Source organism: Schistocerca serialis, chromosome 2, assembly GCF_023864345.2.
Source record: "Schistocerca serialis cubense isolate TAMUIC-IGC-003099 chromosome 2, iqSchSeri2.2, whole genome shotgun sequence".
In the NCBI taxonomy this organism is placed as follows: Eukaryota; Metazoa; Arthropoda; class Insecta; order Orthoptera; family Acrididae; genus Schistocerca; species Schistocerca serialis.
The window spans coordinates 494,479,372-494,551,460 of NC_064639.1; the positions used below are offsets into that span (position 1 = coordinate 494,479,372).

General features: G+C 44.3%; 1 protein-coding gene and 1 non-coding gene across 2 annotated transcripts; both read right to left on the reverse strand.

The window, feature by feature from the left end:
- Positions 1–3,913: 3,913 nt before the first annotated feature.
- Positions 3,914–33,177, reverse strand: LOC126456135 (uncharacterized). The gene is made up of 2 exons (XM_050091889.1): positions 32,506–33,177; positions 3,914–5,949 (listed from the first exon to the last, which is right to left on the reverse strand). The coding sequence occupies exons 1-2, from the start codon at positions 33,175–33,177 to the stop codon at positions 5,560–5,562; spliced, it is 1,062 nt and encodes a 353-aa protein (XP_049947846.1). The 3' UTR covers positions 3,914–5,559.
- Positions 33,178–64,114: 30,937 nt separating this feature from the next.
- Positions 64,115–64,188, reverse strand: Trnap-ugg (transfer RNA proline (anticodon UGG)). Its single transcript has one exon. It is a non-coding gene; the product is annotated as a tRNA-Pro (tRNA).
- Positions 64,189–72,089: the final 7,901 nt, after the last annotated feature.

Consider the following 72,089-nt stretch of genomic DNA (forward strand, 5'->3'; position numbering starts at 1 on the left):
ATTAAAATCTTTCATTTGCTAACTATGCCTATCAGTAGTTAGTGCCTTCCGTAGTTTGAATCTTTTATTTAGCTGGCAGTAGTGGCGCTCGCTGTATTACAGTAGTTCGAGTAACCAAGATTTTTGTGAGGTAAGTGATTTGTGAAACGTATAGGTGAATGTTAGTCAGGGCCAATCTTTTGTAGGGATTACTGAAAGTCAGATTGCGTTGCGCCCAAAAATATTGTGTGTCAGTAATTTTTCTAAGGGGACGTTTCAATGGTTGATGTCTTGCAAATGTCCCCATCTGTTGACTCAGGGATCGAGACGTGGCTGCACGATCCGTTACAGCCATGCGGATAAGATGCCTGTCATCTCGACTGCTAGTGATACGAGGCCGTTGGGATCCAGCACGGCGTTCCGTATTACCTTCCTGAACTCACCGATTCCATATTCTGCTAACAGTCATTGGATCTCGACCAACGCGAGCAGCAATGCCGCAATACGATAAACCGCAATCGCGATAGGCTACAATCCGACCTTTATCAAAGTGTCACCACCAGCGCCAATCTTGTGTGAATGCTCTGAAAAGCTAATTATTTGTATATCACAACATCTTCTTCCTGTCGATTAAATTTCACGTCTGTAGCACGTCATCTTCGTGGTGTAGCAATTTTAATGGCTAGTAGTGTACTTCTATTGGTCCTCTCCCCCTACCAGCTCTCTACCACTTCAGTGTATGCGTAATTCCTAAAAGAATATACTATTGTCGAAGCAAAATATATGTGGACTATGTGTAAGAAAACACACTCAGATGTGACAGTTTATAAGTATTTATAAAAAGGTTTGTTTAACTTGGTACAAATAATGACGCTGTATTCTCATATGTGAAATAACCAGAGCAGCCAAGTGTCACTGCGTAATGTGAAGAGAAGGTTATGTGGCAGTAGGCCGTAAAACACATTTAAAGGATAGCCGACGCGCCGACAGTGAACCTGCATGACTCATAAGTGGCATAGGCCATTAGCGTCGGCTGTTCGCCGACGCATTGGCTTACACAGATGAAACGATGGGCTTAAAGCCGTGAGTGGAACAAAACATTTAGCCACTACCATTTCAGATTGAAATTCTGAACTAAAGAATTTAAAGAAATGATAATGATTTATATAACATTTGTGGTACTAATGAAGATATTGACGAGCAATTCCTGTAAGGATTTTTTGTGATTTATTCCTCGTTACTATCTGATGCTATTTTTTGTATATTACACATAATTGTGTACCAGTCGTGTGAGCTGTCGTTGGAGCCGACCGGAGGCAGAATTACAGCTGAATGCAACCTAGGAAATCGGACGTCACGCAAAGCAAGATTACGCTACAGATCACGCACTCACGTGTTGACGTCGCTGATGCTATCAAATCTACGCTTGTCCCCCGCAGCTGTGTCAGTTTAGGAAATCCTTCGTCTTTATGTCTATGACAACTGTTTAAGAATAAAGTTTATTAAAAAAGAATGTCAAGGAAACCTGTGCAAAAAAATTTAAATTATTTAAGGGTAGTGTTTAAAAAAATTGAATGTCAAAGCAACAAAATTATTTTGTGATAGTGTTCAAGGACGGCAATGTACTAACGACAACGTTGTTCATAACAAACAAATGAGTTAGTGTTAAATTTTTCTTTGTGGTTGCAGGACAGCTCATGCACACTTCCATCAGAAAAAATGTAAAATAAAACCATTGTGTCAGGATTTTGTGATGTATTTGATAATAAGCCGTCTCGCCTTTTCGAGTTTATTACGTCCACATTGACCTGTTGTCCAATTGTACTATTTATTACACAATTTGTCAGAGCCGCTCCTTTTATGTGACACAGCATCCGCATTTCCACGACATGAAGAAACAGCTCTGCGGTTATGGCATTGACCATCTATCTGTGGCATACAAAGCGACATTATACTGGGGACTTAAGTTGGAGCCTAATTTTTCTGTCTCAGAGACCAGTTGTGAATTTTGACATCACACTCATGTTACATTCTCGCGTACCGGAAAATTGCCTTGGCTCATGTGATATCAGTTGGTATAATGCAAGCACGGATTTTATCTTGCCGGCGTTTCTACATGGGCCATATTATTATAGTCGATCATGCCAATTTTCAGGATATGAAAAGGTTGAGGAAAGAAACCGACCTTTCCCTTTTCAAAGGAAACATCCTGCCACTCGCTTTAATCGATTAGAGAAACCACAAATAACTTAAAGGTGGATGGCTAAACGGGAATTTGGGCTGTTGCTCTCCTGGAAGCGAACACAGCGCCTTACCACTGTACTATTCCGCTCGGTAGCTATTTACTTTGTTCTGCAATGTATTTACAGGAATGATGCAACGCGAATTCTATGTAATATGTGTCAGGCATTACACTGCAGCTACACATGACGCATGAGAATCACCACAACAGGTAAGAACTTACAGTTTTTTGCGACAATGATAAAATCCGAGAAAAGCACCCTTTGAACACAGCGACTATGGTGTAAAGTGAGGTTTTCCCGCGCAGAAACACGATTTAATATCTTCAAATATTTAAGCTATTAATGCAGTATCGCGCACCAACACTAGTTGGTAGTCATGCACAAGTCTTCGCCAAAATTAAAATGGTACTGTACCAGCAAGAAGATTGTGCACAACTGTCTGATCTTTTCAAATAAAGAGGCGCTAGGGTAAATAAACTGTTCTGGGATACACCAGGGTGACTAAACCCTTAAAAACAACTCAGAAGTTAATTCCAACGGTAATAAAGTGCGAGACAATAACCTTCGATAATTTCGTGTTGCTGAGAGTGTACAAGGCAGCTACTTTCTTTTTAAATGAGTGAATGTAACACTCGCATATTTTCAAGGAATTCCTTATACGCTTGTAAACATATAGCAGCAGACTTTTACTATATGAGAGATAAAGTCATGCAAATAGGTCAAAATAAGCATAGTGCACTGTTAATTTTTTAGGCCCATATTCACTTGTTCGTTGGACCATAGCAACGTATCATGCACAAGTCTTCGCCAAAATTAAAATGGTACTGTACCAGCAAGAAGATTGTGCACAACTGTCTGATCTTTTCAAATAAAGAGGCGCTAGTTGGTAGTCATGCACAAGTCTTCGCCAAAATTAAAATGGTACTGTACCAGCAAGAAGATTGTGCACAACTGTCTGATCTTTTCAAATAAAGAGGCAGTCAGTGACACATCAGAGAAATGAAGTAATTTCGCATATATTTTTTTCCGAATCAGCTGTCATTTGATTACCTATTTGCCTTAAAACTCGATGTATTTTACATCTCCATGTTTTAGACGTCTAAACTAACAATTATTTAAAAATTTTGCCTGTAAAATGTCTACATACATTACCTTAGTACCACTGGCCTTATGCGTGGTTTGAAGCAATTAGCTTTCTTGGTAGATATCTCGAATGAATCTAGACAGAAGTCATTTGTGTTCCCCTCTGCGAAGCCAATGCACATATGTTACAGACAACAATAAAGCCTGCAAAACACATGTGCTTGCTCTGTAGATATGTTCATCACCCTATTGTATTCCTTTAAGTCAGTCCATCGCAAAGTGTATTAGATACCAAAAATAATTCATGTGAACCGAGAATTTCTTCTATCTACTCAATTTCTGTGACTGGTATTATGAATTACATCTACACATCGTGCTCTTATCCTACAACTTACAAATGTAAATCGCTCTTTCGAGGCCACTAAACACAATATATGTTGTTCGGATAGTTCAGTAGAGGATTCATACAAAAGTCGCTGAAATATTTACATTTCACATTTAACATAGTCACGTGTATAACCACAGATAACGTGACTCTGGAAGTATTGATATGCTTATGACACCAGTTTCTCGACATTTATTACTACAAGCTTGTGCCGTAGTACAGTGCAATCTTGAACTGGATAACAGGTAAAGTAATAATTCTAACATTTACATGACCATAATGTTCCACAGCTGTTGACAGTTTCAATGAAAGTCTTCTGGGACATTGACCACAGCACCTTCCTCAATGTTCTACGTTTCAGTTCGTTATAACAGTGGCCGAAAAATTTAAACGTTTTTCTTATGACAGAGCAAAAAATTTTTATTGAAAAGTATGACTTCATGAACGGATGGCGCAATATCGCAAAGGTTTAATATGAAGATGTGATGGAAGTGTAAATTGTAAGAGCGTCAAATATCGAAATACGTACACAGTTTGTGGAAGACATAATAGGCATGGATTCGTGGAGGGACGAGGAGACTGAAATGTGGGTGGAAGAAGTGCTGGACGGAATCAAAAACACTCAAAGCTCTAAAAAAGACTGCTCAGTCAGTGAAGTCCATATTAAACATCTCGGAAGGGGCAGCTGAATATCAGATTTCAAAGCCCAATGTTACATTTTTAAAGTGATTTTGTTGTGAAACCGATCGGTATTCCACGATGGGTTTGTTTATAAAAATGCGTTTTCTTTATGTGCTATGCCATTTTTAAGTAATGTTTTGATGTGTGAGGTTCTTCTTCGTTTTGTTGACTTTAATGTAATATATAAAAAACATGCAGTTTTTAGTTGGTTATCGATTTTAATATGTAGCTATTGGCGATATTTGGAAGAACTTGTGCTTTCAGTTTTCTTATGGTCCATTTGTGAACAGTCTCACACATGTCTTTTTTAAAAGATCGCCCACAATTTTCCGTGCACATTATTAATCGAAAACAACTTGTATAAATAGTTACAATTACGCTTTTAGAAAACTGTAAGTACAAGTTCTTCCAAATTTCACCACTAACTACATATAAAAACCGATAACCAACTAAAAACGGCGCGTTTTTTATAGATTGCAGCAAAGTCGACAAAACAAAGGAGAACCTCACACACGAAAAACGTTACGTAAAAATGTCGTAGTACACAGACAAAATGCCCTTGAAAATGGGAATCATCTCGCGAAAAGCGTCGTGTAAAATATGGATAAAAGAAAACTATGACTGGTAGCAGAAAAGTTATTTATTTTCAGTCACAGGCTTTCATAAAACCGTTTTTAACGGACAAAATCAGGTATTCTACGAAATGAAAAGATATTAGTAGTAACAGACAAAGAATTCAGAAGAAGCACACTCTAAAAGAAGAGACAGATTAGTCGGACATGTGCTAAGGTAACCACGAATGGCTAAGTTGGCTCTGGAAAGAACAGCAAAGTGATGAAAGTAAAGTGACAGGCAAAGATCAGTGAGGAGGTTGATGTACGGAGATGAAGATCGACGCATGAGTCGAGGAGACAGAAGACTGGATCATGGGATCACGTCTACAAGAAGGAGATGAATTTGGATATCTTCTTCTAGTGTACGGGTTTAAGTGGCGACCAGACGCTCTTACCAAAACGCGCACTCACTAACTCATCACCCACCACTGCCATAGCCTCCTGCAGCACGCGCGCGCCTTGCTGCAGAGAGCAAGCATCGCACATCCGTGACAAACTGGCGACGTCGTGGTTAGTTCTCGTTGTCTTCGCCCTCGTTTCAGCTATAAGCGAGAGGATTATGGTAGGATGCGTGTCAGAGGAGCCCCTTGCTCGCGAAGATGGGCGTGACGTGTTTGATGTAGGAGAGAAGCGCGGGGTTGGTGAAGACCCTGCGGTGCACGGCGGGGCTGTTGGTGGCGTTGGTGGCGATGGCGTTGGCGGAGCCGCTGGGCGCCAGCGTGAAGCCCATGGCGTTGCAGGCGCAGTAGAGGCCGAGCAGCGCGTGGTCGTCCATGTCGCGGTGCAGCTGCTCCAGCGGGTAGGACGCCGCCCGCTCGTGCTCGCCCATCGCGCTCAGCGTCGACTGCAGCACACAGTGGTACTCCGACAGCAGGTACTCCATGCTGTTGCGGTGCACCTCCTCGCTCGCGTTCCCGTACAGGAAGAACTGCAGATCTTGAGCTGGAGAGCCAACGTACGCCATCTGTGAGAAAAAAAATCGAGTACAATCCGACTGCACAGGTAGTGGGGTTACTAGAAAGGAAATGGACCAACCCGACATGTCGAAACCCACCCTGAAACTTTTGTGCATGAAGAAAAGAACGAAAGAAAGGCATTGCAAACGCTTTTTTTTTTTTTTTTAATTGTTGAAGTTACTCGTTGTTTTCGCGCGAAGAGCCGCTTATGACATCGGTTTGTACAGCCCTTCCAGCCTACCGCGGCGACAAGACAGCACAGCGCCGCGTAGTGCTAACAGCTGGAGTGACACAAGATCAATCAGAAGCACCCAAACCATACAGAAAATGTCATGTATCATTAATGTTTCGAATGAGAGTCAGTTCGCATCGACAGCTAAGCTGTTGCGTATGTAATTCTCACAAACGTGTCTAGCGGACGAAAATACGAGGAGCGTTCGATAAATAGTGCAACCCATTATTTCCTTGGCTAACTTTCGTGGATAAAATGCGCAGTTTGTTGTGGAACATCGTGGAATATACCCGCTTTAACAACGACAGTTTCGTGAAGTTCTCATCTCCTCCCCAACACCCAATGTGGCATTCGAAATTCCTGCTCCGCCGATGACCAACTCCTAAACCTCATTCATCTCCTCTCCCTCCACCTTAACTCCCGTCGCTTCGCCATTTTTGTCTCCCTCAATTTGTCTCCCTCAACCTCGAAAAGGCCTTCGACCATGTCTGGCATCCCGGTCTCCTGTTTAAACTTCAGACCTACGCCCTTCCTGTCAACTACGTCCGTCTGGTTGCCTCCTTCCTCTCCCACCGCTCCTCCTATGTTACCATCCGTAACGTCGATTCCCGCACCTTCTACCCCTCTGGAGGTGTGCGCCAGGGCTTTGCCCTCTCCCCTCTCCTCTACCCCCTGTACACGGCAGATATGCCCCAACTCCTTCCCTCCAGTACACCTCCTGTAATATGCTGATGACACTGCATTCCTTGCCCTTGCTCCTACCCTCAAACAGTCCCAATGCCTTCTCCAAAATCACCTTGACCTTTGGCTCCTGAAAATCAATCCTTCCAAGACCCAGGCAATCATCATAGGTTGTACCACTCGCTCCTTCCGGCTCCGTGATTTCTCCCTTACCATCTGCGCCCATCCTGTCCACCTCTCCCACACCCTCACCTACCTTGGCCGCACCATTGACCGTCACCTCACCTGGATCCCTCACCTAAGCTCTATCCAATCCAAAGCCCACAACTGCCTCCAACTCTTCATACTCCTCTTTGGCCGGACATGGAGGTTGAATCCCTCTACCATCCTCCACACCTACAAATCCGTAATCCGTCGTATCCTCTGTTATGCCAGTCCTTCCTGGATATCCACCCCCCTCCCCAAATTCTTGTAAGTCCCTCCAGATCCTCGAGCGCCATGCACTCCGCCTCGCCTTCCGTATATGCCTCCCATCCCCCACACAGATCCTCTATGACCTGATTCCTTTCCCCCATCTGCTCCTATTCCTCAAACATATCTGCATATTCTACACCTCCCACCGCCTTGATCCCCCACATCCCCTGGTTGTTCCTCTCCTCTCCAACCACCGCCCTCTGCCATGCCTTCACCGTTGTGTCCCCCCTACCTTCCATCTCTATACCCTTCACCTCCTTTCCCAAGGTGGATTCCGTCGACTCCCCCTCCCAGAGGATGCCCTCTTTCCCTCATGTATTCCTCTTATCAACTCTGATTCTCACCTACCCCTCCCTTCCTCCATCCTTTTCCTGGGCTCCCTCCCCCCCCCCCTTCCATCCTGTTTTTTTCCCCACCTACCCTATCTCTGGCTCCCTTCTCTCCCCCAAGTCCTTTTGCATTTCCCTCCTCTGCCTTTCCCCATTCCCTCTCGTGTCCGCCCTGCCCCCCTTATGAGTACTCTTCCTCCGTCGGATTCCCTCTCCCCCCCCCCCTTCGCTTTTCCTCTCCCTTTTTTCCCTCATCTGTCCAGATCCCCCCCCTCCTCCCTCCCCTCCCCATCAGCCCTTGGCTGTGGTGTGTCACCTTCGTGCCGACTTTTTAGTGCAATGTTTCCACTGAGTGTTCAGTGTTGTTTGTGCATCTTCTCCGAAGTGTTGCGAACGGAAATCATACTGATGCTGGGTGTGATTTTTATATCTCTTGCGAACAGAAACCAGACTATCGCCATGTTTTTCAATTGTCTGTCTACTATTTTACCTGTCAGCTTGCTGTGTATTTTATTAGCATCACCAACCCTTTGTTTTATGTTTTAACTTTCCACAATTTTCCGCCGTTTTACAATTTACGTCACCGTTTTATCACCTGCTTTTATTGTTTCTTATCATCTTCTTATGTTTTAAAAATTCTGTAGGCCGAAGAGCAGCGTACTAAATCTATTGCCAGCCCCTCCCCCCCCCCCCCCACTCCTTCGGGGGGAATCGAAATTCAATAAAGGAAAAAAAAGTGAAGTTCTCATAGCTGGTGGCGCTATACGTAGTCTTCAAAAGGGCGTCTGTAACGGAGGTGCGTTCGAAGCAGAGAGCTTTCACTCTGTAGGAGGCAAATGAGAGCTTCGCAGATATCCACAGGTGCTTGCAGAATGTCGACAGAGACCTGGCAGAGAACAAAAGTACGGTTAGCGCCGGCGAGGCGACTGTCATCGTCGCAACATGGTCTCGCAAACCTGTCCGATCTTCCGCGTGCCGGTTGGCTGCACACAGCTGTGACTCCTGCAATGTTGGAACCTGCGGAAACACTCATTCGAGGTGACCGATTGATCACACTCAAATACTTTGCTGCACAACTCGACGTGTCTGTCAGTAGTGCCGGCACATCCTTCCACCAACTGGAGAAATCGAAAAGTGTGTGCCTCGCCTTCTAACAGAAGACCATAAAGAGTAACGACGACCATCTGTGTGGAATCACTTGCGCGTTACGAAGCTGATCCCGAGAATTTTTTGTCGAACATCAATGAAACATGTCTTCATCACATCGAACCGGAAGCAAAACGGAAATCCGTGGAGTGCCGCCTCATCATTTCTCCTCCGAGGGAAAACTTCAAGCAGCCACATCAGCCGGTAAAGTCATGGCGACGGTCTTCTGAGAGTCTGAAGGTGTTATTCTGTTTCATGTCCTCCACCATCTTGCATCGATTAAGTGTATTGGCTACCCTCAGGAAACTCAAACGTATTCAACGTGTTCGGCGCCGCAAAAATGGGAACGAACTTCTCCTTCTCCATGACAACGCACGGAGTTACACATGTCTCTGTACCCGAGAGGGGCTCACAAAACTTCATCGGACAGTTCGTCCTCATTCGTCCTACTGCCAGATCTCGCAATTTCCATCTGTTTAACCCAATGACGGACGCACACCACGACATGCAGTACAAGGATGATGGCGGGGCTGTTGATGCAGTAAGACGTCGGCTCCCACAACGACTAACAGTGGTACCATGCGGGCGTACAGGCTCTCCGAGTATGCAGGCGTAAGGCCGTCGCATTGAAAGGAGACTATGTTGAAAAATATGGTTTTATAGCCAAAAGAGTGGGGAATAATATAGTGTATTGGAATCCTGGATAAAACCAGCCTGCTTTCAGAAAAAAATTGTTTCATTTCTTATAGAACGACCCTCGTGAATCAAGCCAGTGTTCGATGTTATATTAACCATCAATCATGACTTTAATTTATCGAAATGAAATATTTCTTACATATACATCCTTTCATAACAATCCCTACTGCAAAGTTCTTGTGATAATTTCTGAATAACCAATATTTTACACTACTGGCCATTAAAATTGCTACACCAAGAAGAAACGCAAATGATAAACGGGTATTCATTGGACAAATATATTATACTAGAACTGACATGTGATTTCATTTTCACGCTATTTGAGTGCATAGATTCTGAGAAATCAGTAGCCAGAACAACCACCTCTGGCCGTAATAATGGCCTTGATATGCCTGGGCACTGAGTCAAACAGAGCTTGGATGGCGTGTACAGGTACAGCTGTCCATGCAGCTTCAACACGATACCACAGTTCATCAAGAGTAGTGACTGGCGTATTGTGACGAGCCAGTTGCTCGGCCACCATTGATCAGACGTTTTCAGTTGGTGAAAGATCTGGAGAATGTGATGGCCAGAGCAGTAGTCGAACATTTTCTGTATTCAGAAAGGCCCGTACAGGACCTGCAACATGCGGCCGTGCATTATCCTGCTGAGATGTAGGGTTCCGCAGGCATCGAATGAAGGGTAGAGCCACGGGACGTAACGCATCTGAAATGTAACGTCCACTGTTCAAAGTGCCGTCAATGCGAACAAGAGGTGACCGAGACGTGTAACCAATGGCACCCTATACCATCACGCCGGGTGATATGCCAGTGTGGCTATGACGAATACACGCTTAAAATGTGCGTTCACCGCGATGTCGCCAAACACGGAAGCGACCATCATGATGCTGTAAACAGAAACTGGATTCATCCGAAAAAATGACGTTTTGCCATTCGTGCACCCAGGTTCGTCGTTGAGTGCACCATCGCAGGTGCTCCTGTCTGTGATGCAGCGTCAAGGGTAACCGCAGCCACGGTCTCCGAGCTGATAGTCCATGCTGCTGCAAACGTCGTCGAACTGTTCATGCAAATGGTTGTTGCCTTGCAAATGTCCTAATCTGTTGGCTCAAGGATCGAGACGTGGCTGCACGATTCGTTACAGCCATGCGGACAAACATTTTCCTTACACCAAGCACACCTGACGAAAGAAAATCAATGCTTTCAGGCACGTCACAGTAATTACTAGTATTATTTAGACGTAACTGGGGTGGAGTAAGAAATAGTACTGCCCGTTGCTTTGCTTACAGTGCTGCATACGGAGCATACTTGAAGCAGTTTGTAAAATGTGCCGGTGCAAACTGATAACGCACAAATGACTGAGAGTTAAGAACACTGCCCTCCTAATACACCGTAAATAACACGGAACTATCGGAAATAATATTGTCCAACAGTTTCCTTACAAACACTTTCACACAGTGGAAAAAATTCTGTAGCAGGAATCGCTTTGGTTATTCCGGATGGAAACAGGATTATATCGTCTTTTCGTCATCGTCCTGAAAGACAGAGGTATCGTTATGTCAAGACCAAGAGTCCAACAACAGTAATGAATTAATTTCTGCAACTGGTTAGGAACCGTTTCAAATGAAATGTTAAAAATTATGGTTTCCTATTTTTCCAGGTTTTCATACACCAAATATAAGAATTTGGCCTAATTTGGTCCTAATTTGTCATGAGGGCGCTGAAGATGTAAATCTGCAGAAACTGTAATCTACTCATACTTATCACTGTCGCTGTTGTATATGAATGTGTCACCTTGTAATGATAAATGGCGGTGTGCTCCCAGTTCTTTCATGAAAACTGACTGATCAGCGTTGTACACAGCAGATGTGGGGATAACAGCAAGCTTTTTCTTCACGTCAGCTAGAAATTAATGGCATCTCCTCGAGACTTTTACTTGGATTAAACACAGTTGTTTTGCGACTTCCTATACTGTATGATTTCTTGAATTTGCTTGACCAGGTCAAACAAGACTTGAAATCACTAATGTTCATCTCAATTGCAATCTGGAGGGCCCAGTATCGTAGATCTCCATGGTAGGGTTAATTCTTTCTCATGAGCAGCTCTACGTAGCTCAAATCCAAAGGCGTATTTCGGCCTAGGTAGAATAAGCAGCTGCCTACGGCGGCGGGTTTTAGAGGGCGGCGGATTTGAAAGGGTGACTTCTAAGTAGTTACTTTTTTCTCAAACATTTTATTAACAGTTCTTGAAAAGACAATGCAAACTGAATTCTCAATGAAAAGCTTATGAATAACATTGGCAATTATTACCTCAAATTTCATGAACTGTATGGTTGGGCGGCGGAAGAATGACACGTTTTGTTTTATTAACGATGTTACGTCGTTACAGTCTGGCCGTTATTCACTTCATTCAGTGTCGTGTCTTCTAATGTGGTATACTTTAGGAAGGCAAATCTAGTTGCTCGTAATTAAGCTTTGTGACGGAAAACGCCGCTAACACTGTCATATATGTAGGCTGGATCGGCACTCAAGAGTGCCCATTCGAGCTTCAAAGTCAAAGAAAATACCGCCAGTCATTCTAACAGCCGGTCGCTTGATGGCAGTTCAGTTTAATTTAAAACTGTAAAGAGAGTAGTTATTTAGTGTTTAGTTCGAGATTTGTATTTTAGCAATAATCAAAATGAGTGACAGTCGGAGAAGAGTAAATGGTTCTCGATACAGGAACTTCGCGAACGTTAACAATAAAGGAAGAGGAAATTATGATAATCAGTATAAAACGGATGTTCTATTTAAAAATGAAGTACAGCCATCTAGTTCCAGCCCGAGCTTGACTCTAGAAATACCAGATTGTAGCAATGTGGATTATAATAATGTGGTGAACAGTATCAAAAATAATGCAGCGTGTAATTTATGAGTCAGACGTTCGTGTTACTAGAAAGAATAATAATGGATCGGAAACAATCAATTCAGTTGACCCAAATGATGGATATAAAGCGGATGATGATTGTGAATCAGTTTCTGACGATCATGCGAACTGTACAAGAAATGAATTCTAACGTCGTCATATCGCTGACAAAAGTCATGTGGCTCAGAATATGGACTGCGATTTCAGTAATTCATGTGTATTGATTTTTAAAACAAGGATATAAGTATCTTGCGTAGCATGTTTATTGTTTAATGTAACATCATAGTTGCGAAACCTAATGAGGGATTTAATGAGTAGAAAAACGGTTGATCACGATTAGCTGCTTATGAAAATTCAGCTGAACATAGGAAATATGAGCCAACTTTAAAAGCTAGACAAAAAATCACGGGAAGAATAGATAATAAATTAACATCTCAGCTTGATACAGCAATAAAATTTTGGAGGTGCGCGTTAAAACGGGTTGTAGGTGTGGTCAAAAACTCTTCCAACAAAGTCTATCTTTCAGGGCTTCAACTGTGGGTTAGGTCAACACATTACGGAAATTTCGAGATAGCACTACAGCTAACAGCAAGATTCGATCCTTTTCTAGCTAAACATATAGAACTTTATTAGAACCAAAGGAAAAGGGAGTACATCATATCTTTATTTACAAAAGTGCGAAGTGATATCTATTCTGGCAGAAATGGTGATGAAGTATGCTGTAGATCAAGTGAAAGAAACTAAATATCTTTCCACCATATTATATTTCACCCTCAATATTATATATTTGGATCAGCTGTCTTTTGTTACAAGATATTTATTAAAAAAATGGATTTCCTGTTGAAATATTTATCTGTTTTGTCACTAACTCGGCCACAAATCAGAACAATTAACTGATTCAGTAATAAACTTACTAAGGAAAATATGGTTTGGACATTCACTTATGCAGGGGTCTGTCATGTGGCACTACAAGCTTGCCGGCACGGTAGCTCTGCGTGTTCGGTCAGAGGGTTAGCTGCCCTCTGTAATAAAAAAAAAAGACAGTTCACCGATCAACAACGAACTAAAACGGGTGTCTTACGACGTCCGCCCCGAGCAGATGGAACGAACGAAAACGAACAAAATGAGATTTAAAAAAAAATATATTGGTAGAGCGCTTACCCACGAAAGGCAAAGGTCCCGAGTTCGAGTCTCGGTCCGGCCCACAGTTTTAATCTGCCAGGAAGTTTCATATCAGCGCACACTCCGCTGCAGAGTGAAAATCTCATTTTGGAAACCCTCTTACTCTTTGTTGCGTGCGCAGCTCACTCCCTTAGCTTGGTAGAATCGTAGGAAGCAAATTGTTGTCCTCAAGCGGATTCGTTTTGTCGTTTGTTGCAACAAATTTAAACTTTCTTCTCTGCTTCGATGAGCCATTGGAATGTTTTGCAGTCAAAAATAAATAGTTCAGTTTCCGTAAAACGACTTCAGAAACACGCTGGTAAGGGCGCCACGATGACTACTATTGCCTCAGTGTCAACCGGATAGAAATAATAATAGCTTTGGAAGTTATTCAGGACGATGAAACTCAAAAGACTTCATTAGGATGCGAGGCGACTGGAATGCTGAGCAGTGTGCAGAGTCTGGAAACAGTAATAACGAAACTTTGGAATGATCATTGCACTTGAATAATGGACTGACTTTGCGCACAATTCCAACACACAAAATGATTTCTCTTGTGGTGTAGACATTATGTTGCTACAAACAAACAATGCAGCTGTGTCAAAATTTTGAACAGTGAAATGCGCAATTTGAATCTATCTTTTACAGTTTTTCTGTAATAAACAATTGAAATCTGTTCTTTCTTATTTTAATCACCCGGTACTATTACTAGCAGCAGCAGTTATGTGCAGATGTAAGTTGCTTGGTAATACGAGGTGCATTCAAGTTCTAAGGCCTCCGATTTTTTTTCTCCAGACTGGAAAGAGATAGAAACATGCGCATTGTTTTAAAATGAGGCCGTGTTCATTATCAATACGTCCCAGAGATGGCAGCACTGTACGGCTCATGGAATTTTACCGCCAGTGGCGAGAATGAGAACTGTTTTAAATACTTAAAATGGCGACGTTTTCCTTACTTGAACAGCGTGCAATCATTCGTTTTATGAATTTGCGTGGTGTGAAACCAATTGAAATTCATCGACAGTTGAAGGAGACATGTGGTGATGGAGTTATGGATGTGTCGAAAGTGCGTTCGTGGGTGCGACAGTTTAATGAAGGCAGAACATCGTGTGACAACAAACCGAAACAACCTTGGGCTTGCTCAAGCCGGTCTGACGACATGATCGAGAAAGTGGAGAGAATTGTTTTGGGGGATCGCCGAATGACTGTTGAACAGATCGCCTCCAGAGTTGGCATTTCTGTGGGTTCTGTGCACACAATCTTGCATGACGACCCGAAAATGCGAAAAGTGTTATCCAGGTGGGTGCCACGAATGCTGACGGACGACCACATGGCTGCTCGTGTGGCATGTTGCCAAGCAATGTTGACACGCAACGACAGCATGAATGGGACTTTCTTCTCGTCGGTTGTGACAATGGATGAGACGTGGATGCCATTTTTCAATCCAGAAACAAAGCGCCAGTCAGCTCAGTGGAAGCACACAGATTCACCGCCACCAAAAAATGATGGTGCCCATGTTCTGGGACAGCGAGGGCGTAATCCTTACCCATTGCGTTCCAAATGGCACTATGGTAACAGGTGCATCCTACGAAAATGTTTTGAAGAACAAATTCCTTCCTGCACTGCAACAAAAACGTCCGGGAAGGGCTGCACGTGTGCTGTTTCACCAAGACAACGCACCCGCACATTGAGCTAACGTTACCCAACAGTTTCTTCGTGATAACAACTTTGAAGTGATTCCTCATGCTCCCTACTCACCTGACCTGGCTCCTAGTGACTTTTAGCTTTTTCCAACAATGAAAGACACTCTCCGTGGCCGCACATTCACCAGCCGTGCTGCTATTGCCTCAGCAATTTTCCTGTGGTCAAAACAGACTCCTAAAGAAGCCTTCGCCGCTGCCATGGAATCATGGCGTCAGCATTGAGAAAAATGTGTATGTCTGCAGGGCGATTACGTCGAGAACAAACGCCAGTTTCATCGATTTCGGGTGAGTAGTTAATTAGAAAAAAATCGGAGGCCTCAGAACTTGAATGCACCTCGTACATTTATGTCGATATAAACGGCCGAAATATTTTCTTTGCCTAGGGGCAGCAGATGACTAAATTCGACCTTGTTCATATCTCAAGAAAATTCTTCTTAACAGCTGTTGTTCATGTTGTTTATTCAAGTTTAGTGGTTTGTGTTTGTTATTAATGGTACGGAGGGAGTCGCCCCCGACTAACTGCGCCACTTTTGTTTGCCACTGAAACACCAGAGCAAGATACGCTGTTGGGCTGTACTAGTATGCAGACTTATTTTTATAAAGCTCGTTTATGTCGTACTGTTGCGCAACATTAGCGCTTGTGGTGAAATTTTCATCACTTTCAGTTATGAGGGTCACTCCAAAAGAAATGCACACCATTTTTTTTTAAAATTCATCTTTTATTCTACATGTTTGAAAGTTTCACAATGTGTAGATACATCCTTTAGGAGCAATATTTTCATTTCTCCACATAATTTCCATCCCTCTCAACTGCCTTACGTTATCTTGGAACCAGCGCCTGTATACCCGCACGGTAAAATTCTGGACCAACCTGTTGGAGTCAGTTTGGCAGCGTGCACAAGGGAGTCATCATCTTCAAACCTTGTTCCACGAAGAGAGTCTTTCAGTTTCCCAAAGAGATGATAGTCACATGGAGCCAGGTCAGGACTTTAAGGCGAGTGTTTCAGTGTTGTCCATTCGAGTTTTGTGATCGCTTCCATTGTTTTTTGACTGACATGTGACCATGCATTGTCGTGCAACATCAAAACATCCTGCTTTTGCCGATGTGGTCGAACACGACTCAGTCGAGCTTGAAGTTTCTTTAGTGTCATCACATATGCATCAGAATTTATGGTGGTTCCACTTGGCATGATGTCCACAAGCAAGAGTCTTTCGGAATCGAAAAACACTGTAGCAATAACTTTTCCAGCAGAAGGTGTGGTTTTGATTTTTTTTTTTTTCTTGGGTGAATTTGCTTGATGCCACTCCATTGATTGCCTCTTCATCTCTGATGAAAAGTGATGGAGCCATGTTTCATCACCTGTCACAATTCTTCCAAGAAATTCATCTCGTACTGTTCCAAAAGTTCGCTGCATACCGTTTTTCTTGTTTCTTTGTGAGCCACTGTCAACATCCTGGGAATCCACCTGGCACAAACCTTTCTTAACGCCAACACTTTCAGTATTCTGCAAACACTTCCTTCCCCTATCCCAACGTTGCGTGGCAATTCGTTCACTGTGATGCGTCTGTCAGCAGTCACCAATTCGTTAACTCTCTGCACATTGTCTGGAGTGTGTGCAGTACGAGGCCTGCCGCTGCGAGGACAATCCTCAATATTGCCGTGCCCGCTTTCATCACGTAACCTGCTCGCCCACCGACTAACTGTACTGCGATCGACAGCAGCATCTCCGTACACCTTTTTCAACCTCTTGTGGATCTTTCCCACTGTCTCGCTACCACAGCACAGGAATTCTATGACAGCACGTTGCTTCTGACGAACGTCAAGTGTAGCAGCCATCTTGAAGACATGGCCGGCCGGTGTGGCCGTGCGGTTCTAGGCGCTTCAGTCTGTTACCGCGTGACCGCTACGGTCCCAGGTTCGAATCCTGCCTCGGGCATGGATGTGTGTGATGTCCTTAGGTTAGTTAGGTTTAAGTAGTTCTAAGTTCTAGGGGACTGATGACCTCACATGTTAAATCCCATAGTGCTCAGAGCCATTTGAACCATTTGAAGACATGCTGTGACTGAGCACTCACGGGAACAGTTTGAACTAAGTTTGAAAACAAGCGAGATGGATGTATCTAGACGCTGTAAGACTTTCACACATGCAGAATGAAAACTGTATTTTTACAAAAATAGTGTGCAATTCTTTTGGAGTGATCCTCGTATATGTGAAATCTAAAACTTGAATAAATCGGGAAAATCATTTAAATTGATGGCCGCTTTTTTATTTATGGCAACCGATTTTATTATTAAGCGAACTGCAACTTGGGGATTGCAAACTTGGAAGTAATAACTAAGCAGTTTCGACGTGAAGATAAGTAAAGTATGACTACTCGGTTTTTATCGTCATAGGCTGCATATTCACATATGAGCCCAGAAACAAAGTAGTCGGCTCCTAAAAATCCGTCCGGACGCCGTCCTCGGTCAGTGGAATCGGGCGTCGTACAGAACGCATTGGATGGAGCAAGTTCGGAAAGAAACGCGTACTGAATGTCAGCGCAAGGACCAAAAAAAGGCAGAGGGTGAGAATATTGTAAGTACATATAAGGGGAGGGAGGAGCAACTACTACCAACAATTCATCCATGTATCACAGTAAAAGGCTGTTACTTGGAACGCCTTTATGTTCTCGAGCCATTTTAAAGTGAGTAGGCGTGCAAATGATAAGACCAAGTACACAAGAGGTTATCCAAAGGTGAGCACAACACTACCGCCAAAAATAAAGCCCAGTCAAGTTCTGGAAAACAGCCAATTGTCGAAGTGGTGGAACAACCCTGCGTATCTGTTGCATAATTCACTTGAAGCGCTTGCATACTCAAAGAGTCCCGTGCTGGGCTGCAGCCAGTGACACATACTCATGCCCCGTGTCGTGACGTCTGCTCAGGTTGTGTGTCGTTCGGTCGTGGCGAGAACGGGTTCGCGAAGGCACCGCCCATGGCGCATGATGCAACCGATGGTCAGTAACCTTGCAGAGCCGTAAAAATGACTACCACATCGCTATCGGAGTAAGACGCAGTTACGTCCATCACACATTTCAAAACACACATATGTTCTCTAATTTTTGTCTGGGAAAATGATTATTATTGTCACAGAAATAAAATTTTAAAAATTCCAATTTACTCGTTTCGAAAGGGTTTTTCACCATTATCAGGTGAATATCGAAATGGAAATTTGCCCTCCCCCCCCCCTCCAACTATTTCCAGTTGGGAAAACATTTGAGTCTCCCTCCTAGCTTGCTGAGATTTGGCTGAAAAAAGAAACAAGGAAGTACTTCAACACTACACCAAACTCTCACAGGTATGGAATGAAAAATGCATCCAAGCTGCTGCTGAAGTGACGCTAAACGTTCTGCTGCCGTCGTATCGTCATTTGACAGAAACTCTCTCTCACCTTCATTTTCTCGTGTATTTCAATAACTATTGTCTGTGATTTGCTTCTGTTGGCCGAAGAGCGACTGTCTGCCCAACACGTAAAAGTTGAACTGTTTATACGTGTTTCGCCTCTCGTTTCAGTACTATCACAGTGACAGATTTAGTAATTTCCTGTATCTGTCTATGAGGGCATTATTCAATACTAGTGGCCCGGAGCGGCTTCGGGCTGGTAGAACGAATCATCTCCGGCCGGGCGACTTGCTTATAATATGTAATGATGTACACAAACATTCCTAGTGAACCAGTCTGTCTGTTAGTGACAACCGTATCAAAATCGCTACAGTAGTTCCCGCGATCAGCCGTAACATACAAATAGAAAAGCATGGCAAGGGACTTTTCAGTAATCAGTATTCCGGTTGGTTCGATCTGTCCCGCCACGAATTCCTCTCCTGTGCCAACCTTTTCATCTCGAATTGGCACCTGCAACCTACATTTTCAATTATTTCCTGGATTTACTCCAATCTCTGTCTTCACCTACAGGTGGCAACACTGCGGGTTCTGACAGTCAGCGAGTAAACAGTCCGCCATTTCAGTAATCATAGATCAGTGGAACGGACAACAGGGTGCGTTAGCCATAAAAATGTTTTATCAAAACAATGATAGTTTGGTAGCGGTGCAGAGGCAGTTTCGACGTTTTTATAATATAGGACCTCATGATACCGTTCCGTCGAAACGCGCGATAAAATGTTGGGTTAATAACTTTGAAGAGACTGGGTCTGCCCTTAAGAAGAAACCAGCAGGCCAACCAGCGGGACTCATCAGCAGAAGCAGCATTTTCTTGAAGATGGCGACCATCTGGATCGCCGAAATATCGAGTCAAGTTGATTTTAGGATTCGGCAGCAAACCCGAAGAGACTTTGAAGACATATTACGCCGGGAAAGCCTACGTAATCACAGGCCAACCAAGAAGTTTGTGTTCTCCAAATGGTTCTAATGGCTCTGAGCTCTATGGGACTTAACATCTGAGATCACCAGTCCCCTAGAACTTAGAACTACTTAAACCTAACTAACCTAAGGACATTACACACATCCATGCCCGAGGCAGGATTCGAACATGTGACAGTAACGGTTTCGCGGTTCCAGACTGAAGCGCCTAGAACCGCTCGGCCACAACGGCCGACTTGTGTTCTCCAGCGAGCATTGATGTTGTAGGCGAGTCTGTCTTATGGAGCCCACGGCGTTCAATTCGTAAGCAAGAACCAGAGGTTGAAATGTCCCGGGAGAGTGTTCACAGAATTCTTCATCTTGATTTAAAATTTCATGCGTAAAAACTACAGATGATGCAAAACCTGAAGGACAACGATTACCGGTTACGACTAGGATTCTGTCAACAAATGATAACAGAAATAAACAAGGTTGTGGACCTCATATGAGGCAAATTTTCATCTCACAGTGTATGTGAATAAACAGAACGACCGTTACTGGGCAAACACAAATCCTAATGACGTTCATGAGCACCCTTTACACGCTAGTGAAGTGCCAGTATGGTGTGGTGTTTCATCACATGGTATTATTGACCGTATTTTTCATAAATGAACAGGGAAACACAATATGGGACTTAACATCTGAGGTCATCAGTCCCCTAGACTTAGAACTACGTAAACCTAACTAACCTAAGGACATCACACACATCCATGCCCGAGGCAGGATTCGAACCTGCGACCGTAGCAGCAGCGTGGTTCCGGGCTTAAGCGCCTAGAACCGCTCGGCCACAGCGTCCGGCGGAAACACAATAACTGTCAATGCCGATCATTACGTGGAGATGTTACGAACTTTTGTTAGACCTGCATTAACAACTTTCCAAATGTTCAAGAAGCTTGGTTTCAACAGTACGGAGCGACATCACACACTGCCCGGCAATCAATGGCATATGTGCGAGAACTGTTTGGCAACCGTGTGATCTCACGATTCAGTAACATTCCCTGGCCCCCTAGATCATCAGATTTATCCGTTTGTGATTTTTTCTTGTGAGATTACCTCAAGAGCAAAGTCTACACCACTCGAACAAGAACCCAGGATGAGTTGAAACAGAGAATTCGGGATGCAGTTCATTGTATCCCAGCTGAGATGTTGCAGCGGTCAATGAGGATTCTCAACAGCAGATTTCACGAATGCATTCGTACAGGAGGACACCATCTAAAGGACGTAATTTTTAAAAAATGTTAAATGCCATCATTGTTTCGTAAATGTCAAAGTTGTAAGGTTTCAATTACTATGAATGCAATTTCTTTCCTTCATCACTTCTAGTTTTATTGGATTGTGGAAATATTCCCGTTTCTCTGTGTCATCCTGTACTAGTGGATCTATCTTGGCCAGGAGTACCCTTTCCGTCGGTGCTAGTCTGCTTTTTATGTCATCCTTAGTCCGTCCGTCATGGGTTACTTTGCTATCCAGGTAGCAAAGTTTTTTAACTTCATCCGCTTCGAAATCACAATTCTGATGATAAGTTTTTCGCTGTTCTCGTTTCTGATACTTCTCATTACTTTTGTTTTTCTTTGATTTACTTTCAGTCCATATTCTGTTCATCCCGTTCAACAGATCCTGTAATTCTTCTTTACTTTCACCGAGGATAGCAATAATATCAGCGAATCTAACCACTGATATCCTTTCACTTTTAATTTTAAATCCACTCTTGATCCTTTCTTTATTTCTGTCATTCCTTCTTCCATACATAGATAGAATAGCAGGGATGAAAGAATACATTACTGTCATACATCCTTTTTAATCTGAGAACTTCGTTTTTAGTCTTCCAGTCTTACTGTTCCCTCTTGGCCGGCCGAAGTGGCCGTGCGGTTAAAGGCGCTGCAGTCTGGAACCGCAAGACCGCTACGGTCGCAGGTTCGAATCCTGCCTCGGGCATGGATGTTTGTGATGTCCTTAGGTTAGTTGGGTTTAACTAGTTCTAAGTTCTAGGGGACTAATGACCTCAGCAGTTGAGTCCCATAGTGCTCAGAGCCATTTGAACCATTTGTTCCCTCTTGGTTCTTTTGCATTTTACGTATTACCCGTATTTCACTTTAGCTTACTCCTATTCTTCTCAGAATTTTTGGATCATCTTGCACCATTTTAGATTGTCCAGCCAACGCTTTTTCCAGGTCGAAAAATGCTATAAATGTGTCTTGATTATTTTTCAGTATCTCTTCCGTTATCAAGTGCAACGTCCGAATTCCCTTTCTGATGTCTTTACCTTTCCTACAGCCAAAATTCGTCATCTGACAGATCCTCAATTTTCTTTCCCGTTCTGCTGTATATTATTGTTGTTAGCAACTTGAATGCATGAGCTGTCAAGCTGACTGTACGATAATACTCACACTTGTCGGCTCTTGCTATTTTAGGAATTGTGTGGATGGTTTTTTTCGGAAAGCCTCATGGTATATCGCCAGTTTCATACGTTCTACACCCCAGCGTGTACAGTCGTTTTGTTGCCAATGATTTTATGAATTTTTTTTTTTTTTTTGGTCATCAGTCTACTGACTGGTTTGATGCGGCCCGCCACGAATTCCTTTCCTGTGCTAACCTCTTCATCTCAGAGTAGCACTTGCAACCTACGTCCTCAATTATTTGCTTGACGTATTCCAATCTCTGTCTTCCTCTACAGTTTTTGCCCTCTACAGCTCCCTCTAGTACCATGGAAGTCATTCCCTCATGTCTTAGCAGATGTCCTATCATCCTGTCCCTTTTCCTTATCACTGTTTTCCACATATTCCTTTCCTCTCCGATTCTGTGTAGAACCTCATCATTCCTTACCTTATCAGTCCACCTAATTTTCAACATTCGTCTATAGCACCACCACCACATCTCAAATGCTTCGATTCTCTTCTGTTCCGGTTTTCCCACAGTCCATGTTTCACTACCATACAATGCTGTACTCCAGACGTACATCCTCAGAAATTTCTTCCTCAAATTAAGGCCGGTATTTGATATTAGTGGACTTCTCTTGGCCAGAAATGCCTTTTTTGCCATAGCGAGTCTACTTTTGATGTCCTCCTTGCTCCGTCCGTCATTGGTTATTTTACTGCCTAGGTAGCAGAATTCCTTAACTTCATTGACTTCGTGACCATCAATCCTGATGTTCAGTTTGTCGCTGTTCTCATTTCTACTACTTCTCATTACCTTCGTCTTTCTCCGATTTACTCTCAAACCATACTGTGTACTCATTAGACTGTTCATTCCGTTCAGCAGATCATTTAATTCTTCTTCACTTTCACTCAGGATAGCAATGTCATCAGCGAATCGTATCATTAATATCCTTTCACCTTGTATTTTAATTCCACTCCTGAACCTTTCTTTTATTTCCATCATTGCTTCCTCGATGCACAGATTGAAGAGTAGGGGCGAAAGGCTACAGCCTTGTCTTACACCCTTCCTAATATGAGCACTTCGTTCTTGATCGTCCACTCTTATTATTCCCTCTTGGTTGTTGTACATATTGTATATGACTCGTCTCTCCCTATAGCTTACCCCTACTTTTTTCAGAATCTCGAACAGCTTGAACCATTTTATATTTTCGAACGCTTTTTCCAGGTCGACAAATCCTATGAAAGTGTCTTGATTTTTCTTTAGCCTTGCTTCCATTATTAGCCGTAACGTCAGAATTGCCTCTCTCGTCCCTTTACTTTTCCTAAAGCCAAACTGATCGTCACCTAGCGCATTCTCAATTTTCTTTTCCATTCTTCTGTATATTATTCTAGTAAGCAGCTTCGATGCATGAGCTGTTAAGCTGATTGTGCGGTAATTCTCGCACTTGTCAGCTCTTGCCGTCTTCGGAATTGTGTGGATGATGCTTTTCCGAAAGTCGGATGGTATATCGCCAGACTCATATATTCTACACACCAACGTGAATAGTCGTTTTGTTGCCACTTCCCCCAATGATTTTAGAAATTCTGATGGAATGTTGTCTATCCCTTCTGCCTTATTTGACCGTAAGTCCTCCAAAGCTCTTTCAAATTCCGATTCTAATACTGGATCCCCTATCTCTTCTAAATCGAGTCCTGTTTCTTTTTCTATCACATCAGACAAATCTTCACCCTCATAGAGGCTTTCAATGTATTCTTTCCAACTATCTGCTCTCTCGTCTGCATTTAACAGTGGAATTCCCGTTGCACTCTTAATGTTACCACCGTTGCTATTAATGTCACCAAAGGTTGTTTTGACTTTCCTGTATGCTGAGTCTGTCCTTCCGACAATCATATCTTTTCCGATGTCTTCACATTTTTCCTGCAGCCATTTCGTCTTAGCTTCCCTGCACTTCCTATTTATTTCATTCCTCAGCGACTTGTATTTCTGTATTCCTGATTTTCCCGGAACATGTTTGTACTTCCTCCTTTCATCAATCAACTGAAGTATTTCTGCTGTTAGCCATGGTTTATTCGCAGCTACCTTCTTTGTACCTATGTTTTCCTTCCCAACTTTTGTGATGGCCCTTTTTAGAGATGTCCATTCCTCTTCAACTGTACTGCCTACTGCGCTATTCCTTATTGCTGTATCTATAGCGTTAATGGCTCTGAGCACTGTGAGACTTAACTGCTACGGTCATCAGTCCCCTAGAACTTAGAACTACTTAAACCTAACTAACCTAAGGACAGCACACAACACCCAGCCATCACGAGGCAGAGAAAATCCCTGACCCCGCCGGGAATCGAACCCGGGAACCCGGGCGTGGGAAGCGAGAACGCTACCGCACGACCACGAGATGCGGGCGTATAGCGTTAGAGAACTTCAAATGTATATCGTCATTCCTTAGTACTTCCGTATCCCACTTCTTTACGTATTGATTCTTCCTGACTAATGTCTTGAACTTCAGCCTACTCTTCATCACTACTATATTGTGGTCTGAGTCTATATCTGCTCCTGGGTACGCCTTACAATCCAGTATCTGATTTCGGAATCTCTGTCTGACCATGATGTAATCTAATTGAAATCTTCCCGTATCTCCCGGCCTTTTCCAAGTATACCTCCTCGTCTTGGGAGTCTTGAACAGGGTATTCGCTATTACTAGCTGAAACTTGTCACAGAACTCAATTAGTCTTTCTCCATTTTCATTCCTTGTCCCAAGCCCATATTCTCCTGTAACCCTTTCTTCTACTCCTTCCCATACAACTGCATTCCAGTCGCCCATGACTATTAGGTTTTCGTCCCCCTTTACATACTGCATTACTCTTTCATACACTTTCTCTATCTGTTCATCTTCAGCTTGCGACGTCGGCATGTATACCTGAACTAGCGTTGTCGGTGTTGGTCTGCTGTCGATTCTGATTAGAACAACCCGGTCACTGAACTGTTCATAGTAACACACCCTCTGCCCTACCTTCCTATTCATAACGAATCCTACACCTTTATACCATTTTCTGTTGCTGTTGATATTACCCGATACTCATCTGACCAGAAATCCTTGTCTTCCTTCCACTTCACTTCACTGACCCCTACTATATCTGGATTGAGCCTTTGCATTTCCCTTTTCAGATTTTCTAGTTTCCCTACCACGTTCAAGCTTCTGACATTCCACGCCCCGACTCGTAGAACGTTATGCTTTCGTAGATTATTCAATCTTTTTCTCATGGTAACCTCCCCCTTGGCAGTCCCCTCCCGGAGATCCGAATGGGGGACTATTCCGGAATCTTTTGCCAATGGAGAGATCATCATGACACTTCTTCAATTACAGGCCACATGTCCTGTGGATACACGTTGCGTGTCTTTAATGCAGTGGTTTCCATTGCCTTCTGCATCCTCATGTCGTTGATCATTGCTGATTCTTCCGCCTTTAGGGGCAATTTCCCACCCCTAGGACAAGAGAGTGCCCTGAACCTCTATCCGCTCCTCCGCCCTCTTTGACAAGGCCGTTGGCAGAATGAGGCTGACTTCTTATGCCGGAAGTCTTCGGCCGCCAATGCTGATTATTTATCAAAATTTAGGCATTGGCGGGGATCGAACCCGGGACCGAAAACGTTTTGATTATGAATCAAAGACGCTACCGCTAGACCACGGGCATCGCATGAATTACGATGGAATGTTATCCACTCCTTCTCCCTTATTTGATTTTAAGCCTTCCCAAGCTCATTCAAATTCTGATTCTAATACAGGATTTCCTATCTCTTTCCCTGTCGTCTCTTGTTTCTTCTTTATCACATGTATAGATATCTGTTTACCTGAGTGTGTCTAAAACTTGCGCCACCAGACTTAAGCTGTCTGACAGAGATCTCTTATCTCAGACGGCCGGAGTTTGCAGGCGAGATAAATATTAACAGGCCGTCGGAATTTCAGATTAATTTCGAATCCTGTATGAGACCGTAGGAAGGCATTGACTACGCAGTACTTGTAGAAGGCCACTGATTTATATTTTTACTGGAGCAGGAATCGCAACATCAATAAATAAGAGATTTAGAAAATACAAAACCGAGATATATTCTGGAATCAAAAGAGAACAGTGTACCATTTAATTGGGGGCAACCTTCCAGTGACATAAACACATTCACACGAGGACATAACAGAATTAGTAGTGAACTAGTCACAGACACGTAATTGCGAATACATCAGAGAGCCTGCCGGAGTGGCGGAGCGGTTCTAGGCGCTTCGGTCTGGAACCGCGCGACCGCTACGGATGTGTGTAATGTCCTTAGGTTAGTTAGGTTTAAGTAGTTCTAAGTTCTAGGGGACTGATGACCTCAGCTATTAAGTCCCATAGTGCTCAGAGCAATTTGAACCATTTTTTTGACATCAGAGAAAGGAGGCAGAACCGTGAGAACCAGATTTGGGCACGGCTGACGCTGCTTCTGTCCCTCTGTACCGTGAAATACTCTCTATCACCAAGCAAGCAAAATAGGGATCGAAATCGGGCGGGCGCCCGCATCTCGTGGTCGTGCGGTAGCGTTCTCGCTTCCCACGCCCGGGTTCCCGGGTTCGATTCCCGGCGGGGTCAGGGATTTTCTCTGCCTCGTGATGGCTGGGTGTTGTGTGATGTCCTTAGGTTAGTTAGGTTTAAGTAGTTCTAAGTTCTAGGGGACTGATGACCTAAGATGTTAAGTCCCATAGTGCTCAGAGCCATTTTTTTTTTTTTTTTTTTTGAAATCGGGCGACATTACTAAACGCTGTTCAAAGTAATTAACAACTGAATTTTGCTGTACCATGTTGGTGAAGCCAACAGCGATGACAGGTTGCAGACGAGGCAGCTGCTCCAAGAAGACCTTACCGAGTGTGCGCCGTGGCGGCAGTCAGGCGTTATGTTAGTTGGGCGGAGCTCCACACTAGTGTACTTATGCCCTCAAACAATAGGGCAGGTACCAACTTGTTGGGTGGGCCAGCGGCTTCCTTTTTCTCTTTGAGGTTCCCTGCCCTAGCGCTGTTAACAACAGCCAGTACGGCGGGACTTCCTCTATCCCCGTGCATCTCACCACGCTCCGTTCAAAATGAATATTTTCAACGGTAATTTTTTGGAAATTAGTGTTTAGGTCTTATGGGACCGAACTGCTGAGGTCATCGATCCCTAAGCTTACACACTACTTAATCTAATTTAAGCTAGCTTACTCTAAGGACAACACACACACCCATGCCCGAGGGAGGACTCGAACCTCCGACGGGAGGGGAGCCGCGCGGACAACAAGGAGCCTTAGAAAATGGGTCAAATGACTCTGAGCACTATGGGCCTTAATATCGGAGCTCATCAGTCCCCTAGAACTTAGAACTACTTAAACCTAACTAACAGAAGGACATCACACACAACCATGCCCGAGGCAGGATTGGAACCTGCGACCGTAGCAGTCGCGAGGTTCCGGACTGAAGCGCCTAGAACAGCTCGGCCACCGCGGCCGGCAAGGAGCCTTAGACCACGCGGCTTTTCAACGGTCGCTGGCATCTTGAACACATTATTAATTCATGTCAAAACGACAACAGCCGTTATCTGTTTGCAGATTTTGGTTTCCTGTATTCGATAATTTTTATTATGATGTCTCTTTCCTCTGAAGTTACTTTCGTGCTTTATTCGTGGTTGAATTTTTTAGGTATTTCGCAGTGAAACAGATGCACAAATTATGAATATAGTAGCCGTATATTCATCCACAACCGGTCATCTGACTTAATATTTATTTAGGGAGGGTAGGCACTTACATGCAGGGGAACACCGACCGTTAGAAATTAAAATTGTAGAGCCACCACAAGTCGCATGCAACTTTTTCCTTTATTTTATATGTTTTATTCGACCAAAGGAGGCATTTTCAGAATTGGGGAAATCCTATGTGTTACAGCACCATACAATAAGAAATTCGCAGATTCAGCTTACTGTATGGTATCTTGCCACGCGGGATTAGCCGAGCGCTCTTGGGCGCTGGAGTAGTCATGGACCGTATGGCTCGTCCCGGCGGAGGTTCAAGTCCTTCCTCGGGCATGGATGTGTATGTTTGTCCTTAGGATAATTTAGGTTAAGTAGTGTGTAAGCTTAGGGACTGATGACCTTAGGAGTTAAGTCCGATAAAATTTCACAAACAATTGAACATTTTTGTATGGTATCCTGCATTACGTAGCCGACGGCCAGACGTTACAAACATCGGGCTGCGTATAGCGCCTCCGTCATATGTAAAATGGAGTAAACGGTTGTGTACAGTTAACATAAAATCTCTGGTAAGGTGCATTCTGAGATTAAATAGCAAGATATACGATTTCGTGTATTACATAGCCGTAGTTTCAATGACAGCGCATTTCGATAGAGTTTTAACTCTTTCAACAGGAAAAGATAAGTCTTGCTGTTTAATCTTAGAATTCACGTTAATTTTACACAACAAACTTACTCCATTTTATGTATGAGGGCCGCGCTATGCGCAGCCCGATATTTATAACGCGTGGCCTTCGGCTACATAATATAAGTTATTATATTGTAAGCTGAATCTGCGGATATATCTTATTGTACGGTGGCGTAACGTACTGTATTTTCGCAGATCTGTAGATAGACGCGTTGATCGAGTGAAACATGTAAAATAAAGAATAGTTACATGCGACCTGCGGCGACATCCACAATTGTAATTAAAATTTATTGATTACTTCTCGAAGCGTCCTTTGTTTTCGGTCTTGCACGGCCGACTACGCTCTTATTACGTCAGCCGGCCGCGGTGGTCTAGCGGTTCAGGCGCTCAGTCCGGAACCGCGGGACTGCTACGGTCGCAGGTTCGAATCCGGCCTCGGGCATGGATGTGTGTGATGTCCTTAGGTTAGTTAGGTTTAAGTAGTTCTAAGTTCTAGGGGACTGTTGACCACAGATGTTAAGTCCCATAGTGCTCAGAGCCATTTGAACCATTTTTCTTATTACGTCATATGGTGTTCTTGGAAGAGTTCGTGACACGGTGCGTTACAAATTCTTATTTATATAGCATTTTAATCTCCTAATCTGTCGTTAATTTCTGTTAGTAACTTGACAATAATCAACCATTAAGCTCTCCGACCATGGCAGTTGAGAGGTCAGCGCGACGGAATGTCATACCTAACGACCCGAGTTCGATTCCCGGCTGGGTCGGGGATTTTCTCCGCTCAGGGACTGGTGTTGTGTTGTCCTTATCATCATCATTTCATCCCCATCGACATGCACGTCACCCAGGTGGCGTCAACTCGAAAGACTTGCACCATGCGAACAGTCTACCCGACGGGAGGCCCCAACCACACGGCATTTCCATTTCCAATGATTAAGCTAGAGGCATAGGTTAATTACGCCTGCAAGTACGAGAGGAAGCTGACTCCTAGGTAACACACAGGATAGAATGTATGAGGCAGGTGTCTATTAAAGCAAGAGAAGGCACAACCGGGAAGAGACTCATAAGGAAACACGGCAAGCGCTATAAACCAATTTCACAGGACCTTTACTCAATGGAAGAGAGTTCAAAATAAGCGAATACGTGTCCCAGCTTCTACGTAGATACTCGACCGTTTCTGAGAAAACGACGGTAAAACATTTCGAGGAACTCTATGAGCCCTTTAGCGTGTAAACAGATCAACTGAAGCGGCTTCACAATTTTGCTTCCCGTGTTCGAATCCGGATAACTGTTTTTAATTCTGGAGTTCATTAATCTACCCATGTCCGTAGAAGATTAATACACGAATGGTTTCCAATGTACATTGAAACAGCATTGTTCTTATTCGTATACTAACTGCGTCTAGTGGACGCCCTTAAAAAGAAAAAAGAAAAAAAAACAATGAATTAATCGAAAATTATTTTCAGTTAAATTCCTGTAGTGCAAGTTGATTCACAATCAGTTGTAAGTGGCAGTTTTCGATAAAGTGATTCATTATGCGTGACTTGCCGCGAAATTATTGTCAATGCGTGACATTTTCAACACGTTAAGAATTTTTTTTTTTCCTAGTGAGATTCATACGAAGAAAAATCACTGTGGCGAACTTTCCTACACGCAATTGTAGTGGTGTTCGGAATTTCTCTGTTTCGATGTGTCTACGATCGGTATCATCCAAGAGAATGCATTAAGTCTTCCTGAAGAATAAACATAAGAATAAGATATTAGTACTGATCTAAGAATGAAATATAAGAATACGGGAATTTAAAAATATTGTAACCCTTGAAAGTACCATAGAAATAATAAATGTGACATTGTAAATTACAGCTGTAATTTTACAGTTAATGTGACACCACTGTATCGCGTAAAATGGTGATAGACATTCGAGTAGTAACCTTTGTAAGTACATAGGTAGAGAAATGAAGAAAAATAAAACAAATAAAAACAATAATCGGGTTTCGAACAGGGGGCGTAAAAGTGAAGAACCGCGACGCTAGGCACTGTGCCACCATTTCGTCTACATGGTGGTCTATTGATAGTGACCGGGCCAAACATCTCACGAAATAAGCGTCAAACGAAAAAACTACAAAGAATGAAACTTGTCTAGCTTGAAGGGGGAAACCAGATGGCACTATGGTTGGCCCGCTAGATGGCGCTGCTATAGGTGAAACGGATATCAACTGCGTTTTTTAAATAGGAATCCCCATTTTTATTACATATTCGTGTAATACGTAAACAAATATGAATGTTTTAGTCGGACCACTTTTTTCGCTTTGTGATAGATGGCAATGTAGTAGTCACAAACGTATAAGTACGTGGTATCACGTAACATCCCGCCAGTGCCGACGGTGTTTGCTTCGTGATACATTACCCGTGTTAAAATGGACCGGTTTACCAATTGCGGAAAAGGTCGATATCGTGATGATGTTAGGCTGTTGTGATCAAAATTCCCAACGGGCGTGTGCTATGTATGCTGCTGGGTATCCTCGACGACATCATTGAAGTGTCCGGACCGTTCGCCGGGTAGTGATGATGCCCAAGTAGGTATTTTAGCTGCTGTTGCGGCTAATCCGCACATCAGCAGCAGACTAATTGAGCGAGAATCGGGAATCTCAAAAACGTCGGTGTTGAGAATGCTACATCAACATCGATTGCACCCGTACCATATTTGTATGGATGGCGACGACTTTGAATGTCGTGTACAGTTCTGACACTGGGCACAAAAGAAATTACGGGCCGATGACAGATTTCTTGCGATGAAGCGTCATTCACCAACAACGGTAACGTAAACCGGCATAATATGCTCTATTGGGGAACGGAAAATCCACGATGGCTGCGACAAGTGGAACATCAGTGACCTTGGCGGGTTAATGTATGGTGCGGCCTAATGGGAGGAAGGATAATTGGACCCCATTTTATGTAATGTAAATGGTGCAATGTATGCTGATTTCCTATGTAATGTTCTACTGATGTTACTACAAGATTTTTCACTGCGTGAAAGAATGGCGATGTACTTCCAACATGATGGATGTCCGGCACATACCTCGCGTGCGTTTGAAGCGGTATTGAATAGCATATTTCATGACAGGTGGACTGGTCGTCGAAGCACCATACCATGACCCGGACGTTCACCGGATCTGACGTCCCCGGCTTTCTTTTTGTGGAGAAAGTTGAAGGATATTTGCTATCGTGGTCCACCGACAACGCCTGACGACATGCGTCAGCGCATTGTCAATGCATGAGCGAATATTACGGAAGGCGTACTAACAGCTGCAGAGAGGAATGTCGTTACACGTATTGCCAAATGAAATGAGGTTGACGGAAGTCATTTTGAGCATTTATTGCATTAATGTAGTATTTACAGGTAATCACGCTGTAACAGCATGCGTTCTCAGAAATGATAAGTTCACAAAGGTACATGTATCACATTGGAACAAGCGAAATAAAATGTTCGAACGTACTTACGTTCTGTATTTTAATTTAAAACACCTACCTGTTACCAACTGTTCGTCTAAAATTGTGAGCCATATGATGATGACTATTACAGCGCTACCTATCACAAAGCGAAAAAAGTGATCCAACTAAAACATTCATATTTCTTTTAGTACTACATGAATATGTAATAAAAACTGGGGGTTCCTATTTAAAAAAACGCAGTTGATATCCGTTTGACTTATGGCAGCGCCATCTAGCGAGCCAACCACAGCGCCATCTGGTTTTCCCGTTCAAGCTAGACGAGTTTCGTTCTTTGTGGTTTTTTCGTTTGACGCTTATTTCGTGAGATATTTGGCCCGGTCACGATCAATGAACCACCCTGTATAGTGAATGCGTGCTGCAAGACATCTAAATTGCACCGAAAACTTTGACCGTCGTTTCCTAAGAAACGAGACAAGTGTCCGTTTATTCTGAGTCCTGTTCCACTGAGCGAAGTGTCTGGGAAATCGGGTTATGGCACCCGCCGTGTTTACCTCGTCAGTAGAGCCCCGTACAGAGAAAAGCTTCTTTTACCTGGAAGTCGACCAATCTGACGTCGACGGGCCGGCCGTCGGAGTAGCGGAACATGAGGTTGTTCCGCCAGAGGTCGCCGTGCAGCAGCACTCGCATGCGGCCCTCCTGGTTCCGGTGCAGAGCGAGCAGCCGGTCGAAGATCTTGACGGCCAGCTGGCGGTACTTCTGCGCGTACCCGGCGAAACCGGGCACGGCGTCGAGCGCCTCGGCTACGGCGAGCATGTTCTTCTCGGTGAAGTGCTGCATGTCGGGGCGCGACGCCTCGTTGAAGAAGGCGGAGTCGCGGAAGAGCTCGCCGACGTAGGGCTCGCGGTCGACGAGCGGCGCGGAGGCGGCGTGCAGGCGCGCCACGGCGCGCGCCACGAGCGCGCAGTGCGGCAGGTCCAGCGAGGCGCCGCCCGCCGCCAGCCGGAAGCCGGCCGCCGACAGGTCCTCCAGCACGAGCGCGTCGCCCGACAGCAGGCAGCGCGCCGCCACCGGCCGGAACGACTCGCCCTCCGCCGCGCGCAGCGCCGCCTCCACGTCCGGCAGCGCGCACGAGTAGACCAACACCTCCCTGCGGAAGGTCTGCTGCAGCTGCGCGCTCATGCCCACGGCCGGCGTCTTGAGCACCAGCCGCCGCGGCCGCGAGGGGCTGCCGTCCGGCGCCTCCAGCTCCGCCGCGACGCGCATCACGCGGCTGCCCGCCACCTGCGCCGCCGTGTTGAGCGGCGTCGCCACGAACGACTTCACGCGCAGCCCCGCGGCTTCGTCGTCCTTGCTCAGGCAGGTGGCCACGAAGTCGCGGTCCAGCCACTCGGGCGTCGTGTCCAGCGTCGTTTCCGTCATCGTACGGGCCCTTTCCTGTTAACAAGGGACATCGAGCACGACACGGTAAGCGAGCCTCCGTGGTGACCCCCCGCACACAGCACCTACTCTTACACAATGTAGTATACACTACTGGCCATTAAAATTGCTACACCACGAAGATGACGTGCTACAGACGCGAAATTTAACCGACAGGAAGAAGATGCTGTGATATGCAAATGGTTAGCTCTTCAGAGCATTCACTCAAGGTAGGTGCTGGTGGCGACACCTACAACGTGCTGACATTAGGAAACTATCCAACCGATTTCTCATACACAAACAGCAGTTGACCGGCGTTGCCTGGTGAAACCTTGTTGTGATGCCTCGTGAAAGAAGAAGAAATGCGTACCATCACGTTTCCGACTTTGATAAAGGTCGGATTGTAGCCTATCGCGATTGCGGTTTATCGTATCGCGACATTGCTGCTCGCGTTGGTAGAGATCCAGTGACTGTTAGTAGAATATGGAATCTGTGGGTTCACGCGGGTATACGGAACGCCGTGCTGGATCCCAACGGCGTATCACTAGTAGTCGAGATGACAGGCATCTTATCCGCATGGCTGTAACGGGTCGTGCAGCCACGTCTCGATCCCTGAGTCAACAGATGGGGACGTTTGCAAGACAGCTACTATTTGCACGAACAGTTCGACGACGTTTGCAGCAGCATGGACTATCAGCTCGGAGACCATGGCTGCGGTTACCCTTCACGCTGCATCACAGACAGAAGCGCCTGCGATGGTGTACTCAACGACGAACCTGGGCGCACGAATGGCAAAATGTCATTTTTTCGGATGAATCCAGGTTCTGTTTACCGCACTATGATTGTCGTACCCGTGTTTGGCGACATCGCGGTGAACGCACATTGGAAGCGTGTATTCGTCATCGCCATACTGGCGTATCACCCGGCGTGATGGTATGGGTTACCTCTTGTTCGCATTGACGGCACTTTCAACAGTGGACGTTACATTTCAGATGTGTGACGACCCGTGGCTCTACCCTTCATTCGATCCCTGCGAAACCCTACATTTCAGCAGGATAATGCACGACCGCATGTTAGAGGTCCTGTACAGGCCTTTCTGGATACATGAAATGTTCGCCTGCTGCCCTGGCAAGCACATTCTCTAGATCTCTCACCAACTGAAAACGTCTGGTGAATGGTGGCCGAGCAACTGGCTCGTCACAATACGCCAGTCATTACTCTTGATGAACTGTGGTATCGTGTTGAAGCTGCATGGGCAGCTGTACCTGTACACGCCATCCAAACTCTGTTTGACTCAATGCCCAGGCGTTTCAAGGCCGTTATTACGGTCATAGGTGGTGGTTCTGGGTACTGATTTCTCAGGATCTATGCACCCAAATTGCGTGAAATGTAATCACATGTGAGTTCTAGTATAATGTATTTGTCCAATGAATACCCGTTTATCATCTGTATTTCTTCTTGGTGTAGCAATTTTAATGGACAGTAGTGTACGTTAGTATTGCAACGTCTCTATACTGTATGATTCTAGAGCATATTCTATGCAGGAACACCCTGACATTTGTGGAAGATATGAAGTTTTTCTCAAAGAAAATGTGATGCCACCCTTAAAAATTAAATAAATTTTTAAAATATTTTTTTTACTTTGCTTTAGGGTATTGGTACGAGGGTGAGTCGAATGAAAACCGTAAATATTTTTTTAAATATTATTTAATGTGCAGAAGTGGTACAAAGCTGTATCATTTTTCAATATAACCTCCCCCACGCTCAATGCAAGTCCCCCAGCGCTTACAAAGTGCATAAATTCCTTTAGAAAAAAATTCTTTTGGTAGTCCGCGCATCCACTCATGCACCTCGTGGCGTACCTCTTCATCAGAACGAAACTTCTTTCCTCCCATTGCGTCTTTGCCTGGTTCAAACGTATGGAAATTACTTGTGGCAAGGTCTGGTGAGTATGGTGGATGAGGAAGACACTCAAAATGCACGTCTGTGATTGTTGTAACTGTTGTACGTGCACTGTTGCCTTGCATTGTCATGTTGCAAAAGGACACCTGCTGACAGCAATCCATGTCGCTTTGATTTGATTGCAGGTCGCAGATGATTTTTTGGGAGATCTGTGTATGATACACTGGTGACAGTGGTTCCTCTAGGCATGTAATGCTCCAAAATGACGCCTTTTTCGTCCCAAAAGAGAGTCCCCTGCCGATGGTTCTGTTCGAAACTTCTTTGGTTTTGGTGATTTTTCTTTGTATGAATCTCACTAGGAAAAAAAATCCTTAACGTGCTGAAAATGTCACGCATTGACAATAATTTCGTGGCAAACCACGCATAATGAATACTTTACCGAAAGTTGCCGTTTGCAACTGATTGTGAACCAACTTGCACTACAGGAATTTAACTGAAAATAATTTCCGATTCATTTATTGTTTTTTTAAGGACATTCACTAAACGCTGTTAGTATACGAATAACAACAATGCTATTTCAATGTACATTGGAAACCATTCGTGTATTTATCTTCTACGGACATGGGTAGATTAATGAACTTCAGAATTAAAAACAGTTATCCGGATTCGAAAACGAGAAGCAAAATTGTCAAGCCGCTTCAGTTGATCTCTTTACACGCTAAAGATCTCATAGATGATGGCGCCATGCCATTCCTTGCTCGCTCTCTTCATTTCCGGTTGATGGAAGTGAACCCAGGTTTCGTCCCCAGTAATGATTTTTGCAAGGAAGCCATCACCTTCTCTTTCAAAGCGCCGAAGTTCAACTCAAGCATCAACACGTCGTTCTCTCATTTCAGGAGTCAGCTGCTGTGGCACTCATCTTGCAGACACTTGGTGAAACTGGAGCACATCATGCACAATGTGGTGTGCTGACCCATGACTAATCTGTAAACATGCTGCAATGCCATTCAGTGTCACTTGGCGGTTTGCCTTAACTATGGCTTCAATTGCTGCAATGTTCAGTGGAGTCACAACTCGTTGTGCCTGACCTGGACGAGGAGCATCTTCCACTAAAGTCACACCATTTGCGAACTTCCTACTCCATTCGTAGACTTGCTGCTGTGACAAACATGCATCACCGTACTGAACCTTCATCCGTCGATGAATTTCAACAGGTTTCACACCTTCACTACGCAAAAACCGACTAACAGAACGCTATTCTTCCCTGGTGCAAGTCTCAAGTGGGACGGCCATCTTTATACTGATACTGCGACGGTATGTGTGCATTTGCACTATGCTGCCATCTATAGGCCATTCTGCACGCTGTATGTAGCACGCTCACCAACTTACGGGATAACGGCGCGAAATTTCAATATGTTATTACAAATTTAAGGTTTTCATTTGACTCACCCTCGTATGTTGAAGGATCGATATTAGGTGTTACAGAGAGATGTAAAAGTAATCATCAAATGAATGTATAAACTGTTATGTTTGTATGCAAAACTCTTTGACATAAAAGAATTACTTCATACCTAATTGTTAATAAACGATAAGGAAAATGTTATTGCCATTCAATGAAATAATTGTAATGACTGTAACCACCTCAGGGCAAATTTTCATGGTTAATATGTTAAACAAGAGTACAGAATAAGACGAGGGGAAGTATAAAGGGTTTTACGTGACCGGTTGTGGAGGTGACCTTGGCGAGAGGAGCACCAAGGGATAAGAAGGTGGAAAGACAGGCAGTTGCGTGGGAGCCTTCACAGTGTGTGTATCGGGCTGTGAAGATCCGATAAAGTGAGGCTTATATGGTGCTACAGTTGTGAAAAAAGTGCAACCAAATATTCGGACGGCAGCTGCTTTTATGCCGCAAAGACGTCTCCAGTATGTATCAATTCGGAAAGCAAGATTATCCGAATAATTTTATGATGGAATTCGGCCGACGCTCCGACTTGTAAAGATGGCTGCTGCTTATGACGTGGCTATCAGTAAGGAAGCCCATCACCGGGGACGTGAAGAGCCGACCGAAATTGTTGTACCAACAGTACTATGAGCCCTCTAGCACACAACTCAAGGCAAGCACTAATTTCATTGGCTTGTTTGTTGATCTCAGAACATGTAAGGGGTTACAGTCAACTTACTTTGAAACGAAAAAAACAGAAGATGTGCATGCTTATTCTCCGAAAATTTCTGCCCCAAGTCATCACCAGTCCTGTTTCCTGGTCATGTTTGTTGTGTAATGACGGTTTGAAAGTTAAATTACTTGTTTGTTTAATAATTAAGTAAAAGGTACGATAAGTAAATTCATTATTATTACGAACTGCTTCGTAGTAGAGAGAGGGAGACTTTCAATCTAAGAAATTGCTTTGATTTATAACACAATCTTTAAATATGGTCGCTTTGTTCAAAGAAATAAACTAGAGTCCCTTGAATAACATTAATTTTGCTACAAATTTAAATTTGTTTTGCTTGCTAATTCATGATTTACGTAACAAGTTTTAAAGTAAAGCTGGCTGCGACTTGGCCAGTCCCAGTTTGCTTCCATGTTTTTTCGAAGTAAATTCACGTAATAAAAAAAAAATTACAGCCATTGAAAGGCACTGTCACCACTAAAAGTAAGTAAAAGAAAAACGTTTAAAGATTTCAGAATTGCTCCTTCAGAGCTGGCCACCGAAAATAAAATTTTAGGGATAGTTTTTCTTACAGTGGGCCTAACTAAGGTAAGTTTTCGAGTCTGCTGTGGTGTGTTACGGCGGTGTGGATGGATCTGATAGCAGATAGGTCAGACATTGTGTGCCCCACCGAATTTGCGCATTGAGCCCCTTCATCCACATTGTGCTTTGGGTAGAAGCCCACGTTAAATGATCCATTAGGTTACACCGGCCATAGGTTTTGTTGAACATAGAAAGTTTATTAACAATATTTGCAGTAACATTTTTCAGTGTAAAGTTTACGTTAGCGGGAGTGAGTGAACGGCTGTATTGTGGCTTGAGAAAAGCAGCGGAATGCGGCCGCGGAGACACCGTTAAGATTTTTTTTGTGCCAGTGTTTGCTAGGCGTCAGAATAGGGGCGGCCGCTACCCGCTTCCAAAGGGTGTTCACTTTCGTCCGGACAGCTGGCGCGGGACTTTCACTCAGCAGCAAACAACTAATGTTATTATGTGCACTGAAAATGTATTTATTTAAACAAAACTAGTAGAAAGAAAGACGTACGTAGTTAACAGTTTGTTTTTGTGTTTTTCAACTACGTTTCGTAACTACAGTACGATTCCGTGCGATTTCGTACGAGAATTATTTAATACTACAAAACAGTCACACGTGGAATCGGCGGGTTCGGTCACAAAGCCTCAGGATAAACTAGTCTTGTAAAACACAGTCCACCTGCATATTCTACACTGAAGCGCCAAAGAAACTGGTATAGGCATACGTATTCAAATATTAGGATATGTAAACAGGCAAAATACGGCACTGCAGTCGGCAATGTCTATATAAGACAACAATTACCTGGCGCATTTGTTAAATCGGTTACTGCTAGTACAATGGCAGATTATCAAGATTTAAGACAGTTAGTACGTGGTGTTATAGTCGGCGCACGAGCTATGGGACACAGCATCTCTGAGGTAGCTATGCAGTGGGGATTTTCCTGTAAGATCATTTCACGAGTATACCGTGAAAATCAGGAACACGGTAAAACATCAAATCTCCGACATCGCTGCGGCCGGAAAAAGTTCCTTTAAGAACGGGATCAACGACGACTGAAGAGAATCGTTCAGCGTGACAGAAGTGCTACCCTTCCGCAAATTGCTGCAGATTTCAGTGCTGGGCCCTCAGCAAGTGTCAGCGTGAAAATCATTCAATGAAATATCATCTATATGGGCTTTCGGAGCTGAAGGTCTACTCGTGTACTCTTGATGACCGCAAGACACAAAGCTTTACTCCTTGCCTCGGCCCGTCAACACTGACAATGGATGTTGATGATTGGAAACATGTTGCCTGGTCGGCCGAGTTTCGTTTCAAATTGTATCGAGCGGATGGACGCGTACGGGTATAGAGACAACCTCATGAATCTATGGACTGTTTATGTCAGCACGGGAATGTTCAAGCTGTAGGAGACTCTGTAATGGTATGACGCCTGTGCACTTCTAGTGATATCGGATCCCTGATACGTCTAGATGGGACTCTGACAGGTGACACGTATGTAAGCATCCTGTCTGATCACCTGTATCCATTCATGTCCATTGTGCTTTCCGACGGACTTGAGCAATTCCAGCAGGACAATGTGACACCCCATGCACCTAGAATTGCTACAGATTGGCTCCAGAAACATTCTTCAGAGTTTAAACACTACGTTTGACTACCAAACTCTCCAGAATGAACATTATTGAGCATATCTGGGGGATGCCTTGCAACGTGCTGTTCAGAAAAGATCTCCACCCCCCCGTACTCCTACGGATTTATGGACAGCCCAGCTGAATTCATGGTGTCAGTTCCCTCCAGCACTACTTCACACATTAGTCGAGTCCATATTGTGTCGTGTTGCGGCACTCCTGCGTGCTCGCGGGGGCCCTACACGATATTAAGCACGTGTGCCACTTTCTTTGGACTCTTCAGTGCAAATCTAGCGTAATAAAAGTTGCGTAGTAAATCTGGCACTATGTACTGGCCTTCCAAGACATTCCGAAACTTATTTTATTCACGAATTTCCTGTTGGCTTCTGTCTCAGGTTCTTCGGCCAACTTTTTTTGTGATTTTTCGGAAGTTTCGCCAACAATAGTGTCTGGCATTGTCAAAGCTTCATCCTCCAACGCTGGTTTACTGGACTCGAGGCCAGCTCGCAGCCGCAGATTACATGTACCTCGCGCGCCAGCATCTGAGGGTCTTTCCGGGGGCATTTCTGATGCGCTTCTCCCCTTGCTATCTGCAACGATCGTTCGCTGCAGCACGTGAATCCAGAAACCGTTCACCTTGAGGCTTTCTTCTCTCTTGCTGAAGCTATGCTCAAGTTTGTGTATTTCTATAGCTTCTCTGTACAAGCGGTTGTAATAGCTCTTTTCTAAAGCAAGAACTACCGTATCGGTGAATTTTACTATGTGGTCGGTCTCACACAGCCCATGCTCCGCCATAACAGACTTTACCTTCTCCAATCTGCAGTGCCGATTATGTTCAGTGTTTCTGGTACTGATTAATTTCCCAGTCATTCACACGTAAAGTTTTCCTCAAGCACATGGTATGGGGTGTATTCCCGACACTGCAGGTGGATCCTTTTTTTACTTTGCCGATTTGAGACACTCTTTGATCTTCGTTGTCGGAAAAAAAAATGTTGGGTGCCGCCTTTCTGTCTTACATTCCCAGAGTGATAGTCAGTGTATTGCGCAAACACAAAGTAGAGATTATTTATAAACCGGCGAAGAAGATCAGTGAGCGTCTCAGATCGACAACGGAAAAAGGACACCCACTTGCATTGTCGGGAACATATCGCGTACATACGGAAATGTCTGTGGGGGAATGACTGCTGTAGAGAAGTCAAATCACACCCGCTTGTTAAGGGAAGCTATAGAAATAGGCAAAGATGAGAAAAGCTTCAACAAGAAACAAGAAAGCCTCATTGTGAACGGTTTCTGGATTCCTGTGATGCAGCGCATTTTGTACTTATTTTATTCCTGGCAAATAAGGGATGTCAGTAACTTCGGTCGCAGCTTGAATTAACACTTGTAAACAAGGAGAGTGCAATCGACCAGTCAATTTTGACAGGCAGTGTTAAGCAGTAGAAGTGAGGTCGAACGAGGGGCGTTCAATAAGTAATTCATCAATTTTTCTCTCAGCCAGTTTCGCGTAAGAAATGCTGAATTTGGTGTGGGACGTCGTGCAACATTCCCGTTTCAGCTCCTATAGTTTCATAAAGTTCCGATGCGTAGCCTTCAAAATAGCGTCTGCATCGGAAGTGCGTTCAAAAGCAGATGGTGATGATGATGACGATGATGATGATGATGATGATTTGAGGTGGGGTGCGCTCAACATCATGGTTATCAGCGTCCTGACGAAAGTCACCATTCCAGTGTTATGGTTAGGAACGAAGGTTGTTCCCACATGAGGAACTGTTTATAATCCATAGAAGTCTGTCTTCCTTCCCCAGCAATTTAGGGATGAGGCCTGACAGTTCACAAAATTTCACCACTCTTGTATCACTGGAATCAGTATCAGCAAGGATGGTGGACAGACCTCCATCGAGACAGAGGATTGCCCCAATATCATTATATAGGACACATGTTGCCAAAACATGCTGAACTGAAAGTGGCACACCTCAAACTTCACAGAGTGATGGATCCTTCCGCCGGAGGAGGAAGCCATGTGTTAGAGTGATGTTTCCGATGCACAGCCTGGTAAGAAGAACCCCCTTCCAGTGGTGACGCTGACATGAAACCATTCACAGTGAATGGCTGTGAGTGAATACAGTCATTCACTCACCCCCACTAACGTAAACTTTGGACCTTTGTGGTCGATCTGAGCGACCTCAGTTTGTTTTCTGTCACCTGCAAACATTCAGTCTCACACTGGCGCACGATGCGTGTATGGTAACGGGCGAGTTGTGGCGCCCTGGAAATAATCTAAGTTCGGAGTTGGCGTGGCCGCATGGGCCGCTCGGTGGGCGCCACCCGCTCGGCAGGCCGACCACGTCGTGCCGCATGTTGGACAAAGCAAGAGGGGTCCATCCCGATCGCGTGCCTGGAAATTCCATGTTGAAGCTGTGATGAGGATGGTGCTTTGTGTTGATCAAGGAGATGTCTATGCCGAGAGTGCCAAAGATGGTGGACTTCATGAAATGATAATAGCAAACGTTTCACAGTTCGTATAGAAATCAATAGTAGCCAGATGAATCATGATACCTCAAAAAGAAACATGTACATCACCCAGCAACGAATTTCCAAAATCTATACTATTCCATCAATCGACGTGTCTTTAGAAAGCTGTTAGTATAAACCTAAATTGGTATAAATTACAGGCATGTATCTTGAATAGTACATGAGTTATTGGAGGTCAAAGTGGCTGATTACTATCGATCGCGTCAGGCCATAAGTACTCCACAGTTACACTAAAAAACTGAAGCAGCATGCTTATAAATATATTTATTCATCTATATCTATGTTTATATCCGATATATACTATTCATGAAGAAACTGGTCAAATATTTACTGGGGTTTAGAAAGCACAGAGACATTAGGCTACTCACCTACTTTTGCTTGCTATTCCTTTGATACATGTTTATCTAATTTGTCTATGTATTTAATACATCTACATCTACATTTATACTCCGCAATCCACCCTACGGTGTGTGGCGGAGGGCACTTTACGTGCCACTGTCATTACCTCCCTTTCCTGTTCCAGTCGCGTATGGTTCGCGGGAAGAACGACTGCCGAAAAGCCTCCGTGCGCGCTCGAATCTCTCTAATTTTACATTCGTGATCTCCTCGGGAGGTATAAGCAGGGGGAAGCAATATATTCGATACCTCATCCAGAAACGCACCCTCTCGAAACCTGGACAGCAACCTACACTGCGATGCAGAGCGCCTCTCTTGCAGAGTCTGCCATCTCTGTAATGCTAAACATCTCTGTAATGCTACCACGCTTACCAAATAACCCTGTGACGAAACGCGCCGCTCTTGTTTGGATCTTCTCTATCTCCTCTGTCAACCCGACCTGGTATGGATCCCACACTGATGAGCTATACTCAAGTATAGGTCGAACTAGTGTTTTGTAAGTCATCTCCTTTGTTGATGGACTACATTTTCTAAGGACTCTCCCAATGAATCTCAGCCTGGCACCTGCCTTACCAACAATTAATTTTATATGATCATTCCACTTCAAATCGTTCTGTACGCATACTCCCAGATATTTTACAGAAGTAACTGCTACCAGTGTTTGTTCCGCTATCATATAATCATACAATAAAGGATCCTTCTTTCTATGTATTCGCAATACATTACATTTGTCTATGTTAAGGGTCAGTTGCCACTCCCTGCACCAAGTGCCTATCCGCTGCAGATCTTCCAGCATTTCGCTACAATTTTCTAATGCTGCAACTTCTCTGTATACTACAGCATCATCCGAGAAAAGCCGCATAGAACTTCCGACACTATCTATTAGGTCATTTACATATATTGTGAAAAGCAATGGTCCCATAACACTCCCCTGTGGCACGCCAGAGGTTACTTTAACGTCTGTAGACGTCTCTCCATTGAGAACAACATGCTGTGTTCTGTTGGCTAAAAACTCTTCAATCCAACCACACAGCTGGTCTGATATTCTGTAGGCTCTTACTTTGTTTATCAGGCGACAGTGCGGAACTGAATCGAACGCCTTCCGGAAGTCAAGGAAAATGGCATCTACCTGGGAGCCTGTATCTAATATTTTCTGGGTCTCATGAACAAATAAAGCGAGTTGGGCCTCACACGATGTTAGAGCGTGTTTATGGTCCAGCCATAGGAATATATATTTAAAGTTATCTCAATGTAAAACCAGTATTTCGAATGTGTTTTAATATGTTTGTAAGTGTGCATTGGCTTGAAGACATGGCGGGAGCGCTGTAGCCAATCACAGCGTTCATTAATGGAGAGACTGTATGGAAGTGGGGGAGGAGCATGGAGGGCGGCACAGGGCAAAGGAGATGCTGGACGTGACGGCGCGATGGACAACAGTCGGGGGAAAGACGTGGACAGTGGAGCAGTGTGCTCCTGGTCGCGGAGGATAGAAATATTTCGGTGTGCCGACCTGTGCTCTTGTGTGATTTCCGTGGCGTCTGCAGTGAAGACGTAGTATGCGTTCTGAAGTGAATATCTCGTGAGCTATGTTGTTGTTCATAACTAATTATGTGAAGAAGGAATCTATTGTTTCCCTGTTATTCAACTTATATGTTATTTAATTGCTGGACCATCGACACCAATAAGTGTTTTGCAGAAATATACCGCATTCTCAAAAGTACTTCTACTATCGTACTTAACATTTAAAGTCGTTAAGATAGTACCTGCAGATTTTATTTAAATGCAATCTTTCATTTATAAATTTATATGTTACATTCATAATTCGCAATTGCCGAGTTATAGAAACCTTCGACCATTCGATTCATGTGTATATTCATATCGTATACTGTAGACTCCGCAGTATTTGGCCTGTAATGCAGCAACCACCTATCCCAGCCCCTAGACAACAAAACCACCCAAAACTTTTAATATAGCAACTTTGAGTCTGAGGGTACGTAGTTGAGGGCCACCACCTCACACCCTTTCATCATCTAATTTAGAATGTCCGCATGCATCTGTCAGAAAATGGGATGATGGCGTGCAGCGGGATGAGACATTGATGCACAGCACCATCCCGACATGCTACCTTGGGCGGCTTTGTCAGCCATGTCATTGCCCTGATCCCAATGTGTTCAGGTACCCAGCAAAAGATCACGTCCTTGCCATGGTGTTGGAACCACTGTAAGGAGTCATGGACGAGCAGAATCAACTTCTCTACTGGATACTTCTGGTGAAGTGCTTGTAGTGCACAAAGCGAGATAGAACAGACAAATAACCTTGTACGGTTATGTCTGTGAATCCTCTCCATTGCCATCGTAATGCCATATAACTCCACACAATAATTTGTAAATTGTTCTGGAAACGAACGTACATACTTTAAACACGCATCAAAAAAAGTTTTGCATCAACTCGGTTCGAAAGTTCCGGAACCTGTAAAGAAATTGGAATAGAGAACAACATAAACATCATTTCCGCCATTTTTACTGCTCATGAAAACCACACATTGCATGATGTACCACCTAACTGCGAGACTTTCAGAGATGGTGGTCCAGATTGCTGCACCCACCAGTACCTCTAATACCCAGTATCACATCCTCTTGCATTGATACATACCTGTATTCGTCGTGGCATACTATCCACAAGTTCATCAAGACACTGTTGGGCCAGATTGTTCTACTCCTCAACGGCGATTCGGCGTAGATCCCTCGGAGTGGTTGGTGGGTCACGTCGTTCATAGACAGCCCTTTTCAATCTATCCCAGCATTTTCGATAGGATTCATGTCTGCAGAACATGCTGACCACTCTAGTCGAGCAATGTCGTTATCCTGAAGGAAGTCATTCACAAGATGTGCACAATGGGGGCGCGAGTTGTCGTCCATGAAGACGAAAGCCTCAACAACATACTGCTGATATGATTGCACTATCGGTCAGAAGATGGCATTCACGTATTGCACAGCCGTTAGGCGCCTTCCATGACCACCGTCGGCGTACGTCGACCCCACGTAATGCCAACACAAAACAGCATGGAACCTCCAAATCGCTGCACTCGCTGCAAAGTGTGTCTAAGGCGTTCATCTTGACCGGATTGCCTCCAAACACATCTCCAACGATTGTCTGGTTGAAAGCATATGCGACACTCATTGATGAAGAGAACGTGCTGAAGAGAACATTCAGCATGTTGTTGGGCCCATCTGTACCGCGCTGCATGGTGTCGTGGTTGCAAAGATGGACCTCGCCATGGATGTCGGGAGTCAAGTTGAGCATCATGCAGCCTCGTGTGCACAGTTTGACTCGTAACACGACGTCCTGTGGTTGCACGAAAAGCATTATTCAACGTGGTGCTGTTGCTGTCAGGGATTCCTCCGAGCCATAATCCGTAGGTGGAGGTCATCCACTGCAGTAGTAGCCCTTGGGCAGCCTGAGCGAGGCATGTCATCGACCGTTCCTGTCTCTCTGTATTTCCTCCATGTCCGAACATCGCTTTGGTTCACTCCGAGACGCCTGGACACTTCACTTGTTGAGAGCCCTTCCTGGCACAAAGTGACAATGCGGACGCGATCGAACCGCGGTACTGATCGTCTAGTCATGGTTAACTACAGACAACACGAGCTGTGTACCTCCTTCCTGGTGGAATGACTGGAACTGAGCTGCTGTCAGACCTCCTCCGTCTAATAGGCGCTACTCATGCATGGTTGCTTACATCTTTGGGAGGGTTTAGTGACATCTCTGAATCGTCAAAGGGACTGTGTCTGCGATACATTATCCATAGGCCGGCCGGATGTGGCCGAGCGGTTCTAGGCGCTACAGTCTGGAAACGCGCGACCGCTACGGTCCCAGGGTCGAATCCTGCCTCGGGCATGGATGTGTGTGATGTCCTTAGGTTAGTTAGGTTTAAGTAGTTCTAAGTTCTAGGAGACTGATGATCTCAGAAGTTAAGTCCCAAAGTGCTCAGAGCCATTTGAACCATTTTGAACCATTATCCATAGTCAACGTCTATCTTCAGAACTTCTGGGAAGTGGGGTGATGCAAAACTTTTTTTTTATGTGTGTAGAAGAAAACGGAACCGTAAAAAGATAATCTAGAGTACAAGTTTTCTTGTAACGTGTCAAGCTTAAAATCACTTTGGGCCTCTGAAGACACCAAGGCGTTAACGAATTCAGTCCCTGGCTGTGTATTTGGAGGTCTGATAAACACAGATCCTGGAGACTGTCAGTAGCACATATACCGAATGGTTCGGTCGCAGGGGGTTGTCTCCTTAATAGCCATTCAAAGTTGGGTTGGACCAATGCACTAAATGCCAATGACTGATGTGATGTTGAGATTTTCAGTGCCTGTCGAGCCAAAAGGGTACATCACCGAGTGGTGTTTCAACAGCCTCTGCACACAGACTGAACTGGGCTGGTCCAAAAGGTTTCTGTCGATATCCGAATGCCCTCATGGTGGACAGCGTCTAACATCTGAGATAGGCAATAAGTGCTGATCCATAGACCACTCTGCCATAATCTAAACATGATCGATGAAATCCCCATGTTTCTCCACTAAGGTATTTCAAAACATTCAATGACTGGAAGCCTTTTCTTGTAGGTTTCTCGGATGTGGAAGTTAATTTCAAGTCAAATAATAAACCCAATGAGGGCACAGTTTCTTGAAAACGTAAAACATCGTTCTCTGCTGTGAGCACTGATTGGTTAAAGCTTCGACGACCACAACTAAAATTGACAGACGTAGATTTCTCTCGTGACAACCGAAAACCAGTTGTCCTGGCCCAGGTTTCCAGCCTCCTGATAGTCAACTGTAGCCCCTCGCCGTCATTGTAAGATCGGAGGAAGATTGCGAAGTCATCGACAAACAAAGAGAATTTGACAGGGCTCCTAACTGCGGAGGAAATGACATTAAGTTGTCAAGAACGGTAGCGCTTGAAACCGCATTGGGAGCGGCTCAGATGATCTCAGGATTCGAGCAGGCAGACCAGGCGGCGGTTGACCATTGTTAAAGAGTCTTACCCAAACAACTAGTAAGGTCTACATTGCTGAACGGTCCTTGCCTGGTTTCCAGAATGGAATTAATATTGCATCCTTCCAAGTTCTAGGGCACTGTCCATCAAACGAGATCCGACTGAAACGAGAGAGGAGCTACGCTTCAGGGCATAGATGACGAAGCATGTTACAATCGATCTTATCAAGTCCTGGAGCACTGTCTCTGCCCCCAGACAGAGCTGATTCCAGTTCCCACGTGGAGGTCAGAAAGTTATCACCTGCCTCATTACGCGAGAAGACATGGAGCTTCTTCGTCTCCGTGGTCTTATGGAGCACCTGAAAAGCAGGAGCTTGTCTGGATGACGCAGTGACAGTAAAAAAAGTGTTCGGCTAAAAGCTGAGCCATGACTTCTGGCATGCCCACCAAGGCTCCATTTCTTAACAAGGGCCGGCCGGGGTGACCGAGCGGTTCTAGGCGCTACAGTCTGGAACCGCGCGACCGCTACGGTCGCAGGTTCGAATCCTGCCTCGGGCATGGGTGTGTGTGATGTCCTTAGGTTAGCTAGGTTTAAGTAGTTCTAAGTTCTAGGGGACCGATGACCTCAGAAGTTAAGTCCCATAGTGCTCAGAGCCATTTGAACTATTTTTTTCTTAACAAGGCTGTAAGGGGACATGTACTGCCTTTACCTGAAATCCACATTATTGATTCACAAACTTGCGCAGTGGAAGTGCACCGATTAATGGAAGTCTTGAATTCTTTCCAGGAATCTCTCTACCGTTCGTTTAGTACTCGCCTCACATATGCTCTTGCAGTTATGAAGGCTTGAAGGTTTTCTGTAGTTGGACGGTGTTCAAAGTTCTGCAGAGTTGTTCGTCTGGCTCTCATTGCTGAAGGACAGTCGTCCAAGGTACAGGCCGTCGTCTGAGGTGGTTAGTAGACCAGGGAATGGACTCTGAGGCAGCAGCCCATTGGCTCTCACAAGTGATATGGGCCACCGTCTCCTGTGTACAACTATTTTATTCAAAAATAGCCTGTCGTCTGTACTGCAACCAATTTCCTCAATCAATCATCAATCTTCGTGGTCTCCAGTCGGCCACCGTCAAGTCGGCAGACGAATCCACAATGGAAAATGGTCACTAGAATGTAAATCTGTAGCCACATCCCACTGAACTGAATCTGCAATAGCTGGGGAACAACAACCAAGGTGAAAGTCCCTGTAGCTGTGTAAAAGTGTGTCTTCTGACTGGAGTTCAGCAGAATGGACGAGTCGCATCATTCGACCCCTGGATCACGTGGCAGCCGAGCCCCACGGCACACTGTGTGCACTGAAGTTCCCCACAAGGAGGAATGGACGTGGAAGTGCCCGGAAGATTTCTGTCAGCGTATCTGCATGCAAAGCATCATGAGGTTGAAGATATAAAGAACACACTGTGATGTTAGATGGTGCTAGAACGTACACAGCAACTGCTTGTGTGACTGTGGTAAGAGGGACAGGAGAGGGATGGCATCTGTCATCAATGAAAACAGCCACCCCCCCTTCAGCTCTGTTTCCAGTAATATCGTCCTTCCTGTACGGGTGGTAACCCGTAACGCTGGTGTGTCGGTGACTTTCAAATGAGTTTCTTGTAAACAGATGCAGAACGGTTTCTCCTGGACTAGAAGCTGTAATTCTTCCAAATGTGATTGGTATCCATTTAAATTCCACTGAAACACAGAAGTCTTTGTGGGAGCCATTGATTAGCGATGGTTAGTCTTGTCTTTCTCCCTTAGAGAAGGTAATTTACTGGAGAGGGCAGGTGGAACCTTAGCCGGTTCCTGGCCCTCCAGTTCCTCCAATTGGAAGTCCATATTCACAAGAACATAGTTCCCTGAGAGGGAGATAGCTCCCCAATCCGAAGGTTTAACTGCTACTTTCTTCGACTTTGAACTACTTTTTGAAGTACTTTTCCCTTACTTATGGGAGGAGTTGGTTGCTTGGGTTAAGGGGACAGCTTAATAGGCTTCTGATGGTACGCAGTGGTGTGTGTTTTATGTGGTAATCCCGTCGCCGACAGCTTCGGAATGATTTCTGGTTGAAGTGTAGCATTTCCCCAACAGGTACATGAATATGTGGTCTGAGTTTGTGTAGAGGCATCACACTTGGCGATTGGCTTCTTAAGGGACGATGCAAAAGAAATAGCAAAAACCTTAGGTTGCATAGCTTTGACAGCTGTTTTAGCTTCAACATAGCGTATGCGTCTCGTGAGTTTCAACTCCTGAATTTTCCTCTCCTCATTGTAAACCTCTCACTTTCTGCTCCACACTGGTTGATCCCCGGAGCAGTTTATACATTTAGGAGGGAATGTACAAGGATTGTCTGATTCGTGAGCTGGACTTCCACAATTTCCACAAGTAGCCATCCCATTACATCCCATAGTGCTATGGCCAAATCTTTGAGATTTGTAGCATCGCATTGTGTTAGGAACAAATGGGCGAACCTTAAGATGGACATAGCCTACAAGGATGTGTTCAGTTAATTCTGGAGTACTAAAAGTTAGAATAAATGTTGCAGATTTTTCCAATGTGTCATTGATTCTCCTCATAGAGTTCTGCACTTTCGTGACGCTCCATATTTTCTCATTCTTCACGTAACTCTGCGGTGTCCATCTCCATCCTATCTAAGCAGGTAACCACACCTTTACTAACGTTAAGTGTGTTATGTAACTCGCCCTCGACTGGGTAGTCACCTAAGGCCTTACATCCCAGAATCTCATATACTTAGTTTGAATTAGCAGTTTCAATTAGAAGTGTTCCATTACGAAGTCGTTTGATACTTTTTAGGGACCGAGCAATACCCTCCAATACCTTATGAATACGAAAAGGGGAGACCTTCTCAGAGCTTCCCCCTGTTCTCTTGATTACAAATTGGCCCTGTTACTATGATTCTGAGACTTCTCCTCAGGAAGACTGACCAGCCGAGCTCTCTTTGATGAGTGTGTGTAGGTTTTACCTGACGCTTCACCCATCGATCAGAAGTAGTAGTTTGATGAGGCCATTCCATAGGGACCCCACGAGTCGCTAGGGAAACAACTGTAGGACTCAGGCAGAGCCCTGCATACCGAGGAAGCCTCCTACAACGGGGAAGGGGGGGGAAGGAGCGGGGGGGGGGGGGGGCAAAACCAATGCCCCCGTTCTCCGAAACACAACACTCCACCGTCGCGCCGCAAAGTGGTCGCTGAAGCATGCCCAGAGCTCACGGCAACAGAGGACTGGTGGAGCTTACCAGTCTGCAACTCAGGATCCCGGGATCGCCAAGCCCGTACCCAGCAACCGTATGCTGAGCCCATGAAGGTTTCAAAAGCAGAGAGCCGTCATTGAGTTTCTTTTGGTGGAAAACCAGAGCATCGCAGATAGACGCTTGCAGAATGTCTACGGTGACTTGGCAGTGAAAGATAGCCGGGTGAGTATGTCAGCATCGCAACAAGGTCGCGCAAATCTATCACAATTCCCGCGTGCTGGCGGCCGCACACAACTGTGACTCTTGCAATGTGAGAAGGTGCGGACACACTCATTCGAGGCGATCGACGGTTCACAATCTAACACTCTGCGGGCAGCAGTACTTAGGTGATGGGGAGGTTATTGACTCAGCAAGGAGTTGACTCCGACATCGACCAATAGAGTGGTACCATGCGGGCATATAGGCCCTCCCAGTAAGGTGGCGTAAGGCTGTCGCATTAAACGGAGATTATGTTAGAAAATATCGCTTTGATCGTTTTGTAGCCAAAAGAGTAGGGAATAATATGGTGTACTGGAATCGTGAATAAAACCAACCTGCTTCCAGAAAAAAACGTGTTGCATTTCTTATTGAACGCCCTCTTAGTTCGCCAGCGTTTTGTGTCGCAGGTCGCTAAGGAAGACCATCAACTGTTCAAGACACTTTCTAGAATGTTTAAGGTAAAAGCAAAGCGTGTCCAAAATTTGTCCCGCACACCATGACTCCCGAACAAAGACGAGGACATGCAGGTGCCTGCCGCAACTTTATTGAAGTACAAAACATGGACAGTTCTTTTATGAAGAAAATCTTCACTGTTGACGAGACCTTGCGTTATCGGTACCAACCTACCATAAAAAGGCAAAGTGGAGAAATTCACTTGAAAGGTCAGCACTCTGACGATATAACCGACATTGAAGCCAATGTGAGGCGCGAGCTGAGCAACGTCCCAAAAAGAACCTTTCTGAAAGTCTCTTGTGGTTCCATGAACGTTTCGTGCGCTGTACACTATATAGAACACCATAAGAGTTAAAACCACGATCTTAACATTTCTCTGTTTTTTGATGATACAGTCTCGAAACGTGTAGGACTGACGAAGTATTTCAGTGTTGGTTGATAACCACGTCACGCAAAATGTCTTTGCGAATACTTAGTGCCTCGAAAACTATTGACCGATAGAACTGAATGCATTATACCAACGACTTACGTTCCATAGAAATGAAGCTAATACGGGGTGCGCTCGAGGAAGCGTATAATAATGGCGCTCATGTATTCAGCAAACATTAATAATACGTCAGATACTGTCGCCAGCCGCATTAGGTTATTCACTAACGATTTTCTTGTCTATATGAGAACATTATCTATTCATGATCCATTGTAAGGAAATTCAGAATGACAGACAGGATTTAGGCTTGTTGCAATGAACGACAGTTCTTAATTACTTTACATGAAAGATAGTAACACACAGAAAGACCTCGACAGCATTCAATTAGAAGATGGGTTGTAAATTTCTTGGCACATCAAATGGTTTAAATATCTAGGGTTAATGCCACCAAGCGATATGAAAAGAGACGTACGCGTGACAGAAATGATAGCGTAGATGTTCTAGATGGCTTTTTGAAAGGTACTCGAAAATTGCTGGAAAAGAGACTACACATAAGCGAGTAACGAGACCGATTCTAGACTACTGCCCAATCGCTTGGATTCTCAAGTCAAGTAGGAATGGCAGCAGCACCTACTTAATTTAGAGACGCACTGCTTCAGTCACAAAGGTTCAGTCCATGTGGAAATACTGCACAGATGTTCAGGGGACTTAACAGAAAAACTGCAAACAAATCGAAACGTTGTTCGGTATATTTAGCGAACCAGTATTCACAAAAATTTATACTGCCACCATCATATATCGCGCATTGGTACCACTGACTTAAGAAAAGAAAGATTACGACTAGAACTGAGATATATAGACAGTGATTTTTCACTCGATCAATGTACAACTAAACTAGGACAGTGTCCAGATAATACTGATATGGAGTACCCTCCGCCAAGCAGTGAAAAGTAGCTCGCGAAATGTATAAATTATCTTCTCAGATATTTCATACCTTTCTAATGACTTAGCTGTCTAGTTTCCAAGCAAATTGTTGAGTTCACAACACATTCTTCAAGAAAATGTTTGTATTGCCGCACACAGCAGCATCCCAACCGGCGTATACGTCACGAAACCGAAACATCTGTTCTGGCGCACGTTTCAGATCTGCCACCTGTGCTCTAAGACCTTTCAAATGTGTGACAACAATAAATTTGTTCAACAAGAGTAAAAACAACGTATACATTACATAATCTGGCCTCTTGTTGCAACAATATCCAATGAGAGACGAGTGGCAGGCCACAATGCGACATTCTACGCAAAGTGCCTGGTGGAGTTAGCTTCCTACGTTGGATGGGGGAAAAAACTACATTCCTCCTATCTTCGCTTGTCAGTGAAATGACAATGGAAGATATTCTGGCGGCTTTTGCTTCCTTTGGCGGTATCTAGTATGAGAGCACAGAACCAAAATAATTAGGTGACAAACATAAATATTTTAAATTCTTATATTTCAGATTTGCTGCCCTCTTCTCATTTAGATAACTGAGAATATTGTTTAATTAATTACAGTATTTTACAACCTTTTAAGTAAAATGAGTAGTTGTGATGAAAAAAACATTAAGACGAAATAGAATATCAATCATTTTGACTTAACTTACAGCACAGAAATTTCAGCACCATATATAGTACACGATATAATACCGCTTTACAAATTTTCATGTTTGTAATTAAAATAGCTCAACGGACCGAGTTTTAAATCGGCACTTTCGGAGGTGAAAGTCTGCAGTAGTTACATTCGAAAAGTTACAGTTTTCATTTTTATAGGAAGCAAAAATTATAATTAACTTCATCATTTGATGGAAACTTCAGGCTATTATGGTGAAATTTGGAGTTATATTTCCACTTGGGAAAAAATTTAGATTTTTTGTATGACGTGAGAGCCCTTTCTTAGTCTCCAGTAAAGGGCTAGCAGCAAGAGATTTGAGCGTTCCCTGTGTCGTCCGAAGCCACGAACGACAGACAAACCGCTCTGGGCCGTTGGTCAGTGTATGCCAAGCAGTCAGTGTGAGGTCTAAGCCGAGTAGTCTGTGTGGTCAGTCCGTGCTAGACTGCGCGAAGAGGTTGCTATAAATGTGGACCTTGTTGGACGGTTTTGGTAAATGTCGTATTGTGAAAAGGACAATGTATTTTATAGCAGTTACGAAACTGACTTTTTTAAGTGGCATTTTTATAATTGTACTGAAAGTGGCTTGTCGGCTAACATATCACAGATTTCGTAAAATGTTCTGTGAACCACCTGCATAAAACACCTCGTCGTCCTTTAAGGGCGAGCAAATTTACTCTTGAGCTAAGTGGCCAATAATTATTTCAGTTCACACAAAGAAAGAATGGAATATTCTCAGGCTTTCAAATCGGAAACACACCAGGTGCTGTTTGTTTATATCGTAAGGAGGCTGGCTTTCCAAATAAACTTTTAATATACGTCAGTTTTACCAGATTCAGCTTTACCTTTTTTCTCGAAAAGCACAGTTTTGCTATCAGTTTAAATACTGCAGGCGTGTTTTTCAGCAACTCGAGCTGAGGTGTCAGAAGGTGGTCTGAGGATTGCAGGTAAAGCCTTTACATCATTTTGAGGTTACACTATTAGAGTGATCTGCAGGTCCTTGCTGCGTTATTTGCAAATAAATATAGTGGAGAAGAAAGATTGTGTAGAACTGTGTAAAGGGAATTTCGTGCGGTTGTATTGTTCATGTACTGAACTGTGTTTAACTATCCATTTCTAAAACTAAACAGCCAATGTAAACAGAAAGTCATCACTCCACAAAAACTAAATTAGGAGTACATCTGCTTCCTGTAGAAGTGATGATTGACTTTATAATTTTTTTTTTTTTTGCGAAAGGCTAATGCTCCTGGATCAGTTGCAATTTCAGTAGAAGTAATTCAGATGGCGCCACATAAAAAATCTCCAGCACTGATAAATTACATTAGAGATACCAAGTAAATGATCCAGTCACACTGAGTCTGTATGTCTCATTAATGTAATAGGCAAAAGACTAAACAAATTTCTGGATGACGAACGATATGCGAAAAAAGCGAGTGGCAGTTCGGATTTCGCAAGCGTGAATTTATAAAGGATGAAGCATATTGTTCAGTGGAAGTTGTTCAGCCATTATAATATAGGTATTTTGAAAGTCATAAGCTTCCGTAGCCAGTATCAATTGGAATAAAATCTTTATGTGTGTTAGCCTGCGTACTAATGAAACACCTATGTTTCGACTGTCATCTCACGGCCACTGCAGGTTTCAACAGATCAAGTATGTGGGCCCACGCACAAGAGTCATATCCACTACTGAAACAAGTGAACCGTTATGACAAAGTAATTAAGGGTGTCCTAGAAAGAGGTTTATACAGTCTAAAGTTCAATAATTCGAACAAAAATAAAAAATAACAGGAACTATGAATTTTTAAATCACATAGGTGGCCACGACATGACTGATGTTTTACTGTTGAATATGTTCAAAATGTCTTCTGGCGGCCAGAATACAGCATCTGCAACGCTGCGCAACAAGTTGACACACATCTGTTATGGTTACCATTGGAATGGATTCACAGCCAGTCGCAATCGCCTCCCTAATGTCACTCGGCGTACGCGGCTCTGAGGCGTAGACGGTGTTCTTCAGAGTTCACCACAGAAAGAAGCCTAACGGTGTTAGACCAGGGGACCCGGGTGAGAACTCAGCACTTCTTGGTTGTCCTAGCTACCTCTCAATAAATGTTTCATTCAGGAACTGCTGCACGACTCTATAGTAATGCGACGGTGCATCGACTAGTTGAAATAATCTTGATCTCGGTACAGCTGGTAAACAGATTGTACGATTCGTATCTGTAACGTGGTAAGGTCATTTACACCTGGCACTGTTCCATCAAAGAACAAAAACCCTAAAAGTCCTCTGACAGGCATGCCACACCACTCTGGTAATCCAGGAAGATTAACAACTCATTCTTCCGTAACATGAGAATTATCTCTTGTCCAGTACACACAGTTACTGCGATTGATGGATCCAATCAGTTTAAATGTTGCCTCATCAGACCAAACAGTGATATCAGTCAACTGTTCCCTATCGCAAATCAAATCACAAAATTTGTGGCGCCTATCTGGATCGTCCTCACTCATCGCCTAAAGCAACCTGGGAATGTAGTGTTTCCAGTTCGTTTGCTTTAATATGTGGTGAAAACTGTTGGTTATACGTGGTTCAAGTGCAGCTTGCAGTATGGATCTTGTGGAAGCTTGCATCGCTGCATCCAGTCCTCTTTCGTCAGCTACTGATGCCTCCTTTCACACCGTCCCTTCTCCAGATCACGCGCCGCGCAGGGTAGCCGTGCGGTCTTGGGTGCCTTGCCACGGTTCGCACGGCTCCTCCGGTAGGAAGTTTGAGTCCTCCCTCGGGCATGGGTGTTTGTGTTGTACTTAGCGTAAGTTAGTTTAAGTTAGACTAAGTAGTGTGTAAGCCTAGGGACCGATGACCTCAGCAGTTTGGTCCCATAGGAACTTCCCACAAATTTCCAGATCACGTAACTTCCTTCCTTCACACATTTGTCGCGTAATTTCGTGACGGTGGCGCAGTATCAATCTCTGGCCATCATTGTCTCTTCAGTTCTCCTACGTTTTCACATTTCCAATAACATTTAAAATTCTCTTCCTTTGCTCCAAGGACAAGTTCCCAGCCATCTTAATGTATAGTGTAGTTACTGGCAACTGAAGATTAACAGAACAAAAACAAATGCATGGCTACACACACTAGCCATAACAGCAACATAGAATCACAACTTAATGAGGTTATCCCTAATACCTCTCGGCTATTTAAGTTCAAACAGTATATGAAAAGACTGAATATGAAAAGAATAAGTAAATACAAGTTATATTCTTGGAATCATGACGATCTCTCGAGCTTTCAGCAATCCAGGGAGACCTTCCCTGCTCTCTTGGTTGTGGGAGATATAGTGCTCGAAGCCACTGTCTGTTTGGGTCACTACTGGTGGAAACAGATGTTGAGTCTGTCAATCCAAGAGATATCTCTGAGAAAAAAAAAAAAAACGACTACCGTTTGGAGTCCGTGTGCGTGCCCTTCTTTTGAGACATTAGCATACAATTACTACTGGAGACCTTACAAAACGAAAATTCTTCTCTGGGAACGGCAGCAAATGCGGACGGTCTCTTTTGCTAGCAGAACAGAGATCGAGCAGAAGAGTAGCTTCGAAAAATGGGCTTCTTGTGTTGGTGCACAAAGCTTTAGATTGTTTTCCAAAACTCAAGCTATCTACAGTCTAGTACTGAACGGCTAAACCGGTTCTTGGTTCGTGGTTCACGGTGAACGTTCCCAGTTGTAGGTTGTTTATTTAAGAGGATCCAGTGACAGCAAAAATTTGACTTTCAGTTTTCAGATAATTATTCACAGAATTTAAAAATTTCTGTCATAATCAATTCACTAAGAAGTCTAATCTTATGTTAAAGGTTTAACATAATAAGAAAAGTATTACAGTTAGAAACATAACGCAGCGTAGTTCACTACGCTCAAATTTCCGGCACTACACTCAGCCAGTATTTGAGAATGAGAGCATTTAGCAACTTCCAACAAACTTTAAATATAATTTCCAACCTTTTTAAGCTTTTTCTCGCTTACATGCTTAACGCCACACTCCCAGTACATTGGCCCCTTTCCTTGCGGATATGTTGTGTCGTACGTATGTTTGTGCTGTGTCATGATGATGACGATGATGATGATGATAAGAGAAGGGAGAGTGTGAAACCTGGTGCCAGCCTACTCCTATCGAACAGCACAAAGTGGCCGCCGAGCTTAAAATTTACCCTCCGACGGACAGATCAGTATCTACAGTCTTACAGGCTCTCGTTGCTCAACACACTACGGAGACGTTTGGAGTTTAATCCAGGACACTGGTGACAAATTTGGTGATCAGGAACTTTTCACTCCTTGTCGGCTAAATACTGGAGATGAAAATTTCTCCCCGTACCTGGATTCGAATCGGATACTTCTGAGTCTAGCGCCACCGCAAACGCGAGCGTTGGCGACCTCTGTTACCGTTACAAAGCATTACCATAACGGTTCACTTGCTACAACAGTGGATGTCATTCAAGTACCCGCAGGTTTGACACCGTTAAACCTGTCATGGTCGCAAAAAGTAGAAATATTATTCCCAGAAGTTCTGGGGCCTTCGGTTTAGTCCAACGGAAGCAATAACAGTCATACCGACGGTATGCCCATTACACTGGTAATTCGGAGAGAAACTGCATGTATGTTTGTTCCAGTAACAGTAATATCAGCAAGTATCGATACTTTCGTTTCAATACATATAGTATCGACATCGAAACCACCTGTTCGGTCATTTCATATAATTGCAAGATATAGCAGAGTTTCCGTATTGGAAGTATCGTGTGGTGTGGGGGAAAATAATACCCTTTCAGTGCTAATTGTTTGTAATTAAAATAGCTCAACGGACCGAGTTTTAAATCGGCACTTTCGGAGGTGAAAGTCTGCAGTAGTTACATTCGAAAAATTACAGTTTTCATTTTTATAGGAAGCAAAAATTATAATTAACTTCATCATTTGATGGAAACTTCAGGCTATTATGGTGAAATTTGGAGTTATATTTCCACTTGGGAAAAAATTTTGATTTTTTGTATGACGTGAGAGCCCTTTCTTAGTCTCCAGTAAAGGGCTAGCAGCAAGAGATATATAATAACTGTGCCGTATCTCTGTAGCATACAGGAAGCACAAGGGTTGTAGTAAAAACTCTATATCACGAACAATCTATAACGAACGCATCAGATTTCAGCAACAAATATCAGTAACATTAAGTTTGTACCCAGTATCTTCTAAAAGTGATTCGACTATCGTAGGGAAAGGCAAACTTTAATAGCTCAAATGAACTGTATTTTTCGAGAATCTTTTCTTACTCTGATTTACTTATAGACCGGTAATGTAGGAACTCACTTTTTTATTTGCATTAACCTCGTCCATGGGAAACCTCTTTCACTAGCGGCCACACGACAGGTCAGTTCAGGGGGAAGCCTACCGTTTCGCAATTCTTACAAGCTAAGCATACGGGACACATATGATCGCAAATGAATTTTTTGTTCAGTGCATCTGGTGAGTCTCTGTGTCAATGTGTTTGGCAACAGGTATTGTTTACTTCTCTATCACTAAGAGGGCTATAAGCTTGAAGGTACGGCCACATGTTTGCAAGGTATGGCCACATGTTTGTTTATAATTTTCATCAGCATATGATGCCTCAGGAAATTCGCATGACAGTGAATTCACATTGTCTGCTTTAGTATTAATACCGGACACTATTTCTAATGGCAGCCATTCTTTGATTTCACTACATGGGACTAGCATTTTTAGGTACGTAAGTAAGGTATTGCGGACATATGGCTTAACCACGTCTGGGGGGGGGATTGTTTCCAGGATGAATTTTCACTATTCAATGGGGTAAACGCTGATTTGATATTTTCTGGCAGATTAAAGCAGTGTGCTTGACCGGGACTCGAACATAGAAACTTTGCCTTTCGTTGTGGGGGTGCACTTATCTCTCTTCCAGTCACGCTAGACCCTCAAAGTTGTAGGAGAACTTATTTGACATTTGGAAGTTAGGGATGAGGTACTAGTGGAAGCAAATGTATGAGAATGGGTCGTAAGTCGTGGTTGGATAGCTCAATCTCTAGAGCATGTGCCCGCGAAAGGTGAAGGTTCCTGATTCTACGAGCGGTACAGCAAACAGTTGTAATCTGTCAGGAAGCTTCAAATCAGCGCATACTCTGCTGCGGAGTGAAAAATTCAGTCTAGAATACTGACTGTTAGCCAGAAAGCCCTTCTCGCTGTTTAAAGAAATCTGTGGACCTTAGAGTGTAACTGACCATTCACATTATATAAGATCTAACACCCACACTTTTGGAATAATAAGGATCGTCTTTCTGCACCCAATGCAGGTGTGACGCTCACCTGAGTGAGAACACATTGTAGACGCTCTCACTGTCTTTCACACAAACAGGCCTCGTTTTCATTGTGTTTCATACAGAATGCAATCAACAGGAAGTGGAAAGTGATATTGACGGTCGTAAAATGGTTCTTCACAGAATCTGTTGTCGTACAGCAGCCTGGTGAAAGGACTGCAAAAATGGTTCAAATGGCTCTGAGCACTATGGGACTTAACTTCTAAGGTCATCAGTCCCCTAGAACTTAGAACTACTTAAACCTAACTAACCTAAGGACATCACACATACATCCATGCCCGAAGCAGGATTCGAACCTGTGATCGTAGTGGTCGCGCGGTTCCAGACTGTAGCGCCTAGAAGCGCTCGGTCACCCCGGCCGGCTGACTTCAAGGAGAGACGATATGTGTGTAATGACGGCTCTAGGGAAGAAAGTGTATCCTTGGACGATGTAGACAATGCCCTCGCGCATTTCTCCCACATCAAATTGAAGGAAGAAAGGAAGTTTGAGTAACTGTCTCTTCCGGCATCATGCTCGCAAGACAGTGATCAGTAGCCCAGATGAACGAGGAAGCTACCGAAACAGGCCGTAGCCCCCTCGATCAAACGTCCTCTTCATTCATGTGAAGTGATATAGAGCAGGCACTGAAGACCTAAGTAGGGATGTTAAGAAATAATCTGTTCTCCTATTTAATAAGAAATGTAAGATATTTTTGGACACCTCGAGTTTATAGTTAGTCGAGGCTGAACGCCGTGATATGATCATTAGCTGGGGAAATATCGTGAAACGTAAGTGGAGTCCTGCGATAGTTACATTCGGGCCAATACACCGTCCTGAAAGATAAAATGCGTAAGATCAGCTGGAAGTAATAGCGAGCTTCAGGGGACTGTTTTGGAGAACAAACTCGGCGTAATGGCTGCAAAAAGTTTAAAGCCACTTTGCTTGAGGTACATGAAGATGTCGAGTCCAGAGGCTAGGCAGGATCAAGTAAACGATATGTAAGTTCTTCTGGGTAATAAATAAATACACAAATTTTAAAATGCCTTTTCACAGAAATGCAGGTTTATTATGTTATGATTGCATTGAAAAAAAAACAATGAGAAGAACAATGATTACCTTAATGTTTTCTTCCTAATCTTATACATTTTTTCTGCTTCGGATAGGTTTGGTTTTCAGAGATTACCGTAAGAAAAGACCAAAGATGAATGTGACTAATTCTGGAACTAAGTAGATACTTAAAAAGAACTTCTAACATAAATACGAAATTGCAAATGTGAAATAACTTCATATGCGAATTTCGTGGTATTTTCAAAACAGGCAGTTAAATATTTGTAAAATTCAGGCATACGCATTGTGCTGATTTTGTCTTCAAACCTGATTTGTAGTGGATTTTAATTACCTTAATTTTATTTGATCAGCCAGACATTTAATACTTGTTGAACAACGTGAAGAAAACAAAGAATAGTTATCTTCCGAAATTACACTGCCCACAAAAAAAGTGAAGCACCTAGAAGGGGAGCACGAACCAAAATGAAATTACGCGAATTGAGGGGGTATGTTATGTTATTTCAGCGACTGCAAATTTCATCCAAATTTACAAATAACTTGCCAATATGTGCTCACTTGTCATTATATGTTGCACTCTCTCTGGCCTGGATGCATGCATTGATTCCGTAGGGAAGTGCGTCATAAAGCCGCTGTATCCCCTCCTGAGGCAAGCTGGTCCACAAATGTTGTAACTGGTCCTCGATATACGGTATTGCGGCTGGCATACAAGCGATGCCCGTGTTGGCCCTACGCATGTTCTATCGGCAACATATTTGCTGGCTATGGGATACCTCAATCCCACATAGTTACACTACTGGCCATTAAAATTGCTACACCAAGAAGAAATACAGATGATAAACGGGTACTCATTGGAGAAATATATTATACTAGAACTGACATGTGATTACATTTTCACGCAATTTGGGTGCATAGATCCTGAGAAAGCAGTACCCGGCACAACCACCTCTGGCCGTAATAACGGCCTTGATACGCCTGGGCATTGAGTCAAACAGAGCTTCGATGGCGTGTACAGGTACAGCTGCCCATGCATCTTCAACACGATACCACAGTTCATCAAGAGTAGTGACTGGCGTATTGTGACGAGCCAGTTGCTCGGCCACCATTGACTAGACGTTTTCAGTTGGTGAGAGATCTGGAGAATGTGCTGGCGAGGGCAGCATTCGAACATTTTCTGTATCCAGAAAGGCCCGTACAGGACCTGCAACATGCGGTCGTGCATTATGCTGCCGAAATGTAGGGTTTCTCAGGGATCGAATGAAGGGTAGAGCCACGGGTCGTAACACATCTGAAATGTAACGTCCACTGTTCAAAGTGCGAACAAGAGGTGACCGAGACATGTAACCAGTGGCACCCCATACCATCACGCCTGGTGATACGCCAGTATGGCGATGACGAATACACGCTTCCAATGTGCGTTCACCGTGATGTCACCAAACACGGATGTGACCATCATGATGCTGTAATCAGAACCTGGATTCATCCGAAAAAATGACGTGTTGCCATTGGTGCACCCAGGTTCGTCGTTGAGTACACCATCGCAGGCGCTGCTGTCTGTGATGCAGCGTCAAGGGCAACCGCAGCCGTGGTCTCCGAGCTGATAGTCCATGCTGCTGCAAACGTTCGTTCAGATGGTTGTTGTCTTGCAAACGTCTCCATCTGTTGACTCATGGATCGAGACGTGGCTGCACGATCCGTTACAGCCATGCGGATAAGATGCCTGTCATCTCGACTGCTAGTGACACAAGGCCGTTGGGATCCAGCACGGCGTTCCGTATTACCCTCCTGAACCCACCGATTTCATATTCTGCTAACAGTCATTGGATCTCGACCAACGCGAGCAGCAGTGTCGCGATACGATAAACCGCAATCGCGATAGGCTACAATCCGACCTTTATCAAAGTCGGAAACGTGATGGTACGCATTTCTCCTCCTTACACGAGGCATCACAACAACGTTTCACCAGGCAACGCCGGTCAACTGCTGTTTGTGAGAAATCGGTTGGAAACTTTCCTCATGTCAGCACGTTTTAGGTGTCGCCACCGGCGCCAACCTTGTGTGAATGCTCTGAATAGCTAATCATTTGCATATCACAGCATCTTCTTCCCGTCGGTTAAATTTCGCGTCTGTAGCACGTCATCTTCGTGGTGTGGCAATTTTAATGGCCAGTAGTGTAGTTTAAAGAGGAAAGTGCCAAGTGTTATGGAGCATTGGCATCTTGAAATATGCCACCACAGCAGTACCGCTTGCGAGGTAACACATGAGGCCGCAGTATGTCGGTGATGTGCCGTTGTCCGGTCAGAGTTCCGTCAAACAGTACCAGCCGTGACCTGCAGTCATGGCTTCCCATACCATGGCGGCGGGAATAACACTGCTATGCTGCTCCAAAACACTTGAAGAGTGGGACCTCTTCCCAGGCTGCTGCCGTACTCGACGAGGAAGGTCATCCAGGGAGCACGGATCCACGACTAATCGCAGAACGCAATGCGACTCCATTCGTCAGCAGTCCACGCTTCCCAGTCAGAGAACCACTTCAAACGCAGCCGTTGGTGTTCTGGTGTAACGACTGCTTAACCATAGGACGCTAAAATTCTAGTCCGGCTGCTGCTAGTCTCAGACAGCTGGTGTGTGATGGCACAGAATGTAGAAGGGAGACCACTATTTGTTCTCGGATGGCAGGTGCAAATGTGAAGGGCTTACCAATTGCTTGGTGCACAGTGGTGATCCTTCCTTGTGGTGGTGAGACGTGTCTGACTGGGACCTTGACGACGAGTATGCCTGCCCGTGCAGTTCAAAACCTGTCCATTGTCGCATCCAAATGCCCCACACAACTAGATATTGAATGATTCCACCAGGTGGCAAAACGGAGACCCACAATGAGGCCCCTTTAGAACTACGTAAGTGCTGATACCACTTCTCCGTGTCCTTCATAATGATCACTCAACATCTGACGCTGTTCACGCGCATTAAATACAGTACAAATTTTTCCACAGTTTTCTAATATAATATAGTTTCACTTGAACGCTATTTGTTAATGTTGTATATCGGAAAGTGCATCGAATCTTCATTCTCAACTGATTTTTGAAAATAACTTCTATAATGAAATTTTCGCTCTTCAGAGGAGTGTGCACTGATATGAAACTTCCTGGCAGATTAAACCCGTGTACTGAACCGAGATTCGAACTCGGGACCTTTGCCTTCCAAGGGCAAGTGCTCTACCAACTGAGCTATCCAAGAGCGAATCACTACCCCTCATCACAGCTTTAATTCTGCCAGTACCTCGTCTCCTATCTTCCAAACTTCACAGACGTTCTTCTGCGAACCTTGCAGAACTAGCACTCCTGGAGGAAAGGATATTGCAGAGATATGGCTTAGCCACAGCCTGGGGGAAGTTCCCAGAAAGAAATTCTCACTCTGCAGCGGAGTGCGCGCTGATATTAAGGTAGGAGACTGAGTACTGGCAGAACTAAAGCTCTGATGACGGGTCTTGAGTCATGCTTGGGTAGCCCTTTTGACAGAGCACTTGCCCACAAACGGCAAAGGTCGCGAGTTCGAGTCTCGGTCCGTCACACAGCTTTAATCTGCCAGGAAGTTTCAGAACTTCCTATAAGTTAGAATGTCTTAACGTACGCACTCATGATGGTAATAACCTCATCTTCTCCTTGTACTTTTAAATTTAAATCGTTCAGTGTTTCACAATGTCGAGAATGAACAATAAATCTTACCACAGGCTTGTGTCTTGAGTTTTAGTTGTTAAGAACTAATTCTCTCAAGACTCAAAATTGTTTCAGAATCTTTTTCGGCTACGTCTACAGAAGCAACGGTATAACAATATGTGGGAGCTGCCAATTCATTAGTCGATGAAATGTGAATGGTTACTGGAGAGATATTCCGTGTTATAAGAGACAATTTCTTTACTTTTCCTTTACCAAAATATGTGTCAGCAGTTTCAGTGTGCTGTTGGTTACTCTGAAAACAGTTATTAGATGATAACATCTCGTGGAGGTTACGTTAATGTCTGCTCAAAGTTATTTCTGTATACGAAGGAGCGAAAAATAACATTAAATTTTACATTGGTTTATACATTCGTATACAGTTGTCGAAATATGTTACACAACTGAATCATGAAATATTTTTATTCTGTGAGAGCAATGATGACTATGGCACCGATTCAATTGCGACAGATAAATGCACATATTTACTGAAAACGTTAATTTTAAATTTACTTGTGTCGTGTTATGAGCAACTAATCTCTGTACGTGTCATCACTACAATGTCTTGACCGCCAGCATTTCGGCAGCATTCATTCGCTGCCATAATTTCTTCGCTCTGTCGCCATCACAACTAAAGGGATCTGATTCCTAGCGCCTCTTACAAAAGGGGGAGGGGGGTGGAGGGAACGGGAGAAGGGGCCAGAAAGCAGAAAAGCTCTTGCTCAGCAAATACAACATGATTTTTTGCACATCACTCAATAAATAAAGCTGACAGCATTTGAAATTTCTGGTCTGTGTTTCTCTTTTATCTCAATAGAATGATTCATATCCAGTAAGTTTCAAAGCCGAACTGTGTGAGTGCACGAATGCGCTTTACTCCGACCGCTCACGCAGCTCACGGAACAGTTATAACAACCGAGTAGAAACAGCCTTTAGTGGCTACTGCTGAGTGAGAGCCACTAACGCCGTTCGTCCTCTGCCAAGGACACGTGAAGGTCAGGCGTCAATCACAGGTGTGAAACAGCGCCGGCCGCCCACCTGTCCCTAGGTGTCCGCTTGTTTGCTGGAAGAAACTTCTGGAGCCTGTCGCATGCTTATACAGTCGGACACTAAAGTCTACATACACCCTAAAGATAACACTTGAAGTCAAAATCAATCAAGAAAATATTATGTATCCACATTCTGTGACATAACTTTTACGAAATGAAAAGCAATATATACACTGCATAATTAATAATAATTCCATATACTGACGTCTTGAGCATACAAATGAAACAGCCCATAGGCGTCACTGGATGAGGATATGAAGGGGTGTGTGGTCAGCACACCACTCTCCCGGACGTATGTCGATTTCCGAGACCGGAGACGCTACTTCTAAATCAAGTAGCTCCTCAGTTTGCCTGACAAGGGCTTAGAGCACCCCGCTTGCCAACAGCGCTCGGCAGACTGGATAGTCACCCATCCAAGTGCTGGCCCAACCTGACAGCGCTTAACTTCGGTGATCTGGCGGAAACCGGTGTTACCACTGCTGGAAGGCCGTTGACATAGAAGGAGTTATGATTAGCCACAAAATTAGAGGTTGTATCACTGCCCATGAACTACACTCCTGGAAATTGAAATAAGAACACCGTGAATTCATTGTCCCAGGAAGGGGAAACTTTATTGACACATTCCTGGGGTCAGATACATCACATGATCACACTGACAGAACCACAGGCACATAGACACAGGCAACAGAGCATGCACAATGTCGGCACTAGTACAGTGTATATCCACCTTTCGCAGCAATGCAGGCTGTTATTCTCCCATGGAGACGATCGTAGAGATGCTGGATGTAGTCCTGTGGAACGGCTTGCCATGCCATTTCCACCTGGCGCCTCAGTTGGACCAGCGTTCGTGCTGGACGTCCAGACCGCGTGAGACGACGCTTCATCCAGTCCCAAACATGCTCAATGGGGGACAGATCCGGAGATCTTGCTGGCCAGGGTAGTTGACTTACACCTTCTAGAGCACGTTGGGTGGCACGGGATACATGCGGACGTGCATTGTCCTGTTGGAACAGCAAGTTCCCTTGCCGGTCTAGGAATGGTAGAACGATGGGTTCGATGACGGTTTGGATGTACCGTGCACTATTCAGTGTCCCCTCGACGATCACCAGTGGTGTACGGCCAGTGTAGGAGATCGCTCCCCACACCATGATGCTGGGTGTTGGCCCTGTGTGCCTCGGTCGTATGCAGTCCTGATTGTGGCGCTCACCTGCACGGCGCCAAACACGCATACGACCATCATTGGCACCAAGGCAGAAGCGACTCTCATCGCTGAAGACGACACGTCTCCATTCGTCCCTCCATTCACGCCTGTCGCGACACCACTGGAGGCGGGCTGCACGACGTTGGGGCGTGAGCGGAAGACGGCCTAACGGTGTGCGGGACCGTAGCCCAGCTTCATGGAGACGGTTGCGAATGGTCCTCGCCGATACCCCAGGAGCAACAGTGTCCCTAATTTGCTGGGAAGTGGCGGTGCGGTCCCCTACGGCACTGCGTAGGATCCTACGGTCTTGGCGTGCATCCGTGCGTCGCTGCGGTCCGGTCCCAGGTCGACGGGCACGTGCACCTTCCGCCGACCACTGGCGACAACATCGATGTACTGTGGAGACCTCACGCCCCACGTGTTGAGCAATTCGGCGGTACGTCCACCCGGCCTCCCGCATGCCCACTATACGCCCTCGCTCAAAGTCCGTCAACTGCACATACGGTTCACGTCCACGCTGTCGCGGCATGCTACCAGTGTTAAAGACTGCGATGGAGCTCCGTATGCCACGGCAAACTGGCTGACACTGACGGCGGCGGTGCACAAATGCTGCGCAGCTAGCGCCATTCGACGGCCAACACCGCGGTTCCTGGTGTGTCCGCTGTGCCGTGCGTGTGATCATTGCTTGTACAGCCCTCTCGCAGTGTCCGGAGCAAGTATGGTGGGTCTGACACACCGGTGTCAATGTGTTCTTTTTTCCATTTCCAGGAGTGTAGAATCAGCATCACGAAACTGGATACGGATGGTCCAGGAGGAAAGCTTTCCAGCGGAGTACCATGCGCCTAAAAACAAGACCGAGTTTCCAGCGAAATCAAAGACAGAACGTTACAACCCGTTACTTCGGGACGGACTCTTACGACTTGGAGGACGACTTCTCTTTGAGGACTTGAATGGACTGGAAAAGCATCCACTACTCGTACAAGATTCTCATCGATTTACGAAGTTACTTATTCGACCAACGCACATACGCTTACACCACCTAGCACCTGCTACAGTATTAGGTGAATTATGGAATGAAAATTGGATTTTTAAGAGAAGCCAAACAGTAAAAGAAGTCATACACATGTGCCTCCCTTGTAAGATAGCTAGAAGTGCCCGAGGATGTGAGAGAGAACGTCCTTTGCCACGCATTAAATTCACTATGTCGTTTGCAGTAACAAGCTTAGATTTCGCAGGACCGCTTTTCGTCAAACTCGGCAACTTGTTACGAAAATGTTATAGTTACTATTTGCATGTGCTACTGCAAGAGCTCTCCACATCGAACTCGCATCAGATACGAGCACAGATAAATTTATGATGGTCTTCATTTGGATTACTACAAGAAGAGGACTACCAGATACTATTTATTCGGATAACGCAAAAACGTTTCAGGTAGCAAACGCAGAAGTGAAAGACGTTGTTCACTTCTTCGAAGACACAAGGTTGGCCAGCAATTCGCTCACCAAGGTGTATCTTGGAAATTTATTTTCCCACGGGGAGCTTGGTGGGGAGGCTGGTGGGATAGCATAATAGGAACTACGAAACGTTGCCTCCGGAAGATTCTGGGAAAATAGCTAGTAGATGAAGAAACACTTAGAACTTCATTAGTAGAAATAAAAGCCGGCAACAACTCACGACCAATAGTACATGGAATCAGATTCACTGACACCAAACCATTTCTTGTCGGGAGAACGGTTAACTATAATACTACGAGAAAAATTGCAAAATGATTTTATGAAAAGATGGAAGAAAGAATATTTGTTAGAGTTAAGAAACTTTCATGAAGTATAGCCTCCTAACAAGAAACCAGTTAAATGTAGAGAGGGAGACGTTGTGCTCTTACAAGACGATAAGCAACCAAGGCATATGTGGAAGAGAGCCCACTTTATGGAAACAGGAAACAAAAGCAGGGAGAGATGGAAAGGTGCAGTCCTTAATTCTTCAAACCCCGGATGGAAGAAATATTACTCGGCCGGTGCAGCTGATCGTCCCAATGAAGATCGACAAGGGTGGGGAAGATGATGAGGGTTAAATAAATACTCTGTTTGCAGTGCAATAATCTTTCTATTATACAGGGTGTATCATAAAGAATTATCCGATTTGGCACGTCCATATTTCTGAAACTAATAAACATATACAATGAATTTTGTTTTTTGATGAACGGGAAACGCAAAAATTTATTTTTCATATCTTTTCATAGGTGTTCAATATGCTCCCCTTAAGATGCATAGCATATGTCACTGCGATATTGCCGGCCGCGGTGGTCGTGCGGTTCTAGGCGCTCCAGTCCGGAGCCGCGCTGCTGCTACGGTCGCAGGTTCGAATCCTGCCTCGGGCATGGGTGTGTGTGATGTCCTTAGGTTAGTTAGGTTTAAGTAGTTCTAAGTTCTAGGGGACTGATGACCACAGCAGTTGAGTCCCATAGTGCTCAGAGCCATTTTTTGAACTGCGGTATTCAAATTGTTCCCACACTGCAGCGAGCATGTCTTGAGTTACAGCTTCCACAGCTGCTGTTATGCGATGTCTCAGTTCATTCAGTGTTGTTGGTAACGGAGGCACATAAACAGAATCTTAAAACTCCCACAAGAAACAATCACATGGAGTCAGGTCCGGTGACCTTGGAGGCCAGTAATGCAAGGCTGAGTCATTTGGTCCAGTGCGACTGATCCATCGTTCAGTAATCCTTTGATTTAAAAATCCCCACACTTCCAGATGCCAGTGTGTGCCCCATCCTGTTGGTAAATGAAGTCGTTCGAATCAGTCTCCAACTGTGGGAAAACAAAGTTGTCAAACTTGGCTGATGCGTTCGACGTCTGTGTCAGACACTCGGGGACGGCCCAGCGATTTGCGTCTACACAAACAACCTGTTTCACGGAATTGTTGATGCCATCGTCTGATGCTCTGCGCTGTAGGAGGATCCGCACCGTACGTAGTACAAAAGTCACGCTGAACAGGTACTACTGACCACCACTGCGCAAAACGTACAACACAAAACGCTTTCTGTTGTCCCGACACCATTTTTACTAGAACTGAAGTTGGAGCACACTGCTGCTACCTAGTGGGAACCATGTAAAACTCGAGAATTTTGCTCTGTCGAACAGCACGTTGTTCACGCGCGTATCTCAAATAACATAATAGTTATGGTTTTTTTTAAATAGGATGATTCTTTTATACACCTTGTATATCTCTGACTAGTAACGTAAATTAAGCTGTAAGAAAGAGATATGTTGTCCTGTCAGTTGTTATACGATGCGCAAAGACCTTGCATGCTCAGCACTTAACGGTGAAGTGGGTCGTATCGCAATTCTGTGAATTACAGTTATTGGGATCCTAAGTGTTTTACATCATTGCACACTAAAAATCACAAAAAAGAAAACTAGGTGTTACGTTACAACAATTGTTATTCTCAAGATGCAGATACCGCATGAAAGTTACTGCTGCATGAAAGTTACTACAAGCATCGATATACAAAGTAAAGTGTATGTTTATGTGTCACAATTTTAACCAACATACGGTATATGGTTCAAATGGCTCTGAGCACTTTGGGACTTAACAGCTGAGATCATCAGTCCCCTAGAACTTAGAGCTACTTAAACCTAACTAACCTAAGGACATCACACACATCCATGCCCGAGGCAGGATTCGAAACTGCGACCGTAGCGGTCGCCCGGATCCAGACTGAAGAGCCTAGAACCTCTCGACCACTCCGGCCGGCCATACGGTATAATAATAAAAGACAACCCCAGTTGTGAAGGTGGAGGTATGGATGAGAAAGTAATAGGTAAACATAGCTGTCGAACGGCATGAGCAACATCAGACGCACTTTTCTTACACAGTACATGGCTTACTATTAAGAAAAGTGTACTGCTGAGATTGGGGGCGGAGATAGCGTTTGGAGGAGGTCACATGTGGAGCATAGCTCAGTAACGCTTGGATCAGAATCAGCCAAACTTGGTACAGATATGGCTTACTATCCACTAAAAAATATCGTGTAAGACAGCCCAAGCTCCGCTTAGAGTGCAGGAAAGAGGGAGAGGAGATGACATATGAAACTAATTGAAAACGACCGATATTTTTCGTTCCTGTAAGGGTGACTGATTATAGTCTCGGTGGCAAATTACCCGTGGGAGTGTGATTAGCATTACAGTAGGACGATTTTTAAAAATAATCGAAAAGCACGAAAATTAATGTCAAATCGCCAATTTTCGGTGTCTCATATGTGATAGTGCAAATATCATTTTTCACCTAGAGTTTCATGTCAGAGAAGGAGAAGGAGTGACTCAGAAATAATAAAAAGACAACCATTATTAGTGTCGAAATAATAATACTTAGGTTGTTAGACTGATTGCTGAAGGTCCTGATGGTATTTTACGCATAGAACTGGGTGTGGGTTTGGGGAACGAGATGAGGGTGACATGACACCTTAATAGTGAGCTGCGTGAAATTTCAACCAGTCTTGGATAACGTTGGGTAATCATCTAGCAACTAATAATACACACCGTGACGTGGTCTATCACTCCTAACACACAATGTGCACAGAGTCTGGTTGTTGCGTACGAGTGCCGAGGACAGCAGCTGGTCATAACTGCTCAGTCAGTTCCGAACATTTTCGTAACTACGTTGTCATTCAGTTACATCTTTTAACAAGCGCTAATGAAACAATTTCAAAATATGAAATTTTTATATTACTTCCAGTATTAGCTTTCCCACTCGTAAAACTACCTTCATAAGAATGGTAACATGTATGTTTCTATCTCGAGTATGTAGTACTCCCATTACTTACTAGCTGACTCGTCAGTACGTACTGAAGTGATACAAGTCATGGGATAGCTATATACACACATAGAGTGCCTTGGCGGAGCTGTCATTTGTACTCTCATTCACGTGAAAAGGTTTCCGACGCAAATACGGCTGCACGACGAGAATTAACAAGCTTTGAACGCGGAATGGTAGTTGGAGCTAGACGCAGGAGACATTCCATTTCGGCAATCGTTATGGAATTCAATATTCCGAGATCCAGAGTGTCAAGACTGTGACAAGAATAGCATATTTTAGGCATTCCCTCTCACCACGGACAACGCAGTGGCTGACGGCCTTCATTTAACGACTCCGAGCGTAGGGCCGTCAGTCGTAACA

Excerpts from the sequence above, each read along its gene's own strand:
- LOC126456135 (XM_050091889.1), bottom strand. The coding sequence starts at position 33,177 with ATGCGCGTCGCGGCGGAGCTGGAGGCGCCGGACGGCAGCCCCTCGCGG. Across the intron at positions 5,950-32,505 it reads TCAGATTGGTCGACTTCCAG|ATGGCGTACGTTGGCTCTCC; the intron begins GTAAAAGAAGCT and ends TTTTTCTCACAG.